The sequence below is a fragment of the Ambystoma mexicanum genome, chromosome 12 (genome assembly GCF_040938575.1).
Source record: "Ambystoma mexicanum isolate Mex_15411 chromosome 12, UKY_AmexF1_1, whole genome shotgun sequence".
In the NCBI taxonomy this organism is placed as follows: Eukaryota; Metazoa; Chordata; class Amphibia; order Caudata; family Ambystomatidae; genus Ambystoma; species Ambystoma mexicanum.
Window position 1 is genome coordinate 272,665,286 of NC_090936.1, and position 72,089 is coordinate 272,737,374.

Consider the following 72,089-nt stretch of genomic DNA (forward strand, 5'->3'; position numbering starts at 1 on the left):
GCAGAAGAAAATACAGCAGAATCTGATGGTGTAGACAGGTATCCCTCTGATATTGGCAGCAAGGCTATGCAGGATACAGGCGTCTCATGAACTGAAGGCAAATACTCAGTATACTCCGGGACTGAAGACATGCTCTTTTGATGGACTACCGGAGGCTCTAAAGCTGAAGGATGATCTGCAGGATGAGTCACTGTAGCTGAAGACAGGCAGGTCAGGGGAAACCTTGAGGCTGAAGGCATGCAAGCTGGAGCAATCTCGGTTGCTGGATACAAGCATGTCCAGGTCTTTGGGACTGGCTCTTGAGTAAATGGCAGACATGGCAGCGGTTCATTGGTTGAAGAGAGGTGTGCCAAAGATGACTGCAGGGCTGTGGATTGAATCATAGAAGAGTCAATGGTTGTAGGAGGACAGACAGAAGTCTCAGAAGTTGACAGACCCATCGGTGGCTCAGGAATGAAGGGCACCTTTAGGGCAGTAGACTCCTTGGCACCAGTAACCAAAGACTGAGCTGTACCCTTGCAGTCCCTTTCTTTAGTGGGTGACACAGAGTCTTTTTCTTTGTAGAAGTCAAAGTCAATCAGTGGAATCACCATAGTAAAGTCTCTGTTAATCAGGATTTTGTCTATTGTCCATTCCTCTGTTTTAGCTTCTGAAAGAGGCAGATTATCAATCAACAGTTCAGGAACCGCCTGACGGTTCTTTGGTTCGGTATACTGTGGAATGAGTCCATCAGAACATGAAATCTGTACTGTCTCTGACTGTTCGTATTGATCAGAAGTGGCAGAAGGAAGAGTGAACCCAGAGGTAACATTGTTTTCCACATCAGCTTTAACATCTACTTCAGTCTCAGCAGCTGTATCAAGAGCAGGGCCTAAGCCTACGGAAGTGACTGAATCTGTGTATGCCACCATTGTGGATTGTGTTTGGAAATCAGAAGCTTGTATGTGTGCTAGCTCAGAATTATGACAAACTGCTACACAGGGTATTTTTGGTAAAGGAGTGGCTTGTAACTCTTCAGCTAACTGCAATCCCTGATAAACAGCAGAACAATTGTTAGAACCTGTGCCTAGATTAAGCGCTGTGCTAGACGAAAGACCTTCACTCCCAATAGATCTAACATATCGACAAATATCATGGTTTACCAAAGTCTCTGCACTCAGGGGCTGAACAGTGTTCACTTCCTCCACATCAACAGATAAAGTCTGAGGTGTATTCAGTAAAGAGTGTAAGGTTTTATTTTCCTCTTGTGCAGAAATGAGTTCTTGTCTTAACTCCTCAAGTTTAGCTCTTAGCATGCCCTGCATTAACTGTACATCACTATCAGTAGGCACAGGGGGAAGCATAGTGGCATCAGGGCTGGATCCTGCACTAGCAATCTGGATGTGCATCGATTGTACATTGTCCTCTACTGCTTGCAGGTTCTGTGATTTATAGTTTATTTTTCCAACTTGGTCTGTGTTTCCCTTAAACAAACTGTTGACATTAGACCTCTTGGCATTAGGGACTACAGTATGTACTTGTGCAACGGAGTATGCGTTAGACTGAGGGTAGAAAACAGAAGTTATGCAAGAAACCCCTCCATTCTTTATGTTGGTATCATGAAACTGTTCTATCTGAGGTGAAGCACAACTGGAATCATGGGGTTCAACAACAGAGGTACTCTCGTATAATAAGTCTAACAGTGTGTTGTTTTCTGCGGCTAAGGCTTGTGCTGACATAGAATCGGGATCAAAACCAAAGATAGAACTAGGATCAGGCCATGTAGGATGTGCCATCCTATGGGAAAAATACTTTGCACGTAAATGCCCATTCGTGACAAGGAGTTCATTGGAGTCAGGACTAGTGATTTGATTGTCACAGGTAAATGTAGGGGAAGCTTTCTGTACAAACTTGTTAGAGGCCTTGCTGCCTTTCTTTCTTAAACTTGCCATATTCAATGGGAATTTTGGGCTGGTCATACTGTCAGGATTAGTCAGGCGAGTACAAAGGCAGCGAATATGGCAAGGGAAACGTGCACCCAGGAACTACGACTCAGGTATGCTAGAACCCAGGAGTGCAAATAGAGTGTGACATCAAAACCAATATATGAAAAGGGATGTGGGGTAAGCACCTGACCGCGAGGAAAGTCGGCAAGCGCCTTACCCCCAATTGCTGTTACAGGTACTGACAGCGCTAAACCCACGTGGAGGGCAAGCAATGACAGGATCTGTGTACTAACACTCTTGATGGTATTACATAAGGGAACTTAAGAACTGTACTCACGAGGATGAGATAAACCTCTTGAATGTCAGCTAGCCCACGAATCCTGTTGAAGAAACTGGGACCCCGAAAGGCTAGAACAGCAATGGAAGGAAAACTAAATACCTAAGTGGGAATAGTGTTTACAAAATAGTGAGGAAAACATAAGCATTCACACAGGAGCTAGCTACTACCGCACACCACACCTAAATCAAAGGGAAAATAAATGCAGAAGTGCAGTGGAAAACATGGAATGGATCCTCTAGAAAGTAAGGATCAGGAGCAGGGAAAAACGAAATAACCTATGCAAACTTCTCCCTACCCCTCCAAGGAAAAGACAGGAAACTAAACTAAGAGGAAGGCTAAGGCAAACGGGTAACAGGAGCAAAGGACAGAGTCAAAGAAATATAGAACACAGACAAACTGGGCTGCATCTAAAAGGGGAAAGCACTGAGAAATGCTGCCTGCAAACAGAGGAAGACAAAAAGGGAAATCAAGGGAGCAGAAATCAATTAGCGCATGAATCTGAAATTCAGGGCGGAGGAAACAAGAAAACAGGAACAAGGAAGTAGGTACAAAGGCAAGGAACCAGGAACCAGGGACTAGTCAAAAACAGGAACACTGCAATCGATGACCAGCGCTGGACTGAAGTAAGACTGAGGCTTTTAAAGCTGCTTAACGAGCACACGCCTCGGGTGTGCTGATTGCTGCACCTGCCGCCACAGCTGTTACCTATCCTCCACCCAACCTTGTCTTGCAAGGGTGGAGGTGGAGCAGTGGGCCAGGCATTCTGGGAAGCATAGTCATTTGGTTAAAGAAGCATGCTGGCTGCCAAAAACCTGGAATGGATCCGGAAGGGAAGTAGCTGGGAAAATAGGGATTTAGCGCTCCCAAATCATCACAGCACTGGAGCATAAAGTTCGGAGGAAAAGTCCAGTAGGGAATAAACCCCAAATCATGCCCCCAAATGGTGGGAACGGGAGCGAAGGGAGCGAGTCGTGACAGGTACGATGATAGACCTACTCAAATAACAGCATAAGAATACCGCTCGTTACGGATGTATTCTGAAGATCACAGATTTAGACTAAATGTGGAATACATATTCCACCTACTCCTTGAAAGTGAACTAGCAACTCTATGTTACGGAGTTGCAAACACATTAAAATCAGGGACCCACTTTCAAAATATGTCAGCTAGGCAATTACTACAAAAAGTGCAAGAAAATGATGAGGTTTTATAATCAAGCATTACAAATCTATTAGCAAACATGCATGGTACTAAAGAGTACTGGTTCCGACGTCAGGAAGATGTACGTTGTATGATAAGAAACCTTGGCCCACCCACTTGGTTCGTTACACTAAGTTGTGCAGAATATGCATGGGAAGATTTACATGATTTCCTACGCATATCAAACAAAAAGAAAACAAACATAGATATACTAACACCTGGAAAACTTTGCTCTCTTGTTCCTGTTAATGTTTCAAGATATTTCCATCATCGCTTCATTGCTATGCCACACTTTATTTTTAATAAAACTGTTCCTCCCCTCGGAGAAGTGCAACACTTCTTTTGGAGTAAAGAATACCAAGCCAGAGGAGCACCACATATCCACAGGCTTTTATGGATGAAAGATCCTCATAAATTTGGTGAAGACAGTGATGCCACTGTATTACAGTTTATCGAAAAATATGTCACATGTGAAATTCCATCAGAAACACCAAATAGTGATCTTCATGCACAAATTGTACAATTTCAAAGACACAAATGTGGCAAATATTGTTATCGCGAATACAAAAACAAAGGGAAATACTAAACCAAATGCCGCTTTGTTTTCCCTAGACCGGTTACAGAAACAGGAGAAGTGAACAACTTCATGTCTTCAGTTAGACATAGTGTTAAAAGTAAATCACCTAAAAATACATACTACATAAAAAGAACAGAAGAAGCAAAATATATCAATGATTACAATGCAATCAATGCCCTATTATGAAATGCAAACATAGTTGTGCGGTACATTGCAGACAATTCCATTGCAGTTACACGATATGTTACAGCCTACATAACCAAAGCAGAAAAAACAGACCTTTAAGACCTCTGGAATGACCTGTCATCAGACAAAACACTGTCTCAGAAATTGTACAGCTTAGGCATAAAAATGCTCTCCCATAGAGAATGTGGCTGCTGTGAAGCTGCAAATCGTTTAACCGGTACTGCTTGGTATGGAAAATCTGAAAATATAGTATGGCTAAATCTTGGTCCTGCTAAATCTAGAAAAAGAGTTTTCAAATCATATGACGACATAGAAACAATAGCCAAAAATGATCCCAACGGCCAAGACATTTTGAAAAACTATTTACTGACACATACTACCCAAACAGAAGTACCACTTTGGAAACCATGTGTCTATACCACATAGCCCAAAACTTCCCATACAAAAATAATATAAAACCTGATGGAAAAAAAAGGTAGATACAGAGTGACAAATTGTGAAGGCAGCTTAGCAAAACTTACCAAGCCAAGTTTAATTATTCATATCAAATTGTCATTAAAAACTCCTCAACATAAAGAACTGTATTACATGTCCCTGCTGCAACTCTTTAAACCATGGAAAAAAGAAGAGATACTAGATAACTATGACTCCTATGAAGACGCTTTCAAAGTAAATGAAAGCACTATAACCAATGTAAACTTTACACAGTACAAAACAATGTTGCACAAAGAAATCCAGGCCCAACTAGATAAGGACACTCCCGACAGTAGTCAACCTTCTGTAACAGGAAGCCAAGAACCACTAGGACAGCCACTAATAGCAAATGAGGCAGAATTAGCTATGGCAGAAGTAGAAAACACCATGGCCCTCATTACGACCCTGGCGCTAAGGGGTCTGCGCCAGCGTTAGCTGCGCCGACCCCTTACCGCCAACTACGAGTTCCCGGAGCGCCATGGTCATTTTTCCGCCCGCTTTTTGCGGGCGGAAAAATCCATGGCGCTCTGGGACCTTGGTGTTAATTACGCCACCGTAATTTACGGTGGCGTAATTAACTCCTTCCCCACTCCCATTATACCCTATGGGGCCGAAATGGGAATGGGGAAGGGTAAATGGGTCAATGGGGACTTACCGCCCCGCCGACCTCGGAATGGGGCGGTAAGTCCGCCATCCGCCATGGCGTAAAGGGACTTTGCGCCATGGCGGAAAAGTCCGCCGATGGCGGAAAAAATCCGCCAGGGTCGTAATGAGGGCCCATGTGTCAGTATGAAGATAAAGAAGACTTAACTGTACTACAATCAAAACTAAACAATGAGCAGCGTAGCATTTTTCAAGAAGTAACTAAAGAAATTGCACATGGTGTACAACATGAAAATAAAGAATGTACCCTGCCAAAATTACAAACCTATACTACTATACGTCAGTGGTGAAGCTGGTTCAGGCAAAACATTCTTAATCAAAATCATCAGCAAGTTCCTTCAACAATTGACAAACAACAAACTGTTAGCTGTTGTAACTGCCCCCACAGGTTTAGCTGCTTACAACATAGGCGGTGTCACTTTACAACGATTACTACTCCTGCCAGTAAAACACCAAAACAAATTAGAAAATTACAAACTTTCTACAGAAGCTGCAATGGAACTACGCAGATTGTTAAAACAAATGAAAATGCTACTAATAGATGAAGTGAGCATGGTCTCCAACCTAATGTTGCCTTTGATTCGCCTCAGATTACAAGAAGTACTTAAAACAAACTACGAAAAGCTCTTTGGAGGAAAACACATTATTGTTTTCGGAGATCTTCTTCAATTGACACCAATGAAAGCTGAACCTATTTTTATAACCTTAGGACACATACTCTGCCGTAAAACTGTTGGCAGCATAGGAAATGTCAACGTTTGGCAACATTTCCAATACAGAGAATTAACAGAAAACATGCGACAGTCTGCAGACCTCAACTACGCCATAATTTTAAAAAGTATTAGAGTTGGTGTAGTATCTCAAGAAGCACAAGCTATATTAAAAACCCGGCACATCCATGCACTTTATGGCCATAACTCATGTGCTACTGATGTCATGGAACAATTAGCACACAAAAAGGTCAATTGTATGTCCTTGATGCCAACTCTTGCAAGCTGTTCCAAATTCAATGAAACAATGTTGAAAAAAAAAAATGCAACCAATAATTGAATTTCCGCAGCAGACAAACTGGGCGTACATGGTATGACACTACCCATGTGTCAACAAGCCACAACAAGGCTAAATACCTTAGAAAATGCAATCTCCAACACAGCTGGTTTGGAGAAAATATTAAAATTATTGTTAAACTGTAGAGTAATGCTTAAACATAACCTTGACGTGGAGCAAGGACTAGTTAATGGAGCACTTGGTACAGTTGTTGAATTTCAAACATACCCCCGTGACAACATTCAGTTTGTCAATATTCTCTTTGACAAACTTTCAGAAGTAAAAAGGATGGGGCGCTCAACAGCTCGATTCCTTCTTTTCAAAGACATGTATGTATGCAGAGAATAATTTTCTCTAACTCTAGCATACGCAGTCACCATTCACAAATCACAAGGTCTTACCTTAGATAAAGCATTGATAGATATTGGGAACACAGTCTTCAAAGAAGGCATGAGCTACGTAGCACTATCACGCTTGTGTACACTTGACGGTCTATTTCTTCACATGCAAACTATACAAATGAAAAAGTGCATAAACTGTAGATTTGCAAATATTTCATACATATTTGATTCTATGGGTGTGATCTATGGATGTGATATGCTGCAGTGGTTGTGGCCAGGGCCCAGAGTCTTGGGTGCATTCGGCCATGCACCCAAGACTCTAGGCTCTGGCCACAACCACCGTAGCATATCACACCCATAGATCACACCCATAGAATCAAACTTTTTAACCATGCAACATGGGCATTTTTTATGTCCGCGCACACCTAAAGTGTTCTAAGAACAGTTTTATTTTGCTAGTGTACAGTACGGACAGGAATAGTGTCCTTAGAACACCCCCGTTAGCCCAATTACAGACATCTCGGACACCGCACATGTTCTTAGAACAGTTTCAACTTGCATGCGGACACTACGGACAGGAATAGTGTCCTTAGGACACTCCCGTTTGCTCAATTACGGACATCCCGGACACCACGCATGTTCTTAGAACAATTTCAACTTGCATGCGGACAGTACATATAGGAATAGTGTCCTTAGGACACCCCCGTTTGCCCAATTATGGATATCCCGGACAGCACGTCTGTCTGCGGACATGACGAACACAACAGGGGTGCCTGTCACCAAAATAAATACAGCATTTGACCCATCTCTTACTCCCCTACACTCCCCAAACGCTCTTACACACCAACACACTTGCCAAAGTTGTATTTCTCCACCATTTGTCACTGCGCTGTCCACGGATGTCCTCGGATCCAAGATGGTGGACGTTTCAAAAAATCAGATGCACTTCACGCTCTTCACCATCCAATCAGCGGACACGTTGCATGTTCGCCGACATGACACCAGCCGCTTAGCCAATCAAGACACTGCCTGCGGAGCGAAGAGGGAAGTGTGTCCGCGGAGCGGACATAGACATCATTAATTTTTTGTGACCTACTTTTTGGTCATTTTTTAAAAAAACTACTGGATGGATTTTCACAAAATTTACAAAAGCACACCTTCGGGACTAAGCCACTACTCCTGCCGCAAATTTGGTGAAAATCCGTCCAGCAGTTTGGGCTGTATGCATGAGCAATTTTTTTTCCCCATTCAGTCTATGGGAAAAAAAGATGTTTTGGGACCTCCCTATAACTTTGCCCCCCCTGGACCAACCCTCAGCAAACAAATTCAGAGTGGGCTTTGCACTCTATGTGCAAAGTTTGGTGTGGATTCGTCCAGGGGGAGTGAAGTTATAAGCCGCCCAAAAAGCCGCCCAAAAAGTGCTCTTCCTATGGGAATAGAAACGTAACCATAACTATACAGCCACTAACGTGGCTGTGTTATAACACGGGCCACGGTAGTGGCCGTGTAGTTATGGTTAAGTTGCTAAATTTGGTGACAATCCGTCCAGTTTTTTTTTTTTTAAATTACCAAAAAGTAGGTCACAAAAAATTAGTTATACCTATGTCCGCTCCGCGGACACACTGCCCTGTTCGCTCAGCGGACAGGACACCCATTGGTACAGAATACCGATGTATGTACATACAATAGTCATATAACTTAGCCCCCAACTTGACAAAATCCATTCAGACTTTACACAAACATTCAAGGTTGGGTCTATAATCTTTCTGAAAACTTTTGTCCACATTCGTCAAGTGGCAACAGAGTTATAAACTGACTAAAAATGTTGAGACCCCCTCTAATTTAGCCCTCTCTTAAGAAAATCCCACCATACTTTCCCGAACATTACAGTACCAGGTCTAGAATTCCAAAATGTCATGCAGTTTCATTGAGTTGTGCCAAAGTTATAAGCCATCCAAGAACTAGTCCCGAACATCTGAAGCGTCCCCGAACTTCACACGACTGTTCGCAAAAATCGAGATTGTTTGCTGACTTTTACGGCGAAAAACACCTGTTTTTTGGTTTCTTATGGCCCTATCCCATCCCTTCCACATCACTCCTCACCTCCCCAGAGATTTTTTGATAAGTTTGACAAGTGTAATGTTGTGTTTTTTTATATGTTTTCACTGTGATGCCTGCGCAAATCCAACATGGCGGGTGTTTCCAAAAATCTTACGCACTTCACACTTTTCACCATCCAATCAGTGGATGTGTCCGATGTCGGTGGACCGATCAGGGAAATGGGCTTGTGGACCAAACCCAGATATCACCAATTTTTTGGGACCTACTTTTTGGTCTTTTTAAAAAAAACTACTGGATCGATTTCAACCAAATTTACAAAAGCATGCTTTTGGGACCAAGCCGCCGCTCCTGGCGCAAATTTGGTGAAAATCCGTCCAGTGGTTTGGGCTGTTGGCGTGAGCAAAGTTTTTCTCCATTTAGTCTATGGAAAAAGAAGACATTTTGGGACCCCATTATAACTTTGCCCCCCCTTGACAAAACCTCACCAAACTTTGCAGAAAACTTGAGAGCGGGCCATATACTTTTTTGCAAAGCTAGGTGAGGATTTGTCCAGGGGCAGCGAAATTGTAAGCCAATCAAAAAGTGCTCTTCCTATGAGATGAGCAACTTAACCATAAATACGCGGCAGCAACCGAAGGCTGTGTAATATGTTCATAGTACAATAACCAGAGCAGATAGCGACGCATAATGCATAACAGAGTGCAACTATGGATTAGATGTGACAATTAGAGGCAGCACTGCAATCCTTAACTTTAGAGGTACACCACTTAAAAATGAACATGTTTTACTACTTCAACAAGAAGTTCGCCCTCGAGTCAATACTGTAGCCAATACTGTAATACCTGCGGGGGCAACTATGATGGCAACCAACACAGTGAAAGAATTCTTAGATGCCTGTATGGTATAATTTGCCTTTAAGGCTGCTTATTTTCCTTCTGAAAGGGATAGGTTTGAGTACATGATCTCTCATTTTACAGGGGCAGCTTTAGCTTGTGCTATCCCTTTAGTTATCACCAATAATCCTATTCTTGATTCGTACCAAGCATTCATAAATAGTCTCAAGGCAATGTTTGGGGGATATGATATAACTGTGTCATCATACTCTGTCACACCTATTGGATTTTAAAAAGCATTCCCAGGACATATTGACTTACATTACCAGATTTAAACAGATGGTCGCAGATACCGCATGGCCTGATGACACACTTATCACGCTGTCTTGTAGAGGTCTCTCAGAGGAATTGAAGGATGAGATATCTAGAGTTCCTCTTTCTGCTATTATAGCAGAAATGATCACTCTAACGATGCAATTAGATTATCATTTACAGGAACGTAATTTAGAGAATAAATGTGGCAGATCAGTAAAATCTTCCATTGACCCACCTCATTTGTCCACCAGAACTGTTGAACCTGAGGAGCCCATGCAGTTGGGGGTCACTTGAAGTCCATTATTATCAGAAGAAAGAAATTGCATGAGGACAATGGGTCTTTTGATGTATTGTGGATCCAAAGACCATTTGGTTCGAGAATGTCCTATTGCTCCTCTCCGAATACAGAGAAATGACCTATCCCGATCGTAGGGGGAACCGCGAACAGGGAAGAGGTGAGTGGTTCCCCAAATCAATGGCCCAAATAATTGGCTACATTCTGAAATGACTGTCACATGAATTCCTGTATGGTGGTTCTCAATGTAGAATATGCACTCTCCAATCTGGAAATACATAATGTTCTGGTGTTGATCGACTGTGGAGCTGCAGGTATCTTTATTTTTTTATTTTTTTATTTTTTTATTGTTGTATTGTTAGTTTACATAAAACCTTATACAACATTTCACACACAAAAAAAAGTATACATTTCATTTTTATAAAACAAGCATATAAAGATATAAAATGGAGACAATGCTAAAATGCCATACAATGGAAAAAGAAAAGATTTCATCAAAATCGCAAACAATATCATAAAACCTTAAAAATATCTCTCCCAGCCCTTTTTTCTTTTTTTTCCCTAGTTCCTCCGTCATATTTTGGAGCAATAGGCTCAATGCAAGAAATAAGGAAATATTTACGCCCCACATACAGCGACTCCAAAACAAGTTGGTAGATATTTCAAAATCCCCATTAAATCTATCTTTAAGACAGAGAGCTCGTTTAGACCCAAAATGCAGGTATCTTTATTGATGATCAGTGGGCCAGAGATCACGAAATACCTCCAACATCTAATCCCTATTCCAGTGGAAGAAGTACATGGTAGACCCTTGATTTCTGGTCCTATATGTGAACAAACAATACCCCTATTGCTGTACATATCCTCTCATCATGAACATACATAATATTAGGGGTACCTTAGTTTAGACTACATAATCCCTATATAAATTGGGCTGCAGGGTCTATGCTTTTTTGATCCAAATACTGCATATCTCGTTGTCTTACTGAAGGATCTCTAGGCTTACCTACCTCCTTGCCTTCTCCTACAGCCTCCATGACTAATATCATAATTGGAAATATCCACATTATACCTGAATCATACAGAGAATTCCAAGATGTCTTCTCCACACAGAAATTCTCTGAAATACCCCCTCCTTGTAGGGATGATTGTGTCATCACGTTATTAACCAACCAATCTGTTTCTTTTGGAAGGATATACATCCTTTCAGAAAAAGAGAAAACAGTTCTAAAGGAATACTTGCATACCAATCTTCAAAATGGGTTTATCACCATGCTGACCAGCAGGAGATTCTTTATTTTTTGTTTCTAAGAAGAACACCAACAAACTATGTCCCTACATTGACTTTTGTGGGCTAAACAAGATCACTGATCCGGATCATTGTCGGATGCCCCTCATTCCAGACATCTTGGAGGCTGTCAAAGGAGCCTCCATTTACACTAAATTGGATCTCAGGGGTGCTTATCATCTCATTCGTATCAACGCAGTCAAAAAAATTGAAGACAGCTTTCCACACTCCCTTTGGGCACTTTGAATACATGGTAATGCCCTTTGGATTATGCAATTCCCCAGCCATTTTCAATGATTCATGGACCACGTCTTTGCAGATGTTCTCCTACATTCAGTAGTCATCTATCTTGATGATATTCTCATAGTTTTACACAATCTAACTGACAATATCCATTATTTTCAGACGGTCCTTGGTAGGTTTCGATAGCATCATCTTTATTTCACGTTGGAAAAATGCAAAATCAATCAACCTGAAGTTATGTATATTGGATGCGTCTTATCTAGTAAAGGCACTTCTATGGATCACAGAAAGGTGTCCGCAGTACTAGATTGGCCTCCTCCCTCAATGGTGAAGGAATTACAGTGATTTTTGGGGTTTGCCAATCAATTTCTATAGGCTATTATATCTCACTTTTCCTTGACAATTCTTCCTTTAACTGCTCTGCTAAAGAAGGGAGTTACTTATTTTTGGACAGACAAAGCTAAAAGTGCATTTACTAAATTTAACACCTTATTCTCCTCTGCCCTGATATTGAAGACACCTGATCAGAGTAAAGGATTACTTGTAGAGACTGATGCCTCTCATTATGCTTTAGATATAGTACTATTACACATTTCTGACCAAGGACAGGAGTGTCCGGTGGCTTACCTTTCAAGACTTTGGGCCTCATTACGAGGATGCTGGTAACCCACTGGTGCTACTGGCAGGTTTGCGCCAAACCCGTAACACCTTTACCGCTGCCTGACATCCAAGTGCTATCTGGATAACAGAAGCGGAAGCAGTACTGTAAATCCCTAAAGGACTCCATGGGAATGGGGACACTGAAGCACCGGCACCGTTGTTAACAGTGCCGATGCTTCAATGAAAGGTATTACGGTAGGGGCCGTGAGTTACGTGCCCCTACCAGCATTCTTGTAGTTTGGCAGTCCAGAAAGGGTGCCAGTATGTTGCTACCGGAACCTTTATTTCCAGGTTGCCAAACTTATAATGAGTCCCATCTCCTTTGGAGTTGAATTATTAATTCCTGGAAAAGGAACTATTGGCTGTAAAAAGACCCTTGCAAGAATGGAGACATCTATTGTTGGGGTTCAAATTTCCTGTGGAGCTCAGAACTGATCATTAGAATCTGAAAAACCTTCAATATACTGAGACTCGGAATAGTTGTAAAACTAGATGGGCTCATTTTTTCCCCTTATAATGTTACATTCACCTTTATCTCAAGCAGGGCTAATCTCCAGGCTGATACCCTATCTAGACACCCGAGATGTACCTAATTGTCAATCAGAAAGTCTTTTTCCTAAGGCCGTCTTCATGCATGCGGTCTGTGGGGTGCATTTAAAGGCCCCAAACAGAAGTCCCTATCACGTGAATAGCAGCCATTTAAACACTGCAACCAAAAACAGCCTAGCTTTTGCTTTCCCTGTCACATGAATGGCAGGAATTTAAACACTGCAAAAAAAACGGCCTGGCCTTTTCTTTTTTGTTCATGAAAAATGAAAGAACCATGGGCAAAGGGGCTACCTGTCATTATCCCTGGACAGGCAGCAGTTTAATTCACAAAAGCAAAGAATCCTGTGACATGGAAAACAGGGTTTTTAAACTTTGGAAGCAAAAACATCCTGCACATTTGTTCGCAAAAATAAAAAAAGCTTTAAAAAGCCACAATAGAAAAAGAATCAATGCTCACAGAAAAATGTCAGGAAAGCAGAACAGGATGTGGGGGTTGACCAACACAATGTATTTCATGGTTCCACCACAGAATTCCAGTGACAGGTGAAGAGACACTTACTTCAGTAAAAACCTGTTCTGGCTGGTGAAAAGCCCCACACCAGCTGTATGTCCCACCTCCCATCTAATAACCCCGGATAAAAATGTGATGCTGCTGGTGGCATCAAAATTCCCTACTCTGCAGACTGACTGGCAGGAAAGCAGGGACTTCAAAAGAAGGCCATCCATGGCTGAAGCATGACTAAAAGGTGTGAATCCTTGTTGCACTAACGTCAAAGAGACTCACAAAAATCTCTGGTCACAGGCTGACCCAGGGGAACAGATGGCTGTGGAGAATAAAGCAGCCATCCCATTTGCTGACAGAAACACTCATCATTTAATTTAAAAGACTATGGGCCTCATCACGAGTCTGGCGGTAACCCTTAAATGCAGCAGTAGCGCTATTACCGCCGCATTTAAGGGTCTGCCAGATCATGGCTTTGGCGGATATCCCCCCAGCTCTAAGTTGGGGGGAAATCTGTGGCAAAATTGCCGATTTTTGGCGCAAGTACCGCCGGCGGTAATAGCGTGAATTTTCCCCATAGGGCCCAATGGGGAATTCCCGAATGGGTCCAATGGGGAATGGGCAATAACCCTTCCGCCAAACCCCTGATCCGGCGCTAATAGCGCCGGGCGGTTTGGCGGTAGGGCTATTGCTAACGGCGCTAATAGCGCTGGTGTTACCACCCAACTCGTGATGAGGCCCTATGGGCCTCATTCCGAGTAGGGCAGTAAGGGATACCGGGCAATGGTAAGGAGACCGGTGTCAGTAATCCCTTACCGCCCTACTACGAGGTCCCTTAGCGGGTCCCTTCCTTAACGCCTGGTCTGACCAGGTGTTAAGGACGGGACCAGTTAAGGGACCTGGGTACAAATAACGGGCTTTGCATATGCTGGCCCATTATTTGCACCCCCCTATTCCCATTGAGCCCTATGGGGGCTCAAATGGGAATGGAGAATAGTTTGGTGAATGGGGACTTACCGGTCCCGCCAAGGTCTGACTAGACCTGTAATTCCCCATTGAACCAAATCGGACACAATACAGTTATTGGTGGCAGTCATGGCGCAAATAGCGCCTGACTACCACCAACCTCGGAATGAGGCCCAATGTCCTCTTTAGGCATTTTGCACAGCAATCAGACTCAGGATTAATCTCGTTTTGATGCCATTTTTCATCTAATTTCCAGCTTGTTTTAAGGCTATAAAATGCATTTACCTGTGACTCTGGGACCTGTGATGGCCAGTTATATTATGTGTCTGTCTGAGCTGAACATGTGACAAATCTGAGAATTGGTGAAAAGGTGGAAAATGAAATTAGGAATATGCTTGATAATTTATAGATTCATAACTGTCGTACATTTTATGAAAATGACAAAAATATGACACATGGCCATGCTACATCGTACGGAATTGGAGGTCGGTATATCTAATTCCCCATGATCAGCTAAAACAGAATATATGTTTCGTATGGCAGTTGCTAGTACAATTATGAAGTCATGATACCTCTTCTGGCTGGGTGCAGAAACTTCACAATAAAAAACACCACTCCAGATGAATGAAAAACCTCCCATCTAATAACCCCGCAAATAAATGTGATGCTGTTGAAGGCATCAAAATTCCCTACTCTGCAGACTGACTGGCAGGAAAGCAGGGACTTCAAAAGAAGGCCTCCCGTGGCTGAAGCATGACTAAAAGGTGTGACTCCTTGTTGCACTAACTTCAAAGAGACTCATAAAAATCTCTGGTCACAGGATGACACAGGGGAACAGATGGCTGTGGGGGATGAAGCAGTCATCCCATTTGCTGACAGAAACACTCATCATTTAATTTAAAAGACTATTTCCTTTTTAAGCATTTTACGCAGCAATTAGACTGACAATTACTTTCATTTTATGCCATTTTTTATGTAATTTCCAGGTGGTTTTAGGGGTATAAAATGCATTTACCTGTGACTCTGGGAATTGTAATGGCCAGTTAGACTAGGTTTTTGGCCGATCTGAACATGTGATGAATCAGAGAGTTGGTGAAAATGTGGTAAATGAAATTAGGAATATGCTTGATGACTTACATATTCATAACTGTTGTACATTTTATGAAAACGACAAAAATGTGACACATGGCTATGCTACATCGTACGGATTTGGCGGTCGGCTTATCTAATTCCACATGATCAGTTAAAACAGAATATATGTTTCATATGGCAGTTGCTAGTACAATTATGACGTTATGATACATAACTAGTTTTTGCCAAAAAGTTGAAAGGAGAACAAAGGAGGGTAATAAATGGGAAAAGACAGATGTTGCTGCAAAACCGCAAAACCCATCCTGACTGGGGGCGGAGAAAGAAAGAGGGTAACTGTCCAATCCTACCTTCAGGTATTATAGCAGGGTACTTCCACTAGATTGTAAAATTAGTGATATCATTTCTGCTATATAAGGCGGGGCTGTACTAACACAGGGACAGAGACACAACCACTGGGGAAGACAGAAAAAGGAGGAAGGAGAGAAGGCTGCTGAAACATACCATCTTTGAGAGTGGAGTGACCAGAACCCCTGCCCATTCTTTCCAGAGTTTCCTGAGGTGCAGCTGGATTTCCTGATCCTTAAACAAAGGCTTGCTATCTAAGTAGGAATAACCCCAGCCCTAAATTGCATAAGCCCTTCATTTCTGTAGCAGTGCATCCAATATTTCCCCATAGAAACCCCAAATTGCCAGTGTAGTTCAGTCATCTCCCCACAGAAGAATCTCTTGTAAGCCTGTGTATGTTAGCATATCCCCTTTGAAAAACCCCTCATTTGACTGTGTAAATCCTTAGTATTTTTGTAAGTAAATCAATTAATTATCCCTTTGAATTTCACAGGGTCGGGATTGGTGGCGTTCAATACCACCAATCTTTTTTCCCAGTGTTGTTGTTAATTGTTATAGTCATTAAAGTGTTGCCCCAAAAGAATTAGTCCCCTTGTGAGCTGAAAAGTGAATTTGTCCCTCTGTTTAAATTATGCCCTGCTAAACGAATTTTCATTTGCCACTGTCATTCCTCTTTGCGTCTGTCAGCCTGAACCAAAACCGATTTTATTTTTATGACCCAATCCCCTTTCCCAGAGCCTACCTGTCATTATAAGCCTCAGTGTAAACAAATTTCCATTTGCCACTGTATTTTCCCTTTGCATTTACTTTCTCCCAAAAAACGATTGTCCTACTTTATTTCTTTGTCCCCTGGCTGTGCTGATTAGTATTCTCTAAAACTTTGCCTGTCTCCTAAATGTAAGCAGCACACATTTTCTTCTATTCTGTCCCTTAGCAGTTGTGAGAAATAATAAAAAACCCATTCTTCCAGTTTGCTCCAAAAAGATTTTCCCTTTCTTTGCTGGTTTTCCATATTGTGGTGGTGGGATTCACTCCAAAACCGATTTCCCCCTTATATTCCTACTCCTTGCCACTGCCTTCCACTCAAAGGAATCAAGTCCAATTGATGTTTGGGGGTGAGTGTTGCAGGGGGGAATGCTTAACTGTAGGTGCTATCTCTTTGTGTGGAATTGTTTTTTTCCTGTTTTGTCATTTAGAAACAAAAGTGAGTGCAACAGACTATTTCAACCTGGATGCTCTAGATGGGTTATTGCATTTGTGTTGCCACAATTTTGGTGGTTGTTGTATTTTGATTATCCTCATTTACATTCAAGAGTACATTCCTAGTCCATTGTGACAAGGGGTGCTGGTTGAGGGTGGGTGTGGGACAGGCTGAAGGCAGACTCAAAAAGAATCCATAGTATACTAAAAATAAAAAGCCTTTTATTGTTCACCACATTCATTGTAGGGGAAGGAGTTCCCTGGCTGACTTGTGCTGTGTAATAATCTGTGACAGGTCTCTGAATTACTTCAAACTATATATTGAGAGACTTGTGTTAATCTTGTATTATGTCAAGCCACTGCTACCAATATCAATCTGGTTTATGAATGTGGATACTCCTTTCATGTTGGTAGAGTATTCCTTCCCACTACTTCACTTCAACATGAAGCCCTGTGTATGTGTTATGATTCGGTGGCTACTGAACATAAGGGGTTGCTAGTACCATTTAACTCATACAGAGACATTTTTGGTGGTCTACGGCGGTTCGTGACATACGGTGTCAGACTAAAGTGTTTAGAAAACCTCCCCTGGGACAAGTGGAATGGAAGCCAATAGCCACCAAGCCCTGGCAGATCATATCCATGGATTTTGTGGTCGATGCAACCCTTTCTAAGGGATCTACCACTGTTATGGTAACAATTGATACTACCTTTACTGGGGTTCCTTCTGCCACCCACTGAAATGGCGAGAATATTTATTTATAACATCTTCTCACTTCATGGCCTACCCGACACCATTCTGTCTGATCGGGTTTGGCAAATCACTTCACGATACTGGCAACATATCTGCTCTACTCGGAACATCTGAAGGGCTTCAAGTTCTGATTTCACCCTCAAACCAACGGTCAGACAGAGCATTTGAACCAGACTCTTGAGGGGTGTTTGTGTTGTTTCATTTGTGCAGCACATAATAATTGGATGGATTTATTGCTTTAAGTGTAGTTTGTTGATAATAATACAAAACATTCTGCTTTGGGTTCCAGTCTGTTTCATTGTACACACAGGTTTCACCCTTCCTGTTTTCCAACGTTATCTCCTCCCAAAGCAGAATGTTTTGCGTTATTATCAATGAACTACACTAAAAGCAATGAATCCACCCGATTCCTGGATATCGATGATTTGGTGACTGACATACAACAGGGCCACAAGGTCACTGGTATGGCTCTTCAGGAGACCCAGGACCGGGTCAAGCGGTTTGTTGATTGTCATCGTACGGCAGCTCCTGTCATTTCTTCTGGAGACATGGTATGGCTTGCTTCCCGCTTTCTACCATCTGGTGCCTTCTAAACTATCACGTAGATACTTTGGTCCTTTTAAGGTTCTGGAGAGCATAGGGTCGGCTGCTTTATTGCTTCAAATTCCTCCATCTTGGTCCAGAATCCACCTGTCTTTAATGTTTCCCAATGTTGCTGATCAGGTCCTTAGACATTCTGTTCCCCCTCCATCTCCTGTGGACACTGACACACATCCAGAGTTTGAGGTATCCAGTACATGTGATTCTCAATACCACCATGGTCATCTCCAATACTTGGTGGATTGGAAGAGTTACTCTCCGGTAGACGGGACCTGGGAATTTGCTTCGTCTGTTCATGCCCTTCAGTTGGTCTGCCTCTTTCATAGGTTGCATCCTGGCAAACTGGGTCATTATCCTCTTGGGAGGGGGCATGCTGTCACATCACGGTTTAAACAGGACTCCATTTGGAACAGATGGAGACAAATTACTGGGACTTCCCTTTCCTCTACCAAGATGGCACCCATTGTTCCATGTGGGTGTCTAGATTCTGATTGCAATGCTGTCTTCTTCCTGTTTCCTTCCCATACGGCTGCCGGCATAAGAGTTATGCAGCTGCAGTTTGGACCACGGTGCGTCGCTACTCCGTTTATTAGACTCTCCCTAAGTTTGTTATTCTTTTGGTTCTATCCTATTCCTTTTTCCACTAACCATCTTCTATCTATTTATGTATTTATTTATTTTGACATTTGTAGAGCGCACCGAACCCAAGGGCAAATGGGCGCTGTTTACAGAAAAAGATGCAAACAGACGGTGATGTCATTTGAACACATAGTGGTTTTACAAACAAAGTGGAGCAATGAAGCAGGATCCAATTGGCAGCACTGAGGTTTGCATTCATAAAGGTTATACATACAACAAAGTAAAGTGGGTTACATCAGCTGATTAAGGATCTTGCATCAATAGCCATGTTTTGAGGCCTTTCCAGAAGGACCAGAAGAATGATTCTGATCTCAGCAAAGGTGGGAGGGCGTTCCAATGTTCTGCAGCCAACACTGGGAAGTGCAGCTCCCTGTCTTTTGCTACTTGAATCTGGGGATGAATAGCAGGTTCGAGTGGGCAGCCTGAGTAGGTCAGTTGGATTGTGATTAAGTGAATTTTCTAGATAGGTATTTGGGTGCAGTATTTGACAGGCATTTGTGCGTTAATGATAGAGTTTTATACACAATGCAATCGCGAACAGGCAGCCAATGGGCATTCAGTTTAGCGGCAGATATGTACTCTTTTTATGGAATGTTCAGTGCTGCTCTAAGTGCCTTATTTCACATGATCTGAAGTCTATTATTGTTGCAGGATGTCGAGCCTACGAAGAGAACGTTGCAATAGTTTATCCTGGAAAGAATGTGGGCTCTGACAATCGTGATGCAACGTTCAGAGCACAGGAAGGGTCTGCAGGTGTTAATGGTTTTAGATGTATAGGCTGCCACAGAGGTGATAGCATTTACATGTCTATATGGTATGGTGAGAGCGAGGAGTCCAGGTAGACCCCCAGAGTTTTTACTTCTTTAGATACTGGGATAGAGTTTCTGTCAAAGATAAAGGATTTGTAGTCACCATTACATTTATTTAGTCGTGTTTGTATACCGACAAGGTACAGCTCGGTTTTCTCATCATTTAAACATAGGGCAAGTTGAGCCAGGACTGGATGATTTGATATATTCTGCTTAGTGATTCGAGTTCTCGCAGGCTGGCGAAGAGCTCTCTGGAGCCTGAGTTGGATTTTTCTATTTGCTCGTTGTAAGTTGAGCTTTTTGCTTGGAGGATGGACTGTTTGTAGGATTTGGATAGTGAGGTAAAGTGATCTTTATTTGCAGGTGAAGGAGATATTTTCCACAAAGTCCTGGCTGGTCACTTAGTGGAGTGTAATGCTTTTAGGTTAAGTGTGTACCAGGAGTTCAGTTTACGTTTACTCACAGGGGCTACCTTGTCGATAGCTAGTTGTAGTGTTTGGTTGTATACATCTACTATGAAATTAGGATAATTAGTTGAGTATTGGTAATCCGTTAGAGGTTGCGGCAGTGGGAGCATGTTAGCTGGAGTGATATTGTGAGAATTTCTTGAAAGGGAAACTGGTAACGGTTGAGGTGTAGCACAGGTTTGATTGTTCTTGGGGATTGTAAAAGAAATTACATTATGGTCAGAACAAGGACATGGGGTGTTGGATGTTATATTGGTGTTGCAGTTGGCATCTGCCAACCAATCTAACCTGCGACCCTTGTCATCAGTGGGGGATGTGATGCATTGGGTGAAGCCCAAGGCTTCCATAGAGTTGGCTAGGGCGAGTGCATTGTCATCAGCAGGGTTGTTAAAGCCCAGAATTACATCGCCCATTAGGATGATTCTGGAGGACGGCTTAGGGTCGCGTGAGAGGATGTGAGTAATGTCTTCCTCAAAGGATAACAGGGGGTCCAGCGGTGTATAGATAAAGTGTATAGTTAATGTGGTTATGTCAGAGAGGGACATTTTGATTGAGAGTAGTTATTCTGACTGGAACGCTTAGATTGATATTTCTCTGATGGCCAGGTGATTCTTGGCTTTGATGACCCCTCCTCCTCCTTTGGTGAGAAATATGTCCTTCCTAAAGATAGCGTAGTTGTCTGGGATGCCCAGGGGGAGTGATGGTCCAGTGGCTGCTGCATGGAAACACATTTCCGTTATGGCTATTAGGTATAAGTTATTAGAGGTGATGAGATCAGATATATTGAGGGTGTGGGTCAGGAGGGATCTAGTATTGGTAAGTGCTCACTTGAGATGTGTTGTTATAGTGTCTCTATTGGTGTCAGGGGCATTGCCACTGGCCAGAGTGGCGATGCTGGGTGCATGAGCTTTGGGTGAGCTAGCATCACTAGCAGGGCCAATTGAGGTATAGTTACAGATGTAACACTGGTCCTGCACCCTGGACTCACTACCAATGTAGAGTGGCCTGCCCTTGAAATGTCAAGCAGAGTGGATATGAATTAAAGATTTTTAAAATGAAATTAATGAAATGACATCTCAAAACTTAACCTTTCCCCCTACGTATCTAACAGTAACAATAACATGATGGCTACTGCAGAAATTATGTGACTCCAAGACCCACTTGGACAGTCATGTTTTCCCACTAAGGATAGAGATCAGTCCCTTATGCCTTCTGGGGCCAGTGGAGATAATGAAAAGATACAGCCTGCCACACCGCTTGACAACACTTACCCGGTGAGGATTGATACCGAAGTTAAATCCTGCTTTAACGCCACCTTGTCTGCACATATCAAAGATGATCTCAGTTGTGATGTCTTGAAGCCCGCACAAAAAAATGTACTCACTATTGCCCTTTTTAATACCCGGTCCCTAGTGCAACATGGGACGGAGGTTGCAGGCTACATCATTACGCACAAACTAGACCAGTTTAGTCACCGAAACATGGTTACATGACATTGCCAAGTTAGTTGCAGATGATTCATTTCCAACAGGCTACAAATGTATATATCAGATCGTATTGGACAACAAGGGGGTGGTGTGGCACTTATCATAAAATACTTTTTTGACTGTCACACTTTAAACGTACTTAATATGGGGGGATGTGAAAACATATTCATGAAAATAAAAATCCACTCGAATATCTCCTTATTCATACTTACACTGTACAAACATGCTCAGAACTTACCCCTATTTAAGCAACAGCTAATTACTTTATTGAATGATGCCACAAAGCCAACTCTCCTATGGGCATCTTGGGGGACTTCCAAATATGGGCCGAAGACTCCTCGTATGCCCAAGTTAAATCACTACTGTCCTCCATGAAAACCATTGGCTTTATCCAGATAGTAAATAATCAAACACATCAAGGTGGTCACACTTTGGATTGGATATTGACACACAATCTACATTGTAGGGCTGTTCACATCCAGCACTTTCCCACATCTGATCATTTTCTCATCAATATGACTATAGTGCAACCAACAGCCCCACCTAAACGTGACAAAAAACCTGAGGACAGTGAACCAATGCAGACATTTTAAAAATGTCTTATCATTAAACTTCTCCATGCTATTAGCCACTAAATTTGATTCCTCAGAGAAACTTGATGAAACTACCGATTCGGTGTCCTGCCTTTGTTCAGCTATTAAGGCCACCTCTGAAATATTGGTTCCTGAAAAAACCAAGATAATAAAATCAGAATCAATAAGAAATCATGGTTCAATTACAGTATCATTGAAGCAAGACAGATAAAAAGAGCACTAGAGCGTAAATGGAGAAAGAATCCTAACCCCTCACACTAGGCAAATACAAAGAAGCAGCACATGCCTTAAAGAAAAGCATCATTGAGGTAAAAACGGAAAAGTAGAGCTACCAGATTGACAATGCGAAATCTAGTTCTAATGAACTATTTAAAAATCTAAAAGAATTTGCAAACCGTACATCCCCATTTCCTCCTACAAAAAAAGGACTCAGCATAGTGTAAATTTATCCAATATGAATTCTCGACCAAAACTACCGGTGTTAAACTGGCTATTGCTAAACAGCAGGCAAGCTTGACATCTGATGAAAACCAGCATCTTGTAAACACTCTAGTTGCAAATAACATCAACCCACCTACTCCTAAATTCACAGCTGTTCAGAATCAGAAATTCTGGACATAGTGAAAAAACTTAAATCCATATCATGCCTTGGTTACGTCTGGCCCACTGACATCTTGAAAGGATCCCTGCATGTTCTCACTCCCTGTATTAACAGAATGGTTAATATACCATTCAGGGATGGCAGTGTGCCTTCCTCTTTGAAGGTTGTTTGGATAATGCACCTGTTAAAGAAAACTACTCTGGACCCAGCCATAGCAAAGAACTAAAGGCCAATCACTAACGTTCCTTATCTATTAATAATCATTGATTGAGTAGCGTACCTACAGCTACAAAAATTCTTAGAAGAGAATGAGATCTTAAATGTCCAGCAATACGGTTTCAGAGCCCAGCATAGAACTGAGACAGCTCAATTAGATCTCAAATCTAATATTACAGGGATCATAGAACAATGTCACCCAGCCCTATTCATGCTACTGAACCTCTCTGCAGCTTTTGATCTTATTGATCACAATTTACTGTGGGAGAGGCTGAAAAATATTGCCAACTGTTCAGAGGGGTCATGACAATAAATTACATCATTCTTGGGACCCAGAACATCTAGAGTGGCAATACAGAATGGCCAGGCATTACCAATCCCCTCCACCTGCGGAGAACCACAGGGATCTTGCCTGTTTCTGATCCTAGTCAATATCTATTCTAGACCTCTTCTTGACCCTCTGGACAAACTGGGTGTTAGATACGCTAACTATGCAGATGATACCCAGGTAGTGTTCGAACTTACTGGGATACAATACACTCTCAAGACTCCAAAACTGTGAATGGAGTTTACCTGGAAATCCAATCCTGGATGGAACGGAACTCCTTGGCTCTGAATAATGCAAAGACATAGCTCCTCATTATCGCCTCTGGCCCCGGTTGAAAAAACTTGATGATATGTATGCCCACTTTTCTATCAGCGGGATTCAGATTCCAGTCAGTAAATCTGTGAAAACCCTGGATGTTATCCGTGACCACAAGCTGTTCATGAAACCATATGTCTCACAAACTCGCTCCTGTAATGGCTAGCTGATTAAATTATTCAACCAAATTTGCCCCCATCTTTCCACAGAAAATAGATCCCTACTGGCAACTGCTCTAGTCAATTCCCGTCTAGATTACTGTAATAGTCTTGTGGCTGGCACTTCAGAGGCAAACTTACAATGCCTACAGACCATCCAAAATGGCGCTGTCAGGGCCATTTATGTTCTAACTAGACGCAAGCATGTTTCTTCCTTTAGGAAAGCACTGCATTGGCTGCCTGTTAAACAAAGATTTAGGAATAAGGTATTATTGTTGACTTACAAATGCCAGCACAAGGCAGCCCCCAACGTATTTGACGGACAGACTATCCTCTAAACAATCTGCTTGGATATTGCGGTCCAATGGCAACCACACTCTGAATCAACCATGTTACGGCCTGGAAAAATTTGGTGGTATAAGTTTTGAAGTGCACGCACCTAGGGAATGATGTGCTTCTGCTGAGCATAAGAGCCTCATCCTCCTTGATGATCTTCAAGAGGTTTGTAAAGACTTTCCTTTTCAATTCAGCAGACTAACTTTTCTGTCGCTGTTCCCTCCCTCTCTCTCTGGTCTCCTCTTCTCTCTTATGCGCTCTGAGTCCCACTGGGGTGTAGTGCTTAACCAGAATTAAAATAAATAAATTGAAATTAATGCGCAGCAGGTTCCTGAATACACGGGGAATTGGTGGTTTTGAGGCTGGTGGGCTTCAAGGTATTTATGATATCAATTATTACAGGGGCAGCAAGCTCCAAAATACAAGTGGTATCAATACTTACAGGGACAGCAGGCTACAAGATACATGTGTCATCAATAATTACAGGGCGGCAGGCTCCGAAATGCATTTGGCATCAATAATTACAGGGGTAGCAGGCTCCAAGATCATGGGGCATTGATAATTACAGGGGCAGCAGGCTGCGAAATACATGTCACATCAATAATTACAGAGGCACCAGGCTCTGAAATGCATGTGGCAATCAATAAATACAGGGGCAGCCGACTCCAAGATACTTGTGGCATCAATAATTACAGGGGAAGCAGGCTCCAAAATACATTTGGCATCAATAATTACAGGGCCAGTATGCTCCAAGATTCATATGACATCAATAAGTACAAGGGCATCAGGCATTGAGATACATGGCGTGTTGGCAGTGTCAAGGGCAGTAGGCTCCCATATACATATGGCATCACTCAATACCGGGGTGGCCAGTTTCAAAGCACAAGCTGTTTCAGTAAAACTAGGTGCAGCGGGCTCCAATAAGCCAGTGGCATTGGACATTACAACATTGTTACTTTCAGTAGAAGACAGGACTAAGGTGCATGTGCGCTTGGTAGTTGTAGGTGCAGCTGACTTGTGGTCACACGTGGTCTTAATGGTTGCAGGGGTAGATTGTTCAGGTGCAGCTTTGCCCATGACAGCATTTCTGACAGTGGGGCTGTGCAGGCAAATGAATGGGGCAGTGGCTTTCCTTGGTAAACAGGATGCTTGGGAGACTGGTGCTGGGCCACCGCTGCATGCAGGGGCTGTTTGGAATGTATTATGGAGATGTCGCAGAGGGTGTGGGAGGGCATATTTTTCATGCCCTATTCGGTGAGAGCATCTTTGGGCTAACTCAGTACTTGGGGCTACGGATCTTAGGCCAAGGTGCTTGTTCCTAATGTAAAGAGTTGGGGAGTAGCTGGTGGGTGAGGGTAGCTCGTCGGTAAGCATGATGCAAGGTGCATGTCCTTGTTTTTCCTGGAACATGGAATGGAAGCCCTGGGGACCACATTAGGCAGAGAGGCTGCAATCTTGCTGAGGCTAGAAGGATGATGCAGAGCGTCGGGGATAAAGTAGGTAGGCAGCACACTAGAAGATTTGGGCAGGCTATGTGACATTTTTAGAGTAGTCGAATGTTTAGAAACATATACATGATGCAGTACATACTGTGTAGGGTAGTCTGGCGTCTGGCTTCCAGTGGATTGACAGGGCCAGACAGGGCTCTGAGAAGTTCTGAAAGTGGGTCCTTGGAGGGGGGCTGGCAAAGCCTGCCGACTGCCTGGGCCAATGTCAGATAAGGCCTGGTGTGGTCAATCACATTGAGCAAAAGGCAGGACAAAGGGCCAGCAAGGCCCTGCTTGCATCACTACAGCAGCGGTGGCCATCTTATAGCCGAGCCAATGCTCTGTTTCTCTGCATGTGTTCCAACCCCTAAGTCGTCTTGGGGGTTTGAGGGACAATGTTCTTTCTTTAAATAATGCCAGACAGGACTCTGAGAAGTCCTTAAAGTGGGTCCTTGGAGGGGGGCCAGCAACGCCTGCCAGCTCCCTGGGTCAATGTTAGATAAGAGAAGTGTGTAGAACCCAGGGCTACACCTATATAACATGAAGGTGAAGGATTATAATGATCAGGTAAGGAAAAAGTTAGAAGTTAAGAGGTAAATTTTAGGTGCGGGGGGAAATAGACTCAACCTTGGCATCTAGGTTGGATACATATAGAGAAAAAGAGTGGTTGTTCCCAAAAGAATTCGGGACCTCCCATTCCCTGCACACTACTTAATATCTGTAAATACAGATCAATAACTTAGTAGAGTTGTAAGCTAATTCTGTAAACCGTTTAGAAGAACATTTTACAATAAGTGATTATGACAAACAGTCAATATGGTAAAAAACTATTTCAACAAACCAAAAAAATGTTAACAAAAATGTCAACATTTTTTATTGTACAAAGTATATAGTAAAGCCCAATGCGTTTCGAGTTTTCCACTCTTCTTCAGGGGCAAGAAGAGGTCCCTGAAGTTTGCAAGAAATATTGTCCGTTAAATCTGAAGTAGTTATTATACAAAATAATGTTAACCAGTTCAATTGCAAAAGTCTTTTGTATCTTGATTTCATTGTATTTGAGAAGAAACCATTCCAATGCATCAATTCCTTGGTTGTGTGAGATTGAAGTGTATAAACTACTCACATCCATTGTGAATTGTATGAGATTAGGTTCATCCATGTCAAGATCTTCAATGTTTTGTAGGAAGTGGGTTGTGTCCTTCAGATAAGTATTTCTTTTTTGTATTAAAGGTTGTAATGCTGTATCAAGGTAAATTGCTAGGGGTTGGAAAATGCTTTCTGTCCCTGCGACAGTGGGCCTTAGGGGTGGATCTGTTCTGTGCTTGTGACTTTTAGGAAGGCCATAGAATACCGGGGTTACCGGGTGTTTGTTAATCAGAAAATCACTCGTATTTTCTGAAATCCAGTCCAGTTCTTCTGCTTTGTCAACAGTTTTTTTGATGGTCTCTTTAATAGCACTAATCGGATCATTATCCAGTTTCAGGTAAGTATCTTGATCTGATAATAATTTCACACAACCTTCATTGTAGAATGAGGTATCCATAATTTCCAGGGCCCCTCCATTGTCGGCTTTTTTGATGGTAATCCTACTGTCCTCCGCCAGATCTTTAATGGTATTCAGTTGGTGCTTTTTGATGTTTCGTTTGTTTGAGGATGTGTATTTAAGGTTTTTCAGAGCTCTAGTTGTCTTGGTTTTAAATAAATTACCTAGAGGGTGATTAATTTGGGGGTGAAAATGACTCTTGTTCTTCATCTCCAGAAATGGGCATTTTTCTTTTTCTTTTGTTTCTGGATTCACATTGTCACAGAAGATTTTTAGCTCCATTTTGCGAATTAATTTGAAAAGATTAACCTCCTCTTCAAATAAACTCGAGTTATTAGTTGGTATGAAGGATATTCCTAAATTAAGGGTATCCATTTCTGATTTGGATAGTACTTTGGAAGATATGTTCACAATTATTGGTTCCCTCAGTGTTTGTTCTTCTGACGGGGTTTTCTTTTTCCTCGTCTGGCTTTTCTCCTCCTCCTAAAAAAGTTTCCGGTGCTATTGTTGGTCCAGCAACAACGGGTAATGCTGTGTTCTGGGTTTGTTCAGTGGGAGTTGTTGTCGGTAGTGTAATACCACTTGTGGAGGGTCTCTCCTCTAGTTTACCACTGGTCACTTTGCTGCTTTACATGTTGTTATTGGAGGGTGCTGGCTAGGTTGTCTTGGAGTAAATTTGGTTGGTTTATTACTGTAGAATTCCTGCCAGGAATAAACAATATCTCGGGCGTAGTCTAGAGTGTTGCGTCTGAATTTTCTAATCTTTCGCTGTTCTATCTCCTTTTTATAAATTTCCAATTTGTTGTTGGTGTCCTCTAAAATTGCTTGTAGTTCAGCTGCTGTTTTGAGTTTTCATAATTGTGTGGAGACCTCCTCGATTTCTTGATTTATCTGTGTTAGTGATTTAGACAGCTCTTCTATTGTCAATAAGATGAGGTCTAGGGAGACCTCATTTGTTCCCAACGTTTTACGAATTCAAGATTGTCCTTACACAATGTTGGTCGTAGGTGTATACGAAGTCCTGCCGACTGCCTGGATCAATGTTAGATAAGGCCTGGTGCGGCCAATCAGGTTGAGCAAAAAGTGAACAAAGGGCCAGCAAGGCCCTGCTTGCATCGTTACAGCAGCCGTGGCCAATTTATCACAAAGCCAATCCTCTGTTTCTCTGCATGTGTCCCCAACCCCAAGGTCTTTTTGGGGGCTGGAGGGGCACTCGTCTTTCTTCAAATGAGGCAAAACCCTCATTGCATGTTGCTCTATTGTCATTATTGCAGTGAATATGTTCTGGAACATCTAAAGAGTTGCGCATGACTTCCAACAGTGAAGACTTCACTGGTATATTCCGCATGACACGCATACTAACAAACTAATACATCAACATGCAGTGCCACTAATAAATCTTCCTTATCTTTAAATAACAGCACAACAATGTTAGGTGCCCTACCCGTGGCCACCTTCGCTGCATCTATATTTAGGAAGGCAAGAACAGCCCATCTGAAAACAACATCGATGTTCATGGTCAAAACTGATCATGCCTTGAACTGAGAGGTTGAATCACATGCCGCAACACCATAGGTCCAAACAACTGGTTTATATTCCCCCAGAGGGTTTCCCTGCAGCCTTTGTTCCCCTAATCTATTTTTGTTTAAAGAGAATGGGGGTATAAGTGTTTCTAGGGAAGTCTTTCATTTCTTCACAGTGTTGCACCTGATAAGGTTAGTTGCAGTCTGTTTAAAGTACATGCATTTCGATTGATAACCATATATATATTACTGGGAGGTGATGGCCGCCCTATAGTTAAGGTGAGTCTGAGAATTGTACAAACCCCTCAAAATTCGATTGTTAATAACTTTTTATTTGAGGAACGGATATGGTCGAAATTGTGAAAGTGATTAAAAGTCTGCGGGCTACCCCCCCCCCCGGACTGTAAAGTTTGGTAAATATTTGTTAATAAATATAAATGTTATTAAGCATCAAATTAATGTTTTTACCAAAAGTGCAGCCTACTTCCCATTCTTTTTCCCATAGACAAAAAAGGTACATTTTTGCCAAAGCGAACAGCCTAAATCGCTTGACGGATTTGGACCAGTTCTGGAAAAACTTGGGCACGAAGCGTTAACTCGTGATCCATGCATGGTTTGGGGTTATTCCGTGCTGTAGTTATTTTAAAATTTGACGGAGAAGGGGGTGTCCGTCCCCCAAAAATTATAGTTATATCTCCCATGGTGCATTGCAGGATCATGGTTTCAGAAATGAAACGACCGTAATCTTGTTTTTCTTTCTATGTGAGAGATACTCAAGGCTGTAGCAGAGGCTATGGCAAAATGAAACACAGTAAAAAGCTATTGCAGGTCATAAAACATGCAAATGCCATCAATGTAGAGATGGGGGGATACCTAGAAAGCACTGGGTGAAATGTGGGAGTTGGACGGGGTCCAGGGACAGAGTTTGCAATGCAAAGCTTTCTGTTGCCTCGGCTATAGCCACGAATAGCTGACATCTGAAGGCAAACTGCGTCACAGAAGCAGCAGCAGCATGTGCTCTGGGCTGAAAGGTCTGGGGTGAAAGGGAGAGGGTGGAGGAGGTGAGGAGGCCGCCTGGGAAGCGGGGGTAGCTGGCACAGTTGAGGGGAGTACTTAGGAAAGCATTTTCTTACAGCTGTTTTGCCAATATTCATGACTGTATCCGTGGACAACAGATAACCGCAGGTATGTGTAGTTGGGTGCTCGTGGTTCAATTTTTATAACTATATGGACGTCCAGGCTGAAAAATCACTAGCCAGGTCTCCCATTCATGCAGTAATCAGGACAGACTCTGCTTAGCTTCAAAGTGAGCACAGGGCCAACCTTCTCAGGCTATGTTGCCTGATAAATGAGCCAAATTTACAAGACCACTTTGAGGAATGGGGCAGCCCTTTTCTTGAAGCTATGCAGAGTCAGAGCTGCTTTAAAGCTAAGCAGGGTCAGTCTTGGTTACTGCATGGATGGTCGACCGAATGGGCCTCTGAAAGATTTACTTTTTTAAAACCGCCGTACTGTCAGTCCTTGAAGGTTTTGCACTCAGAGACAATGTTTCGCCTTTTGCTGAATTGCATTCTGGTAATTGTAGTCTCCCAGTCAATAATAAATAAAACAATATTTTTTTTTACAGCAACAGAGGGTTTCCCATCCCTGCAGTAACTGGGACACCCCCTGCTTAGCTTCGAAGTCAAGAAGGGGCCAGCCCACTAAGATTATGTTGCCTAATATATGTGGCACCCCTTAAAAGAACACTTAGAGAAACATGGCCTAAGGGGGCTGGTGCCTTCCTTGGTTTGAAACTAAACAGGGTCTGTCCCGGTTACTGTATGGATGGCAGACAGTCCACAGTTCTGAATGCTGTGCATTTTCTTAGTTTTAAATATCACACAACACACAGAGGGCCTCATTACACGAAGGCGGTAATGGTTAACGGTCACCATTAATGGTAACGGTGACCGTTAACCATTACCGCCTTACTACGAGGTCCCTTAGCCGGTTGGTGCTTTAACGCCTGCTTTTTGCAGGCGTTAAAAACCAACCCGCTAAGGGACCTTGGTGCTAATTACGGCACCGCAAAATTGCAGTGCCGTAATTAGCACCTTCCCCATTCCCATTATGCCCTATGGGGCAAAAATGGGAATGGGGAAGGGCAGTGGCGGAAGGGGGAATTACCGCCCCCGCCAACCTTGGAATGTGGCGGTAATTCCCCTTTCCACCAAGGCGGTGCCGGTATTTTACCGGCATGGACCAAGGTGCTAATAGCACCTTGGTCCTCCGCCTTCCGTGTAATGAGGCCCAGAATCCGCATTTTTATAAAACAGAAAAATGAAATTTAATAAATCACATTTATACTAAACGCTGCTGTCAGAGAACCTTGGCCTTAAGGAGTTTGAGACACAGCACTTAAAAATTATGCTAAAATTATGTTATTGTTTGGATTTTCACAAGTTTCATACCTAGCCATTTATCATTGAACATAAGAATTATAGGCAAAGTATGAAATGTATGCCCCTTGAAATACCAAGGCATTGTGGCCTAGTTGCAAAATGCTGGGTCTCAACCTCTGCCAGACCAGGGTTCAAGGCTGTATGTTTTTTTAAAATTTAATTTAATTAAACGAATAGCAACAAAAGTGGGAGGTGGCAAGGTTTGTTGCAGTGCAGTCCTGTGATCTTATTTAGCATGAGGGCATTTAGATGTAGCTTCAATGTCAGACACGTCCAAAAATCCCTCACGCCAAAATAACGGCGCCGGAATGGCTTTTGCACCAAAATGGGCACTGCAGTGAAAAGACCGTGCCAAAATGATGGTGTCGAAAAGGGGTGTACCGCTTGGAGAACTTGCGTGCTCCATGGCAAATCATTTAATCTCGTTGCGCATTGCCTAAAACATTGTGAGTTCTCAATTTCTTAAATATCTCATAACACACGGCATCTGCATTTTTTTTTAAACCGTGCTACTGTCAGTTCTTGAAAGTTTTGCACCCAGAGACAATTGTTTTGCATTTTGCTGAATTGCATTCTGGTATTAGTAGTCGCACAGTCATGATGGGGGGAATAATGCCACAATTGTACACTTTTGCCTTAAATAGTTCTACAAGGATTTATATATTTGAGTGACACTATGGTATGTGCACTTTTTAAGTTAGCTTTATAAAGCAGAGTATTGTTGAAAGCTAGACATGGCTGTGAGGAGGGGAAATGATGAGAGGGCAAGTAAATCATGAGTATTGCCCACGATGTGGCAAGAGATCCTGAACACTGGTGCTGCTATTTTCCCCTGTATGCGGCTGCTTTTCAGGGCAAAATTAAAATAATAACTTAAAAATAACCTTTTTTTCAGAGGGCAGACGCAACCCCTTTTTTTAGGTTGGCATGCTTGCTCAAATATTTGGCTACCAGGATTTTACTCAAGTTGTCATGTTCACAGTGCAGACACTTACTCACAAGACCACAAGCCCTTGTTTCGTATTGGGATTTCGTTTTCCAGGGAATATTTCATGACAGATTGATGGGTTTTAAAGGTCAGCACCTTTTCTACTTTGCCAGCATTTTTTTGAAACATTTCCTCCCTTAGGTTATTTTTCTAGTGTTCATTACTTTTTCTAAAAGTCCAATGCTATTTTGTCTTGCACACTTTTTCTTCTGAGGAGTAGGTCTGCATAACAGAGGGATGTTAAGGTGAGCAATTCATTGTAACAAAACCTTTGCAATTCAAGGATAAAACATTAGTTTCAGGGACGTTAAGGTGAGAACTTAATGCAACAAAACCCTGGAAATTCAGCTAAAGACACCTTAACTTTGCGCCCCCTGTTGCGCAGACTATGACTACAATGATGGCATCACAGATTACATCACTGATGACATCACTAATTATATTACAACAGTAAATGGCATTAAGCATGACCTTCAACCATGGTCAGTGTGCATGGCCAACTATATTTTAACACATTAATGGGTACTAGTCATGACCTTCAGTTATGGACAGTGGTCACAGCTTTATCCTATATGCACTGAATATTTTAAAACACTAACAAGATACCAACCATAGATTCTGGCCTTTACCCATGGATGCAGCTTTCAACAGTGTCCACTGTATACTATATACACTGAACAGGCACTAGCCCTGGACTTAAGCACAATACTGGCCAGTAGCCACAATCTTTGAATGTGCCCACTATATATTCTAACATATAATTGGGCCGCTAGCCATGGCATTTGACCTTGATCAGTGTGTACACCTTTTGGCCATGTACACTGTACATTTTAAAATAATAGAATGCAATAATCAATGGTCTTAGGCCGTGCCCACTGTGTATTACACAACATTAACCACAACATTAACCAGTCACTAACTATGGCCTTCAACCATGCCCACTGTATATTATATACACTAACCAGGCGCTAGCTGTGGTTTTTCACACAATACTAGCCAATGGCCATGTCATTTGGCTGTGCCACCTGTACATTCTGACATATTAATGGGCACTAGATATGGCCTTTAGCCATGGCCACTGACTACAGCTTTCAATATTGCCCACTGTACATATTAAAAGAGTGACGGGTTACTAGGCAAGGCTTTTAACCATGCACATTGGTATTTTCGAACACTTACCAACCACTAGCTATGGCCTTTGTCCCTTACCAGTTACCCCAGCCTTTGTCATGGTCAATACCAGGGCCTAAATTGTTATCAAGGTAATCAAAGGTTTCATGAGCTAACTTAGAAATTATGATATATATATATATATATATATATATATATATATATATATATATATATGTTTATAGTACAATAACCACAACAGAAATGGTGAAGTGAAGAAAGAGATAGAAAGAGGAGCTTAGAGAGATGCTGCAAGAAAGTTGATGGCATTACATGCAGTATCCGGAGGAAGAAGGTGTAATGAGAAGGAGAGGTTACAGTCTACACAGGAGCATAAAGGGTGACAGTGGTGCAATAGCAAGTTGGAAAACAGACAAGCCAAAGGACGGCAGGGACATAATCGAAAAGGTGATGACAGGGACATATAGGAGACATCCACTGGGATAACTAGATTTTGAGGGTAGTTGTCCAAGAAGACGAAGACAGCAAAGATACAATGTTTGAAAATGAAGAAGACAGGGAAAGCGAGAAGGAGGTGTCACAAGTCCAATCCACGTGTACCCAGATAGGGAGAAAGGTAGCGTGAACCGGCGATAAGGCCAGAACCTGTTCAAAATCTGAGAAGCCGAAGGTGTGCTCAAACAGTTTAGAAGAGGAAAATCCATATGTCAATAGGCTAAGAAATCTACCAGGGCAGAATAGAGAGAGAATAGAGTTAGCATGAGAGACATGGTGACAAAGACACAGTGTGGTGCCACGGTTGCATGCTGCACAGTGATAAAACAATTCCCCTTATTAAAAAAAGGGGGAGGACTACCACAATATATACCATGCCACGGACAATTTTAAAAAATCTAAGAGCACGTGCGGCAAAGTGTATCTATGAGCTGGAAGCAATGACAGCTGGGATGATGCTCTTAGTGGGCGACATAAAAAGTCTTTTTCACTGCCATACTGGTGGAACAATCAGAAGACATTGGAAGTGGGCAGGGTATCCTGGAGAGCCAGCCCAAAAGACAAGACATGATGGGGCACCTTTTAATAATTGCAGAGCTGAGGTTTGGAGGGCTCTCAGAATACAATACCCAGACACATCAGATATGGGTGCAATCATGACACAGATAATGGGGCCGTATGAAGACACTGCTGCTTATACACTGGATATTCAAGGCAAATTGATACTAGAGACTAGGCAACCGTGGGACAAAAACATAACCATTGTTATCACATTTTAAATCAGGGATTCCCCGCAGAAGTGCAGAGGTAATTAAAGAAGATTGTGGCCCAAAAAACAATTGACTATTGTTCACCATTGTCGACTAAAACAAGAGAAGGACAGAATTAAAGTTGGGGAAGAAAGATAGAGGAAGCAACGTTAGTGCATAAAGAAACTAATGATGGAAGGGGCTATGTTAACAAACGAGGGAGAAAACAAAGCTGTGCAGGAGGCACAAGAGGTGCAACCAGGGCCAAATGGAAACATTGCAGGAAGAAGGGACTACAACTATTACCCCCGGGGATGAGGGTTTTCACCCAGAGGCAATGGGTTTGGAGTCAAAGCTCAGAAAGTAGGAGGGTTTAATGGAGGGCCACAACAATTTGGAGCACCACCACAACAGTTTTGTACATGCGGGAAGATAGGGCACATCTCATGTGTGTGCAGAAGTTGGGGAGGAATACAACAGAATTGGCAACGAGTAAACACAAAAGGGAGGCAGAATTCCCCACCATATAGTGCAGAACCGCCAACATATTATGCCCTAGATCACACACAATATCAGGTGCAAGCACCACAAATACAGCAGACACACCAGGGGATGCCACCTCAAACACAGCAAGCACCAATTCAAACACAGCAAACAGCAATGCAAGCACAGGCATCAGCACAACAGAATGCAGTGACACCATGGAACACAAACATATTGTTGAACGCACCAACACCTACAATAGGGGGAGGGAATCCTCTTACCGATACAGGACTGAATACGTACCCACAATAGGACAGCCCACAGAAAGACTTGATGTGTTCCATCCTATCAATTGCACCAGACCTGCAAGAGTAAGCAAGGGTCGGAGTGACCATGGGTGACTAAAATGTTTTCTTTTTAGTGGATACAGCAGCTACGTGATCCTGTATTAGCGAGGGAAAATTCCCATTGTAAGCCATATCCATGGACAAACAAGGGTTTTCTGGGGCGATGACAAAATTCAGTTTTATAGATACCTTATAGATACCTTACTGATAACCATATGAGAACACAACATGGCTATGCCATTGTTATATTCACAAAAGACGCCAGTCAACATTTTAGGGAGAGATTTGATGAGTAAACTAAACATGACAATGGGCCTCATTACGAGGTTGACGGTCCGGTAATAATGGAGCCGGTAAGGCAATACCAGCCTCCAGTACCGGTCCGTAGTATTACGACCCTAGACGCCGGTCCCACCGGCATCGACAAGGATCTGCTGTGGCCGTGCACAACCGTATCGGCATGCGGGCGCGCGCATGTGTGGCGTGCCCGTAATACAAGCATCCCGCAATGAAGAGGACACCACGAGTCGCACAGACATGTACATACCGGCATCGAGATGCCGGTAAGAAGGGCCACCATGATGCATCGCGGATCACCCCTTAACAGCAATCTGCTGTGTAACCAAGTGCCACAGGTGCACACAATCAGCACAGGTGGAGGCAATGGAGACAGGACCAGCACAAAAGGAGCACACCCACACACCACACCCCTTCCCAAATCAAAATGCTACCACTTGCACTAGCCATACTGGGGCTGGAGGACATGCCTGCACTGCTACTCCTTGAGCAGGCAGTACAACAGGCAACCCAGAGGAGACGCAGGAGGAGAGGGAGGGTGAGACTGAGCCAGCAAATCCCACCAGTGCAGGTAGTTGTTCCCCACAGACATCCATCAATTCCACGTATAAGGGCCAATCCATTTGACCTAACCCCAGCACAGATCCACACCCTGTACCGGCTGGACAGGGACACCATCAGCAACATAGTGGAATTACTACAGGAAGACTTGGTCAGCCTGATTAACATCCACACAGCCATCCTCCCTCTGCTGATGGTGGCATCTGTGCTCCACTTCCTGGCCACAGGCACTTACCAACCCACAGTGGGCCAAATGCATGGCATGTCACAATCATGCTTCTCCATTGTGCTAAACCAAGTGCTGAATGCACTACTGAAGCACACAAGTCCCTACATATCCCTACCACGGACACCACAGGAGGCAAATACCACCAAAATAGCATTACATGCACTGGCAGGCATGCCCAATGTAATTGGTGCCCTCGACTGCACCCACGTAGAGTTGGTAGTCCCACATGCCGTGGAGGTGGTGTACCGCAATCGGAAGCTATACCACTCCATCAATGTCCAAATGGTGTGTGATGTCAGCCAGATAATAAGACATTCTTGTGCCAGATACCCAGGATCCACGCATGATGCCATGGTTCTGCGGAACTCCTCACTACCCCACTACATGGAAGTAGACATCGTAAAAAGTGGCTGGCTGTTGGGTGAGTCTGCCCTCTGGGCCATTGGAGGAGACGGATGGGGGAGCTACATGCATATGCAAGGGGAATGCCCTCTGGGCCATGGGAGGAGAGGGATGGGGAGGCTACATGCATCTGCAAGGGGAATGCCCTCTGGGCCATGAGAGGAGAGGGATGGGGGCTACATGCATATGCAAGGGGAATGCCCTCTGGGCCACAGGAGAAGAGGGGTGGGGGGCCTGAAAGTATCTTGAGTTATCCCCAGCCACACAGCCCTCACATGTGCGTACATTATGGACCTAGCCAAAATGCACCGGGGTGCCTGGTGGTTTAAATGTCTAGGCCCCTAAATCATGTATGTCACCCAAGGCTCGCACCATGGATTAGCATGTACTGTACAGGGCTGAAAGTCATGTGGATGTGGCTGCTATTGACGGGATAGTGCATGTGAACTTGAAAGATGTACAGAGTGAGCACACATGGCAACTGAGCATTATCCTTACACATACCCCCTTCTGCTCCCATGCAGGTGATGCTGGCTATCCTTTGAAGGCGTGGCTACTCACCCCTGTCAGGAATCCGCAGAACAGGCATGAAGAGGACTTCAATCATGCATATACACGCACGCGTGTGGTAATTGAGCAGACGTTTGGCCTGTTGAAGGCACGGTTTCGCTGCCTCAGCAGGTCGGGAGGGGCACTCAGAAGGTGGGCAAGATCATCATGGCATATGCAATGCTGCATTACATTTTCATCCGGCGGAACGTACCCCTGCCACCTGACATGGAGCTGCCACCACCTGCTGTAGAAGTAGAAGGAGAGGAAGGAGTAGATGTTGGACATAGGCCAGTACGTCATACCATTGAGGGTCGGGCCGTGCGCCAATTGGTCATAGACCAATCATTCTGATGTACAGGGATGCAGAGGGTGCCATGTGTTGGGAACTCTGGGAACTGGGTGTGTGGGTATATGGGCACAGTGCACTATGAAGCAATAAATTGACAAACAGCAAAGAATCAATGTCAACTCATGTGATGTTTTGTACACAACAGGTGTCTTAAAGTGATGTTTTGTACAACATGATTCAAAAATCCACACCCCTGTACACCACTCCCTCTCCCCCCCACACACCCCCACGCTAAGCCCACACCCTCCAACACCCCCAGTACTACACCCACTACCCCTCTCCACCCTCCCCCTAAAACCCAAAGTCAACAATGGCACAACATGTGTCTGGATGTATTCCTAAAGAGATTCTGCAGGGTGGCCCTGCTACTGTGGAGCCCCCTTCAGAGGTGGGGTGTGGATATCTGAGCACTGTGCACTTTGCAGGGACGTGCGCACGGGGCTGGTCTGCCTGGAACTCGCTGGCGTGGTCAATGTGGGTGAGCCAGATGGTTGTGACCCCAAATCCGGAGTTTGCCGCTGCTCCATGCTGTCAGCAATCCTGGTGAGGATCTGTCCCAAGGCATTGAAGCCATCGCGCACTTGCTGTGCACTTGAGTTGGTGGCCTGGATTACAAACGCAGTGCTGTCATGGATGACACGGCGTGTTGACTCCCCTTCAGCAAGGTACTGCTTGACATAGCCTTGCATCTCCTCCTGCTGGCCCTCCACCCTGGACAGACGTCCCTCAAGGTCCCGTATGGCAGTGTGGGTGGTGGTTGGTGGGTTATGTGGTGATACTGCATGCAATATGGGGCTGTGCAATGTCGGAGACCACTCTCTATGGCGTCCTGTTCGGATGAATCCTGGCGAGGGGTGTCCTGTGGGGTGACCTGCAGGCTTGGTGTTCGACCTACAGGCTCTGAGTGGACGAGTCCTGCATTGCCGTAATCATCAGGGTCAGCTTCCTCGTTGACACTATGCTGTGCCGATGGAGCCATCTCTCCAATTGTGCTTGCAGCAGCAGACTGTGTGCTATCATTGTCCATGCCAGATGTGTCCTCGGCCTGTGTCGATTGTGTGTACAGGGGTGCAGGGGCAGGTGTCTGCTGGTCCTGGGTGGGTTGCAGTGTGGCTGGTAGGGCACTGGTCGTTGTCCTGCGTGCCGCTTGGCCCATCCTTGGTCCACTCAAAGTAGATGGTCCGGTGCCATCAGCTTGACTCCTTGCCTTTTTGGATGGTGTTGTGCATTGTGCACTTCCCTGTGCTTCTCCGGTGTCTGCATCAGTACCTGTGGGGGACAGAGAGTGGCAGGGCATCAGTGATGGTGGTGCTTGCATCATGCATGCGTTTGTCTTTGTGCAGTTGGCGCCATGTGATCAGTTGCATGCCTGGCTTTGCAGCGGACTGGGTACATACAAGGTTAGGGGGTGATGTTTGCAATCGTGCAGGTGTTCACATATACACCATGGTGGCTGCTGTTGGGCCTTGATGTGTGTTGTGACTGATGTGCTCTGTGACACGTGCAGATCATCTGTATGTCGGGTGTGTATTCATGTATGGGCGTGGCATGCAGGATGCATTGGGATGTGATAGTGGTGGGCACAGCATATCTATATGGATATGTGCATGTGTGCATGATGGGCCATGTATTGGCTGGCGTTGCTGTCACATTTGGAGGACTATGGTGATGATTGGTTATCTTGTTTTTGTAGGGACACTCACCTTCATCTGCCGATGTTGGCACGCCAAACTCAGCTTCACCGACTCCTTCAATTGACTCCACATCCATGACTGAGCTGCAAGTCTCCTCCCATCTGGCCAATTTCACTGGTGAGTGAGGTCCTCCACCTGTTGCCAGCCCCTGGCTCCGATTGGCCGACAAGATGTTCCAAACTCTCAGCCTGAGGTCATCCCATCGCTTTTTACAATCGCGCACTGTGCGTGCAGTGGTGCCAACTGCACTTACTTTCTGGGCTACTTCTTCACAGATGGCCTTCTTCTTCATCTGGGCTGGACGCCTGAGGTCGCTGCAGAGCACCACATCAGCATTCGCCACTAGGGTGTCTGCTAACATGTTCAGCTCCTCATTCTTGAACCGTGGTTTACGCAGGCGGGCAGTGCCTTTCTGGGTAGACTTACACATTTTGTCCGTGGTGTGCTAGGAGTTCTGGTGGTGAAGGTCCAGTATGTGGAGGATGGCAATGGATTGTGTTTTTGAAGATAGCCGCCAAAGCATTTCCCGTTCCGGCACAATGATGTTACTTCCGGGTGCGGTAATAACAGGCCCGTTCTTAGCACTATGTTAATACCGGTACCGCTATTTAGGGGTTGCCGAGGGCGGAGACGTTATGTGCACATTCGTTGATGCCGCTATTTGGGGGTTTGAGGGTTGTTACCGGCATGCCGGTACGGGCATTATTGGCATGCAAAGGTGCGCGTGCTCGCGCACTCTTAATCACCAGCTGTTTGTGGGTTTGAGCCAAGATGGGCATGCCGTTAAGGGCTGATTTTTTGCGCCAACCTCGTAATAAGGCCCAATATCATTTACTTACAGGGAGATAATATGTTCCCCTCTAGTGATCCACTATCTGAATGCATAAGAACTCATAACAGCATTTTATGGCCAGAAGGCACCAAGAGGAGTACCATCAAACCCAGAAGTATTCCTTTTTTGAGGTACACATATTATTAGAATTGCTCCCAAGAATACAGGATACATTATTAAGGTTGCCCACATAATGTTTGTTTCGATCAGAAGTACCCGTGTAAGTTGAAGAAGGGCAGATAATCACAACTGAGCTACAAGCAGTAATGAAAGGGATAAAAAGAGCAATTTTGCATGGAATAGACGATGAAGAGGTACATTTGCACACAGTAATAGTGCTTGATAAAGGACATAGACTGACTGACTTGATAGATGAAAAAGTGTTTACAGATGAAGACTCAGATGACTATGTGATGTTCTGCATCAGTCTCACATATCAGTTACAATTTGAGAACAGGGCAATCCCCCACAGAATGCCATTAGTGAAGAAAGCACCATTCTTTCTTCATGAGGATTTGGCATACATGCCGATCACACTGTGAGCTAGCAATCCATATGATGTCCGTCTATTAACTGGAGTAGGGACAGTCAAAATTAAACTAAAGAAAGAAGCCATTTTACCATGACTAAAGCAGTACCCCATGTCAAAGGAAGTTGACTAGGGTATCTATGAAACCAGTGCTACCTTGGTGCAACAACCGATATTGGTGCCTTGAGAATCAATGTGCAACACAGCTGTGTTCCTCATCAGAAAAGGCCACAGGGGTGGTCACATTGATTTATACAGGATTTTCGCTCCTTGAATAATATTGTTGGGGCAGAATTTGTATTATTGCCAGATCCAGCCACAATATTATTAAGAGTGCCTTCTGTTCAATTCCATTACATCCAGATTCTTAGTACTTGACCACATTAACTTATCACGGAATTCAATTGCAATATGCCTGTTTACCCCAGTGGTACTGTGAATCACCCTCAGTGTTCAACAGGGTGTTTCAGATGGACTTAAGGAATGTACAACTTGACAGTTCCATCATCCAATGTGTGGATGACATATTGGTGTGTAGCACCACAGAGGAACTGTGCCGGAGAGACTCAGTGAAACTAATGGCAGTACTGCAAGAAAAAATGCATACATAGGACAAAGAGAAACCACAATATTATCATGAAGAGGTCTGATACCTAGGCCAGTTGATATGAAAAGGAAAGTGACACCTGAAATAGCAAAAACAATCATGAAGACATGCAGGCCAGAGACAGTGAAAGAAATATAGCAATTCCAAGGCCTTTGCAATTACCGTAGGTCATGGGTCTTTGATTATAGCAAGTATGTCAGGACACTTTTAAAAAGACTAGAAGAAGCACAGAAGGGCAAAAGTGACATCAGGTGGAATGATAGAATCATTTGATGAATTGAAGCTAGCAATAAGTATGGCTCAAGTATTAGGGGTCCCTGGTTACAATGAATACTTCTATCTGTTTTCCCATTCAAATGGAGTAGTGATGATGGCTGTCCTCAGATGAAAAACTAACATGTGACACAAAGAATTAACATTTTACTGTGGAATCTTAGATCCAGTAATGGGAAACCAATACCAGTGTAAGTCCGAATTGTCTGCAGCAGCTTTTGCAATTAAGAAGTCTGCCAGCAATACTTTGGGTTGTGCAGTTACATTATATGTTGAGCATGCTCTATTTGCCATCCTTGAAAAGCCCAAAAGTATACTGAGTTCACACATCGATTAAAATTGTCAGTTGTGAGTGGTAAACCCAGCCAGATTCATAGCAGAACCAGTGAAAGGGGGAGATTATGTGCACAATTGCACCAACTACACTGAGTAACATGATGATGTACCCCTTATCATGTAAAATGTCCTAAGAGGGTGGATAATTCTCATCATTGACAGGTCATCATCAATAGGTCAGAGCATGGGTGAGAGGCATAGTGGAACAGCAGCATTGAAGGCAAGAGAGAATGACAGCTTTGAATTAGTGACAAGTGCGAGATTGCCATCTCATTTTTCACCACAATCGGCAGAGTTGGTAGCAACGATTTTAGCACTTAAAGCATATGTAGATCAGGCGGTAATGGTTTATTCCTACTCCTCCTACGTGATCAACAGTTCATGCAGGACTGTCACGTTGGAAAAGGAGGGGCCTACTGCACACAAATCGCACACCAGTATAGCGTGCACCATTACTAGACATGCTCATAGATGCACCTCAACTTCCATCGGCTATCGCTGTGGTGAAGTGTGCAGTGCACACCAGAGGTGCAGACTTGTTTTTTGCATGGCAACAAGGCCACTGACCTAGAAGCAAAAAGAGGAACATATTTCCCAGACATATTGGACATTGCGACTGCACCAAATAAGCATATACATGCATGAAACATGATGATGAAGGAGGGCTTAATACACTGCCAACAACACAAATTATCAAGTTACAGTTACAGGGGAGGGCATCACCAGAAGAGTGGGAGTTGATGAAAATAAGAGGGTCCTCATTGTCTCCCGCAGATGCAATGTGGCAGCAGGATAGCACTGGGAAACCACTTATGCCCCTGGGGCTGTTTACAGTAGTGCTAGAGCAGTTGCACTACCCAGCAAACATAACAAGGGAATGTCTTGCAGTACTGATTTATGAGGAATGGTTTGTCCCTCGTAAGAGAGCATGTTGCAAATTCTGTTATTAATTGTTTGATCTGTCAGAAATCCACTGTTTGCCATACCCTGAGGATGGTGAGAGGAGCAATACCCCATCCAACAGGACCATTTGAACCTTTGTATATTCACTATGTGGATATGCTCCAAGTTTCAACAGCTACAAGTATATGTAGTAGTCGTATGTCCCTTTTCCCGATGGATCAAAGCTAGTCATTGCATACATCCAGATGCCACATGTGGAGTGAAGTTCCTTGTATGTGCGGTATTTCAAAGTTGGGGAGTGAGTGGTGTGTTATATTCAAACAACAGACCACATTTTGTAAATTAAATATTTGAGCACATCATTATCCTTTTGGGAAAATGGCACATGTTCTCATCCGCCTATAACCCACAAGAAAAAAACATTTTTGGACACCTCAATGGCTTCTTAAAAGAAATAAATGTCAAACTAAAAGAAACTTGGAAAAATAATTGGTTACATTGCCTTCCTCTGCCTTATGTAATCAACCAGGCTCAGACCATCACCTGACTCCACATGAGCTGGTGATGGATGCAGAATACATACTCCCATTGCTTCTCCCACACAGGCTCAGACTGATGCTGAACGTCCTGCTGTTTTGTTAGAGAAGGAAATGCTCATTTATTTGACAGATATGACAGAATCTCTTAAATGTGTGTCTCAACAGGTGCAGACATTGCAGTGGGGTTAAAAAAACACAGATATAAACCATGAAGAAGCTGACACGGACAAGTTGTTCAAGTCTCTTTTAGTGTATCCTGGTGACAAAGTGCTGTGCCAAAATTGTGCTAGGAGGTTGCACAAGCCACGTTTCCAAGGACCTTACATTGTGGAAGCTGTTGGCAATCAAGGTTAAGGAATGACATAAGTGGATCCATCTCAATGCCATCAAGCTGCATCTTGAGAGTACTCTTATCTGCAAATACTGAGCCCGAAGGTGAAGAACAAGTTTGGTGACCCCAGACAAGATGAATGACAAGTTGTTAGTCCCAAATCTGAGGCTACTACAAATAAATGAAGACACACCAGTCACGAAAAACAAATAAATAACAACAGTTTATTTTGCTTAAGCGGACCCAAATTCATCAATGCATGTGTATAGGCATAGAGAAGGTGAGCAAAGGCATGGGGGCATGATTGTGCTTTATACATATCTAACAACATGGTGAATTCATTCTGGTCCATCATGTGATGAAAGTTCATGACCTGTGAAAGTAGGTATTTCGCTATGGCAACACATGTTGCAGTGCTCTGCATCATCAGTCAGACAATTTACTGTCTGGGAACAGAGCAGAGTGGGGTGTAGGAGTATATCTTGTTCCTAACACAAGGTAACATTCCTTGTGCTTCATTATCTACGTTGTTTCTAGAATAAAAGGTCAGTCTGCATTTCGACTCAGTAGCTCGGTCTTTCAGGACTATACATGGCATGACTTGTGCTTCTTTTCAATCAACAAGACGCACATTCATAATTAGCCGCAGATAGTGAAGAGAGTCAGGCAGACCGGAAGGCACCTAATTTATAGATTAGCTATGTTTGTGTCAGTTCTTCAAGGCTTTAAGTTAAAGACAAACAATGTAGTCAGTGTCAGAATCCGAGTCTTCAGATTTGTGACTCACCTGTTTGTTTCTTGTTGTCCTTTTTCTAGTGTTTACAGGCTTCTTTTTCTTGGCGGTGCGGGTCTTGTAAAGGTACGGTCTTGTTTCCACTGAAGTCAGTTTGCTGGCAGGTAGCGAGCGCCGGAGTCTGAGGCTCCAGCCTGCGGGAGATCCCAGGAGTCGGGAGGAGTTCAGAGTTCCAGGGAGGATCCAGGAAGGGTCTAGGACAAGAGAGGACTAACCCAGGAATGGCCGAAAAAGCAGCTCGCGCAGCTCCGCAAGGCAGAGGTAGCGGGACCGCTCAGGGAGGGATGCCAGGAAGGGGGCAGGAATATCAGTGCCTTGCTGGGAACAAAAGCAACAATGAGGACAGGGTAAAAAGGTACACAACTTGCGAGACGAGGAGTACAGACAAGCATAGCGTTGAGACGTGCCGAGCCACGGGTGCTTGTCTATTTTCAAGGAAGCATGAGAAAGGATCAGAAAGACTAGACCGTGCAGTTCGATGGCGTCGCCCATATTAAAAAGGGTCGGGTTGCAATAGTCATTGTCTAAGGGACCAGGCTGTCCAGAAGGGTTGGAATATTCATGACAGCATGCCCCCTTCTGAACTCCAATCCGCCGGGCTTGCCCAGATGAGTCCAATGAAAAACACTGTAACAGACGGGGAGCATTCATGTTGGAGACTGGTTCCCAAGTCCGTTCGCTAGGTGGATAGCCTTTCCACTCCATCAGATATTGGAGAAAACCTCTTCTGTACCTGGAATCACAGATCCTGGAAACCTCAAATTTGACTTGGTTGTTGACAAGGAGTGGGGGAGGCCGAGGTGCTGACCTGGTTGATTGGTGAAATGGTTTCAATAAGGATGAATGGAAAACAGGATGGATTCTTTTCCAAGATTCCGGTAATCGGAGTCGGAAGACCACACGGTTGATGATTTCATCACAGTGAATGGTCCGTAATAACGTGGTGCCTGTTTGTTGGGTCTCAGATGCCTGGGCAAGTATCGAGAAGAAAGCCAAACTTTATCTCCAATAGTATAGGAAGGGCCAGGTCACCTTTTGGCATCAGCAAATTTCTTTATGTCCTCTCTGGCCTTTTCTAGGTGTTCCTTAACCTCTTTGTGTACTGAAACCAGTTGGGCAATCCAAGAATCCACTGATGGAGTTAGTGTGGTATAAGTTAAGAGCGTGTGTAAAACAGACGGATGGAACCCCTGAGTTCAAAAAAAGGGACTGGTGTTGGTCGTGGAGTGATCAGAGTTGTTGTAAGCAAGTTCAGCTACTGGAATCAATGATGACCAGTCGTCCTGGACCTTCGAAGCAAAGCACCGTAGATGCTGTTCAAGGGTTTGGTTTACCCTCTCAGTTATGCCCTTTGTCTGAGGATGATATCCCAAAGATAAGGCACGTTGAATACCTAACTGCTGACAAAGGTGTTTCCAGAACCTGGAGACGTATTGGTGTCCACCGTCTGAGGTTATCTTGCTGGGCAGGCCGTGTAATCGAAAAATGTGAGTAACAAAAATACCTGCCATTTCTTGTGCTGAAGGCAGCTTGATCAGAGGAGTAAAATGGGCCATGTGAGAAAACAGGTCTATAGTAACCATTATGGTGGTATATCCTTTGGAGGGAGGAAGATCTGCAATAAAATCAGTGGCAATCATTTCCCAGGGTTGAGATGGCAGGTCAGGTTGATGAAGTAACCCTACTGGTTTCCTGTTATCGGTTTTGTTCTGGTTACAAACTGCACAGGCTTGTATATATGCACATATGTCTGAGATCATTCTGGGCCATCAGAAGTTCCTCCGGATTGTTTGATGTGTGGCCTTGATTCCCCGATGCCCGGAATTAAATGTGCCATGACAAAGATTCATTATCTTAGTTCGAGTGTTCTGAGTAGGGATAACCAGATTCTTGTCCTTGAAGAGATATCCATCCTTGGCTGATAGTGCCCCGTGGTTATCCTTGGTGTAGTCCTTCCAAATGTCCGAAGCCGGAGTCTCTGAGCGTATGATATCCAAAAGCGAGTTGGCCTGAGCTATGAACACCATGTCTGGAAACATCTTTGGAAAGGTGCGTGCTTCTTCTGGCATGTAATCTGGTTGTCTGGAGAGAGCATCAGCGATTACATTGAATGGACCGGGAACATGTTGAATGCAGAACTGATATTGGGCGAAGAAAAAGGCCCAACGTGCTTGGCGACTGTTTCTACATTCCATAGACTGTAAAACCTGGAGGTTTCGATAATCAGTCCGCACAAGCACGGGATGTTTGGCACCCAAAAGGAGGTGGTGCCATTACGTGAAGGCTTGTCTAATGGCAAGCAGTTCCCTTTCCAGGACCGAGTAATGAGTCTCACTAGGATGCAAGGTCAGTGACAAATAGGCAATGGGGTGCTCATGTCCATCTTCTGCTTCCTGTTTGAGAACCGCCCTAATTGCGTGTTCTGAAGCGTCCGTCTCTACCAGGAAGGGTTTGGTGGTGTCTGGTTGAGCCAGGATGGGTACACAAGTAAAGTGATGTTTAATTTTCTGAAAGGCGCCTTCTTGAATTGCTGACCAGCGAAAAGGCGTGTCTTCCTTCAGCAGACTGACAATGGGTTGCTCTATAGATGAGAATGTAGGGATGAATTTCCTATAGAAATTAGCAAGCCCTAGGAATGACTGTACTTGTTTAGCCAAGGCTGGTGCAGGCCAGGAGAGGATGGCTTCAACTTTGGTTGGGTCCATAGCCACCCCTTGCGGGCTCAGAATGAATCCTAAGTACCTAACCGTGGATACATGGAAGATACATTTCTCGGGTTTGGCCAACAGATGGTGATCTCGTAACGGTTGTGGAACCAGGGTGACATGTTCCTGATGCAGGGCCGGGTCATGTGAGTAAACCAATATGTCGTCTAAGTAGACAATTACAAAGAGGAACAACATGTCAAAGAAAACTCGGTCCATAAAATGTTGGAATACGGCAGGAGCATTGGCTAGGCCAAATGGCATCACTAGGTATTCGTAGTGGCTGAAGGGGGTTCAAAAGGCTGTCTTCCATTCGTCGCCTTCCTTGATGCGAATCAGGTGGTAGGCTCCTCGCAAATCCAGTTTTGTGAAGATCACTGCTCCACATAGCGCCTCCAGAATGTCTGAAATGAGTCGTAAGTGGTATCGGACTTTAAGGGTACATTTATTCAGTCCGCAATAATCCAAGCATGGACGGAGTTCCTTAGTATCCTTTTTAGGTACAAAGAACAAGGAAGCTCTAGCAGGGGATTTGGACGGACAAAAAGTTCTGTTGGTCAGATTGGTGTCTAAGTATTCACGTAGGGCAGATTTCTCGGGCTCAGACAGAATGAACATCCTCCCAAAGGGAATGACTGCATCTTCTTCTGTATCAATAGCGCAGTCTTCAGGATGATGAGGAGGTAGTGACTGTACTATGGCAGAGGAAAATACATCTGAAAACTGATGGCATACCTCAGGTACAAGTGATACTAGAAATGGTGATGGGTTGCGAATCCGGGGACCGTTCTTCTATGAACTGTTGAGATTTCCCGGGAAGGCAACGTGTAAAACAAAACTCAGAACCCAGGAACAAGGATCCTGCTGTCCAGTTGATATATGGATTATGTTTCTGCAACCAGGGCATGCCCAGAACCATTGGGTAATGAGCAGCCCTAATTATGTCAAAGCGCAATAGCTCTTGATGTTTGTGAATGGAAAGTAATAGCTCTGGGGTTTGTTGAGTTATGGGTCCTGAGGATAGAGTTTCCTGTCTATTCCTTCGACCGCCTGGAAGACGTTTGTAGTTTCTCTTGGGATTTGATGTTTCTGTGCCCATTCATCATCTAGGAAGATGCCCATGGCCCCACAATTCACCAAGCCCAGGATGGAAGAAATTTCCTTGTTGGGTGTAGATAGGGACACCTGGAGAAGCACCAAGGAGTTCTTTGGGGTGGAGTCCAGGGTTAGAGGAGATTCAGAGCCTGAACCATTCTCCCGAAGCTGAGCTCCGTTCAGGACTGGGAGCTGGCGTTTCCCAAATGTCTTGGAGGGGCTATCAGGCAATTTCTTACTAAATGTTTGTCTGAAGCACAATACATACACAGACCACTGTTGATCCGTCGGGTCCTTTGCTGGGACCCCTCAAGGAACCCATCTGCCTGGGCTCTGGCTGACCGGGGCTTGGATTAGGTGTTTCTTTTTCCTTAAGACGGGTGTATTCAGGTAAGGGACTTTGTAGAGGACTCTGTGTCTTCCTCTTTTCAGCTTTTCCTTCTTGTATCCTGAAGTCGATCTGTAGAGTCAAATCTACGAGGGCCTGGAAGAATCCGACACGGGCTACCCTGGCCAATTCATCCTTAACCTCTTCATTTAATCCGCGTCAGAACAATGTAAAGCAAGCTTCAGGGATCCAGTCAGCATCTTAAGTCAATTGCTTGAAGTGGGTCACGCATGCCAACATATCCTGGTTTCTCTGCTGAAATTCCAGCAGTTTTTCTTGTGCGGAGTACACCTGGTCTGGACAGTCGAACATGGCCTTAAGGGCAGTAACATATTCATCAAAGTTGTCAAGTAATGAACCCCATGTGGATACCAAAGGGGTTGCCCAAGCCAATGCATTGCCGGATAGAATAGAGATCATGAATCCCACCTTAGCCCTGGGAGTGGAAAAATAGTAGGGTTTAAAGGTAAAATAAACCAGGCATGAATCAAGGAAGGAGCGTAATGCTTTCGGATTGCCATCATATTTGTCCACTATGCCTCCTTCTGATGCACTTTCTTGATATGCCGAATCCCTGGACAGAACAAGTTATTTTAAAGCCACATTCTCAGCCTTGAGGTTCTGAACTTCTGTAGACAATTCCTTCATTCCTCTCATGAGGTCTTGTACAGCAGCCTCCATTGTGGGAATAGTATTAGTTTGTTGGCGTCTCAAACTGTCAGAATCCGAGTCTTCATATTCATGACTCACCTGTTTGTTTCTTGTTGTCCTTTTTCTGGTGTTTACAGGCTTCTTTTTCTTGGAGATGCGGGTCTTGTAAAGGTGCGGTCTTGTTTCCGCTGAAGCCAGTCTTGTGGCAGGTAGCGAGCTCTGGAGCCCGAGGCTCCAGCCTGCGGGAGATTCAAGGAGTCAGGAGGAGTTCAGAGTTACAGGGAGGATCCAGGAAGGGTCTAGGACAAGAGAGGACTAACCGCAAATGGCCGAATAAGCAGCTTGCGCAGCTCCACAAGGCGGAGGTAGCAGGACCGCTTAGGAAGTGATGTCAGGAAGGGGGCAGGAATATCGGTGCCTTGCTGGGAACAAAGGCAACAATGATGACAGGGAAAAAAGGTACACAACTTGCCAGGATGAGGAGTACAGACAAGCGTAGCGTTGAGACGCGCCGAGCTGCAGGGGCGTGTCTATTTTCAAGGAAGCATGAGAAAGGATCAGAAAGACTAGACCATGCAGTTCCATGGCGTCGGCCATGTTGGGAAGAGTCGGGTTGCAATAGTCATTGTCTAAGGGACCAGGCTGTCCAGAAGGGTCGGAATCGCCGATTCATGACACTCAGCAGAGTTAGTATTCCTGTGCAGCAGCATGTTTAAAGAGCTTTCGGAGTGGAAACTTTGTGAATCTTTACCGAGTTAGGAATGAAAACCCAGTAAACTGAGCAAAACGCCCAAGATGGAGTTCGGCAAGCGCAATGGCGCGATTCAATATGTGTGTGTTTAGGCAAATATAACACAATACAGAATGGATGTATATTTACAAATCCTCCTTTTGGCCTAAGCCAACACATTGCTAGTATTATGTCACCATGTATCATCATCATCAGAACAACCAGAGTCATCACTGTCATATACATTGATAGCTATAAACTGTTTGATAGTGACATCTTGAATGATCATGGCCTTAGTCATATTTACATGAAAGATGAGGACCAGGTTGCAACTTCATCAAAGATCTAGAAAAGCCATTACCTAGTGCAGAACCTAGAACAGGCAAGCATTGTATGCAGCAGCAGCAGCAGAACAAAATTGTCCCAATGATAATAGCAAGTGCTGAGAATATTTTCCAACCCCAAGTTCTCAGCATGTTCCAGGCCCATGTTTCAATGTTGCAATCCCCTTCAGGGATGTGAACTTCAGAGCTTAGTATATGTAACCTTTTGATTGCTTGGAGTACCATAGGGGAGGAGTCAGGTGGGTACACACAACACGCAGACCCGACCATTTGCATACACCACCACGTTCGGCTAACATGACTTCTAAAACCATCCGATTCTGAAGAGCTACTAACCTAATCGCTCTTTGTTCTAATGTCATGTTGTACAATGTGTCAGTTGTTTCATTGATAGTGTTTTCTAACACACTAGCCAATCTCCCAATATCTCGTAAGTTTATGACCTGGCCCCAAAAAGGGACCATGGCTTTTGCGACATCTCCCAATACCTGGGGGGGGGCATCGTCTTCGATTCCCCTCCTAGGGCAATGCTCAGTTTGTCTGCTGTGGATGTGACATAAACTTCTGGCAATAATATCCCCAGATAACAAGTACCTTTCTTTGTTTTTATTGAATTAGCTGAAATTAATCAACTTTTCAATAACAGAAACATAAAAATGTACATATTAACATATAATAATAAATGAAAAGAGAAACAGATTCTGTAAGCATCCAATGCAATCTGAAAACATCCAAAACAACCTATAGCTACAGAAAAACACAAACAAGTTCATCACTAGATTGCATTGTCAACTCAAAACCCGTAGTACTAATTTCAATGCATTTAAAAGATTCGCAGTAGCAATTTGTATAGGAACATAAGATGTGCATTACATGACAGACCAACACTGCTGTTCATTCAGGGTGCAGAGATATTTACAGTATTTTGCAAAATGTACGAATCTCAACCCCATTAGAGCAGGACAGTGTGCAACCAAATGCTCAGGGGTTTCCTTTCAGCCACGATTCTCACAAAACCGACAGATGTTCTGTTTCAACAAGATAATCTTTCGTGTAAACAAGAAGTCTCTTGTGGCTATAGGTTAAGGTGGAATCGAAGGATTGACGATAAAATGAGGGCGGAGACTTGCAAAGATATTGTTCCATTGTGCGCAGTGACTTATCATGGAACATATGACTGGATGAGTTTCTGTATTGCAGAGATAAGTTTCTGGCATCAATCCAGTCAGTACAATAGATTTTTTGCTTCGCTTTATCCGGATGTGAAAGCAACATGTCAATGGTGACCTCTGCATGAGCAAGAATGCGATAATTGGACGTTAGCCACATCCGCACAAAGGCATGTTGAGTCGAAAATAAGTATGTGGATAACATTTTCAACATAACATCTAACTTTGTAGATATTAAAAATGTTCACATTAATGCACATAATCGCCAATGGTAGAGCGCGTTGAGCGAAACAATCCCCAATTCATATCATAGCCAATGTCCAGGAATCCACTGCAGAAGCTGTAGAATTTGCCTCCAAAATGTTGATTCTAATTTATCCAAAACTTGGGGAGGCAAACGTGCCACTGTTTCTAACCCATATAGCAAATATGGAGCGATTTTCAAATTCCAATAGGACAGGGCCCGTATCAGAGAAAATTTGCCATATCGATGGAGTATGATCTTGGCTTGTGATATGGCTGTGTCCAGTTTGCGCTCAAGACTTTCCAACTGGTCTTTCGCTGCAATGGATCCTTCAAATGTCATGCCTAAATAGGTATAACTAGGAACAATTGCTAATTTGATCTTATTAATAGACCAGGTCATCTGGCTTCTATTTAGCTTGTTTGATGTATACACTACTATCTGTGTTTTACCCGTGTTCATTTTTAGTTCATTTTGAGCTGTATAGGAGTTGAAGGCCGATAGTAATTTCTGAAGACGAATTGGAGTTTTGGATAGAAGTACCAGGTCATCTGCATGCCTTAATTGCAATCCCATTAAGTTTTGGAGACTCAGAACAGACTGCTTTGAATATCAATCTCACGTCATGTATGAAATAATTGAACATAGCCGATGGAAGAAGAAACCCTTGCCTAAGGCACCGAGGAGTAGGAATGGAGGCAGAGAGCAACCCATCCAACGCAAGTCAAATACGAATGGATGTGCTAGAGTGAAAGCCATAGATGATATTGCTTAGTCTGGATGGACACTCGTCTCTGGCTAATTTTGACATCAATAACACGCGTGAGATGGAGTCGAATGTAGAATGCAAATCCACGAACGCAAAATAAACTGATTGTTTTAACGCTTGACATTGGAGTTTTAATGCGTTTAGACTCAGCAAATTTATAGTTGTACCCATTCCTGCAACAAAGCCTGATTGTTGCGGGTCACGTAGTTGATTCAGAATCGTCCAGGCATTAAAATCTCGCAGGATTAGCTTTGCGAAGATTTTGCCTGGTGCATCTAACAATGTAATTTTAGGGTAACATGCGATCACCTTCCTTAAATATTGGGACTATTAATGATGTTTTCCATGAGAGTGGAATGACACGGGTTATCAGTATTTGTTGGAATAAGTTGTCGAAAATAGTCACCCACAGATGGGAGCTGGCCTTTAACATGATATTATTTAGCCCATCAGGGCCTGCTGCCCTGGAAGAACTGCTTTTTTAATACAGTCTTCTATGATTGGGACAGAACATTCAACTGTCCAGTTTGACTTAGATCTCATGTTATAGGTTAAGTTATCAAATCGTTCATCTGCATATACATTTTTAAAATGAGTGATCCACTCCTCTTCTTGTACCCCATTGCCTTGTGCTTCAACTTGGGAGTGAGCCCTACGATTGTTAAGTAGGGCCCAAGTTTGAGTTCTTTGAGGCTATGGTCTTAAGCATCGCTTCACTGTCTTGCTGAAACATGAGGGATTTGCGTGCTCGTATCCAGTTCTGATAGCTACATTTCACTGTTCTTAAGGTGGCACACTAAGACAGTTTTGGAAGATTCAGAATCGCTTTTCTCTCACTACGATGTTCGTCTCTTCTGACCCGAACTGCGGGATCAATAGTATGTATGTTTTTAATAGTTCTTGCTCCCGTTACTATGATTGTATTTTTAAATTGGGACAGAAGAGTGGAATATTGTTCTGGTAATTGACTACTCAAGTTAGAATCACTGCCTCATCAAGAGCAACCTTTTTAGGCACAGACCAACGAAATTGGGTTTTCGCATTGTTAACCACCAGTTGTTACTTATGTTAATGTGTTTGACGGCCTCTTGTGTGAATCCACTCCACTTTTGGTGATAATAGATTGTGATCACTATGTTGTTGGGACACTATTTTAAATGACCACACCTGCAAAAAAAGGCCAATATCAACATATATATTATCAATGATGCTGGTCGAGGCATCTCTCTGCCACGTATTTTGGGCTGGGATATCACCACAAACGGCACCATTGACCATACAAAAGTTCCTTTAGGACATGAACACAGTCCATCTCTGCACATCCTGGGTTGTGCGCCCCGACCTTCTATTCAAACAGTCAATATTGAGGTCGCCAGCTAGAATAGTGGCAGATATACCCAGAGTCATGATGACTGTATCCTCAATGTGGTTAGTCCTTGATAGAAGGTTTCATCATTTAATCCTGCCGGATTGTGGTATACAGTCAATAAAGGAATGTTGCACTGAGGACTCACAATTTTAACTAGCTGTAAGAAAGAGCTGAACGAGGCCCATGGTTCGACAAAGAACCCCAAACTAATTTTTACGGCCACCAGAAGACCGGAAGATGGTCATCCCTTGTCAGCCGCAATCACAGGTATAATGGAGACTTCGTAGTTGTCCCATATGGGAGTGGTCAAGAGCCAGGTTTCCTGGAACACTAAAATGTCGTAGTCATTGGTAAGGTTGCGTATTGATGTTTGTAAATGTATATGCCCTCTTGTGTTCCAGCTAGCTATAGTAAAAAAGGATGGAATATTTTGCTCTGATAGTTATGCTGTTGAATGGCGCGAGATAGTAGACTGAGGGATACATCCCTTGTCACTGGAAAAAAATGGATAGTTGGTAAGTTTAGAGCCCAACTGCGCATCATTTGTCATCATGCATTCAGGATCTAGCACTATTAAGAAACCCATATCGAATAGCATCATTTTGGCCTTCCAGGTGGTGTTTAACACCACCTCGGATGGAATCCATAGCCTCACTATAGAGAAATTGTAATCTGATAGAAATTCTATCTGCTCTATGTTTCCAGTGGTGATGTCTTCTAGTTCTACGACTTTGATAAAGATATAAAGTACACTTCTTCTGTTGAGGTCATAAGATCTAAATGGGCCCTCATGACACTTCATGATTAAGGAGTGACACGAGGAAGTGTGCTTCTGTGGATAACGAAAGTCTTTCTGATGACCACCCCCTTGAGAAAGAGCTCTGGTTTGGTGTGTCAATGGCATCCTGGCATACGTGCATTCCGATTTGGCACCTGGAAAAATGAAGAGTGGGCCCTCCTGTGTATGTAGATTATCTGCTCGCCCAGACACATGTGTGTCAACAGCACTAGGCACAGTAGATTGCGCACAAGAAGGCAATTGAGGCGCGGGGATCATGGCCTGAGGTGCTACATTTGGTGTTAATGACGCAAGACGGTTTTCAAAATAAACATCTACGGCTTTTTGAATGTTATCCATTGAAAGAGCCACCTCAGGTGCCATTAGGACCACTGGCTTCGAGTTAGTTATTTACTTTTGTGCACCTGCCACGACAGATTTGGAGGGAGACTCCATAGATGTTTTGTGATCTATTTGTTCAATGATCCGTATGAGTTTGTTCAATGGTGAATAGGCAAGGGGAGGGTTATGTACAACAGGATGCAGAGATGGGACTGAGGTGTACTGTCTACATCACTAGGCTTGCTTGATTTCGAACTTGCATTTGCAGTATTGGGTGTATCAGACAAATTCTTGTGTATGAGCAAAGTACCACTTGTATGCATGGGTATAATGTGATTCTTTTGAGCTGCTGTAATAACTCTATAAAAAGTACTCTTTTTATATATGAAACTGTGAGTGTATTTTTTTGTTTTTTTTGTTTTTTTGATATTGAGTTGAGATCACGTTTTATAGGTAAATTACCACTAGGCTCCCTTTGGCGCTTCGGGGAGCATGGTGGGCTCACTTCAACACGGTCCACACTAACCCAGGATTCGTTTGGTGTATGTTCAGATATGCCACCCTCAGGTCGACGACCTGCCGAATTATCTGAGAGAATGTGGACAATGACGAAGGAGCGCCCATCAACACGGGCATTTCTGTATCTAAGCCTGAGGCGGTCTTCGCCAGTTGGGTGGACAGGATGGCCGAAATGGGTACAGGACCAGACAAGTTTTTAAAATGGGAAGCAATCCATTGTGATAAAGAGTTTAATTGAGCCGATTGCATCGTCACTTTGGCATCCAACGACTCAAATAGCTTGAATAGGCTCAACATGGTGGTGTTAATTGCAGAGAGCGTCAGCTCTATCATTGCTGCATGAGAATTGCCAATACCTTGTTGTAAAGGCTTGTTACATAGATGTGGGGTAGGTTGAGCATACAAAGAATATACTGCCTGAATGGAGGAGTTCATTGAGCCGCTTTTTCGACGTAATGTTTGTTCACTATAGATAGAAATCAGCGATTCACACTGGCTTGCAAAGATTGAGATGTCGGAGCCGACTCTGCTATTAACAGACTTATTTAGTCTCAGCATTGACAATACAGCTGGTGAAAAGGCTGGGGCCCCACTCTCCTATGAATGGAGAATGGTGCGGTCAGAAAGTAGATGAGACATTGGTGAAACAGTCATTGCGCTAGCTCGTGGTTTTGGAATGGTTTTGTTGGTCACCCGCCCCCACCCACTGACAGTGGGTCGCCTGTGCCACTGTGTCGCTTTTGCGCGAGATCTGGAAAGTGATTGACTGGGTTCTTCACGTTATACAAAGGCATACTGCAAAATGGCAAGGCGCTTTCACTCCGTGGAGTCTTCTGTGATGGAATGGGAGTGATTGTAATGGTTTTGTGCGATGAATGTGTGATATTCAGTCCACCAGTCGAGGCCATCATAGATTAATTGTGCAGATGAATGGGCATACACGATTTTAAGGAGTAAAGGTTAAACAACATACGCTCATTCGCAATAACACACAACGAGTAGCATGAAATAAATATAGGTACCCGCGTCTCCGTTCCTCCGCGGCGAGGCGGGCCAATTGGTACTTCTTCAAGGTATTTGCTCACTAGTGCGCGCGTGCGGGGGCACGTGCATTCTTGTGAAATAGGCAGGCCAATGGGCGGCACCAGCAGTGGCGCGCCAGCACAGTTTGAACATGATCTACAATAAAAGACAAACACGCTGATAAGTGACTGGACTGTGTCAAAATTGTTCATAAATCAACAGTCACCTTGCTTAAAGCAACAGTCCAAATCCAAATAAAGTACACGGTGCAAAGTTCGGCACTCCAGAGCTTCCAAGCGGGCCCAGCGGTACTTCTTCAAGGTACTTGCTCACCAATCTTTAGGCAACCATGGATAAGCTTCCTTGCCAAAGACAAAATAAATGGATCCCCAATGTATAAGGGCCTATTCTTGTTCACCAAAACTGCAGTGTTTTTACATTTATCATACCTGCCGATATACCAGGAACCTTCTTTCTGCAGACACAATGGAACTGTGTCATGGTCATGATTAATGGTGTAAGATGGTGGAATTGCGTCCCTGTTTCCTATTGGTGACATTCTGAAAGAGATCATGGATTGGTAGGGTCTAGCATTCTTATCTGAGCTTTTAGTGGTGGCAGTAGTGGCTGTACTTTTATTCGCAAAGACAGAACATCCTAGAGGTAACAGAACTAGTCAGTGGAATTCATTGATGTTATTTCTGTTAAAGTTACCAGTGGCACTATCATTCCATTTCCGAAAATATAGAGCTCTAACTGATGCAAAACAAGAAGTTGATAGTGGGAGTGGATATATATATACCATCCCATACCTTTCTCAGTGTGTTGTGGTAGGTGAGAACATACCCAGCAGTTAGTTGTGTTCAAGATTGCATGAGTGGCATTCATTATCTGTATGAGTGTATTATTATGATATCCTTCTCTGTGTTTGAGATCAAGTGGACAAAGAGTGTGTGAGTGTACATAGAGAGGAGACAAAGTGGTGCTGACAGTAGGCAGTAGTATACTAAGCAGATGTGAACTCTTCAAGTACCATAATACAGGTATCAATGTGATTACAAAACATGATACAATTGCTATTATTATTAACTTCTCCCTCGTGGACCATACCCCTCTAGGTATGGGCTTTCCAGTGGCAATGCTTTCCATGTCCTCGTTTCTACATGCCCCAAATATATCCATAGTTTTCAGTGTCTGTTAAGAAGCCTCAATGAAACAGGCTTTATAAGTTCATCACTTTCCTAGTCTATATAAATGTAATTCCCTAACTATTTCTGTGGTCAAAGATTGTACCTCGTGACTCCTGTGTACAGAATGGTCCATAAACAAGGGATCAGAATCTGAAGAAAGTGAAGAATTCTCAAGTTGTTTGAATTAAAAATTTTGCTCAGGATCAGAATGGGTGTCCTCATTCAAAGGCACAAACTTGGTTTCAGGATCATCAACCCCCTCCTTAACCCACTTGTCAAAGGGTAAAGGCAAGGGCACTCATTTCAGGTGTGCTGCATGGATCCAGTGCTTCTTGCCCTCGACTTGGACAGCTGTCTGAGTAGACAGCTGCACCTGATAAGGTCCTTTCCAACGAGCTGCAAGACAGGACTTCCTCTCGAAGTCCTTAATTAGCACGAAGTCCCCAGGTCGAATGCGATGACCAGGACCTTCGTATTTCTCGGGCAAAGCAGCTCGAACCTGTTGGTTTTGAGTCAATTGGTCACAATAATCAGTTAATAATGGGTACTCTATCTCGGACAGTTTTCTAGGCCTACATTCATTCCATATATCATCAGGTCTCCCCATAAAAATATCATAGGGAAAAAGTCCTGTTCTTGTCTGAGCCGCTGTTCTCTTAGACAGCAATGCTAACAGTAACGCGTCAGGCCATTTCAGTTTACTATGTGCACACACCTTTGCTAGTTCCTTCTTAACGATACCGTAATGACTGTCTACCAAACCAGCGCTTTGAAGATGCCTTGCGGAATGAAATCATTTATCAATTTGTAGCGCCTCGCATACCTGTAGTATGATAGCTGCTATAAAGTGTGGTCCATTATTGTACCAAATTACTCTGGGTAACCCAAATCTAGGGAAATACATTTTTCAACATTACTTTTGCAGTGGATATGGCAGTGTTATCTCTCAAAGGGAAAGACTCAACCCATTTGCTGAAGGCGCATATCACTACTAACCCATACTTGTAGTTTTGGCATCGCTCCATTTTGAATAAGTCAAAATTAATCACTTCAATTGGCATAGAGGGAGGTCCAAAACTACCCTTGGGTGCTGGTGTTCCCTTACCAATGTTGTGTTGTCGACAAATCATACAGTTATGAACTAATCATTCTGCAATGTTGGGAATGTTGTCATTGTATCATACTGGGTCTAAGTGTTAAAAGATTCTCCTTGCACTGATGCAGGCTGGCCATGTGCCATTGTAACTACAGCTGTTACATATGCATTGGGCGGCATCCCCCTTTTTTTCTCATGATCCACCCAAAAACCCTAATTATCCAACCCTCCAGGTCCAGAAGCCCAAGACTCTTCCTTTGTGGCTTCAGCCTGAATCTCCTTTACATTACTGACGCCCTCCTCCATCATCCCAGTTTCCGCAACCCACCCAGCAGAATCTAACACATACATTCTTGAGTGTGGTCCATGGCAGTTTGTTTTGATATTTTGTCTGCAAATGCATTTCCTTTTCCAATGTTGTCGGTCACCCTCTGGTGTGCTGCGCATTGCATTATCGCTAGTTGTTTGGGAAGGGCCAATGCGGATAAAAATAGTACCATCAAGGGACCATGCTGAATCTTTGCACCATGAGATGTTAAGAATCTCCTTCAAGCCCATAATCTTCCAAAGTTGAGAGTTACTCCAAAGGCATACTGACTGTCAGTATAAACATTTACACTGAGGCACTGCGATATTTCAGAAGCTCTAGTCAAGGAAACTATCTCCAGAGCCTGGGCAGAGTTGTGTTGAATTCTCTTGCTTTTGATAACATTGTCTAAAGTGGTGATTGCATAGGCATCAGTGGAAGTGACATCGGGCAGTTTAAAACAAGAACCATCACAGAATAGCTCTCCATTGGGAAATATCAATGGTCTATCGTTCAAATCGATCCTGCCTCTAGTATCCTGTTCAGTAACATATAGGCAGTCATGGGATGTATTATTAGTGCAATCTTCATTCAGAGAAAGTTCAGCCGGATTCAAAGAACAGCACCTCTTAATTTTGATGTGAGGGGAAAGTAGGATCAATTCACACCTCTTGAGTCGGGTGGATGTGAGATTCTGAGTTTGTGTTCTATTCAATAGAACATCTACTGATTGAAGTGCCATTATGGTTAAGGAGTGACCCAAAACCATACCCCCACTTTGTTTCACTGAGGCAGCAGCAGCAGCTGCAGCCCTAAGACATTTCGGCAAAGCTCATGCAATAGCATCTAACGTGGAGGAAAAGTAGCTTCATGGTCTGCTTCTTTCTCCATGTTACTGTGTCAAACCAGCAAAAGCGCATCCATCCTTTCATGCATAAATAAAGCAAATTATTTTTTATAATTTGGTGTGCCCAATACTGGCTCTGAGCATAACGCTGTTTGGAGCAGATCAAAATCTTCTTGATTCGATGACAGAAAAATGCATAGCTGTAGCAGGAATCATAGTCAAGATGGTGGTGATGTCAGGGACAATGGGAAACTGTGGTGCTTCTACCCTGTAAATCACGCGAAGATCAATAACACCACGGTAGGGTAATGCAGTGTCTCCTTTCTTATAAACAGGCAAAACCAGGCTATTGCATGTACTTCCATGAATCTCTTCGATAACACCTTGATGCATTAAATCAGAGACAATACTCTTAAGTGCTTGTTCACCCTTAACAGATACTTTATACTGTGGGATGTTTGCTAACGTGATACCGGAATTTAATACTATGCGTACAGTTTCAACATTCAGTATCCCTACATCATTGTCATTTACTGCCCATAAATGCGTAGGCACTTGTTGTAATTCACTCGGTAAAGGCAACATCATAAATTGTGAAGTGGAATTCAGCTGGGGTGAAATGGTCAAATACACGCCGTCTGGCGAGCAGTAAATTACTGCCTGCAATTTCTTTAACAGATTTAATACCAGCGGATTCTCACCACAATTTTTAAACGGACATGAGTCAGTGAATGGACCCAAAGCTATTGGCACCGGTCGAGAAACCAGGCTTACTACTGGAGCACTAGAAAACCCTACAGAAACATTATTATGCCCTGACAGTGGGATATCTGGAACCCGCAGATGGTCAATGGGTCACTTCTGTGCTCCCGTGTCCAATGCACATTGGTTCATATGAACAGGCCCTATTTTCGTAAGAGTTGAAAAACGCAGGAAAACTCCAACCTCTAGACCAGAGTATTATTGTACCAACACAATCAGAAAAATTGTCCAGAGAATACATTTATAATGGTGTATCATTTTTTTTATTTTTAAGTGATACAAAAATTAAAATAGTGAATTAACCACAAATTATTAGACACTTAGTAATTACAAAACACAGCAGAGCAGCAACATGATTTGCCAAAAATAGGCTAAAACACTCAAGCACACTGACCATTCAAAGTGCAGCATTCAAACACAACTCAACATTCAGTGACATTCATCCACATTGTTAAAAGACATAAGAAAAACACTCTAAACAAATGAGGAGAAAAATTCATAACTTCTCCTAAACAGTACATTCATTATTTTAGTATTTATAGAGAAAACAGGTGGATCACAGAAAGAGAATAGAAGGATCGCATCCCTTTAAGAATTTTCTCAATCGGTTTCGACGTGGAGTTTTGTTTTAAACAACGTCTTCGTCAGGAGGAAGCTGTAACCATACTGGTATGTAAACAATGCTGTGTTCAGCTGGTAGACTGTGTGGGGATACCGCCCGACAATGTGGCATCATGTGCCTCAACTTATAACAGAATCTTGAGGGGGTCTATATTTAGACTGAAAATGTCCTAGGCAGTAGAGACTTCATGGAAGCAGGGAACGCAGAGTCTGCAGGCCCAGCCAAATTCACTATCTCAGCCAAGTGCGGTGCATAAAACAGACCTGAAAGTAAATTTGTCTCCAAACTGAAGATCGAACTGCCGCGAACGCCATGCTTGTGCGGAGGGCCAAATGCAAGTGCTCCCTCGTTATGAACTGTCCTGTTGGTTGTGCATTCACCCCCTGTGTTCCTCTCGCAATTTGCTACAAAAGTACCTTAGTTATTAAATCTCCCTTTTCCTTCTCGATTTTCTTTCTCATTGTTAACTTTGTTCTCGTAATACTGAAACATATGTAGAACCTCAGATTGGGATTTACCCTACCATGGATTTTCAGAGGCAGTGATCTGCGACTGAATGTCAGGCAATAACACTCACACAAATTTGTCAACAAACAATCTCTTTCCAGGTTCCGTACTCAAATCTTCGCCTCTGAAATCTGAAAAGACTTGCTCAAACCTGTTGAAAAATGTGCTTGCTCCTTCTGTCTTCCCTCGCATGAATGCAGTTAATTTATCTCAAATAATTCTCTTTCCAGGTACTAAAGATTTAAGTTTAGGCACAATGTGGTTCTGTAACATTAATATGCTCTGAGGCGGTTTTTCACCAACCTTCCTAGATATATCAGCTAGATCCAGTGCAACCGAAGTATCGCCCATAGCAGGTTGATCATCTACGGTCCTAATTTGCTTCCATAAATCTGCTGGCGAAATCACAGGGAATAATAAGTCGATTTCACCTAAAGTGAAAACTCAGAAAAGATTCTATTTCTTTGTAAAATCCTGTAGGATTTTTTCTAATGTCTGGGATAGACTGCTTAAGAGTGTTTGCTTCCTGCTGTGTGAACGGAACATGAACCAACTGTGAAATATAATGTGCTATAATAGTGGCAGCTGCTCCATTTACTCCAGGTATCTCTACCTTCGGTACAAGAGTCAGAGGAACCTCTCTCATTAGCAACTGTACAGTGGGAAACTCTGATCATTTATTAAGGAGTAAAGCCAAATGGAGGGACAATGAGGTTAGCGTGGTGTCAGCAGAAAACGCGCATTTGTAAATTACCATAATATCAGCGGGACAACACAATTTTCTCCTCAAACATTCATCCTGTAGATATTGTACCATAACTTGAAATACCTTTCTTTGCATAGGTGGAGAATATTAGCTAAATGTGTCATGAACCTTAATAGGTGAAATGGAGGCATCTGAGATCCATCTAAGAGCGTCTCTTGTGCATATGCGCATTTCTTCACTAACTGGTTTTGGTGGAGGCAAAAATCTTTTCTGCACATACAATGTCTGTCATGTACCTTGGTCCAATTCTATTTGGTGTAAGCGATCAAGTTCATGTTTAAAGAAAAACTAATTTCGATAAGTGTTTGTGCACTTTTAGTGTGGTATCTCTAGTACAGGAGAAAAAATGTAAATCCTGCAATCCCTGTGGAACAGCTGAATCAGTTCAATTGCCCCAAAACTCGGCTAGGTATAATTCCATTTGTTCTATCAATACTTTCTTTTCAGGGATACCCCCATGGTCTGCTAGAGAACCCGAAGTGGCTGCTTCCTCACCACCATTCTGCCCAATACTGCAACTCCTTCTTACTTGCAGGAGGTATCATGCTTCGTGTTACAACTCTCTGGTCGCTAGCAGTATTGTCAGGTGTCAAAAGTGGAGTAGCAGAAGTAGTCGGTAATGAAAGTAGGAGTAGGTTGTGTGCACTAGGTAGCAAAGGAAAGCCATCAGAATGTGTGGCTAGTGCAGGTAATGGTGGCTGTACTTGCTCTGCTTGCTGTGCTTGTGGCTGTGGCAGCACATATAGAGGTGATGCAGTAAAGGATGTTCATCTTTCATTTAATAGCTTATTTATCAATTCATCGGATGCATGCAATTCTTTTGATGGATAAATCTTCTGCACTTCTAATTGAAACCCCCTAACCATACTCCTAATGGCTTCTTCTTGCTTTTTCTGATCATGTGCTAATGCCTTTCCAGCTTGTGTATGTCTGCATGCATTTCGCCAATCCCTAACGACGTAAAATGCAGCAGGCCTTGCTTTCTTGCATAACAATACGGACTCTAGATGCTGAATACTAGCTAACTCAAAAATTCCCAATTCTGGCCATTGAAGCTCTGGTTCATGTCTGGTTTGACAATGCCAAGTACTATTGAACACTATAGCTCCTAAACCAAATTTTAGATACATATCATAAGACGGCGACCCTTTTGGTGGCACCAGTTGACTATGTTCCAAACCATTCGGTTGTCTTCTCCTGCATCAAAGTGTTGCCCAACAAGATGACAACTTATTAAAACCAGGCATTTCTGAAAAAGACAGTTTTACCTGGCCAATATGTTACGCGTAAGATATTTACCAAAACAAAACAAATATCAAGTACTGTCAGTTTGAAGCAGACTCACCTGATTTCAAATCAAAGTATCAAAGAAAGTTCCCCCATCCAATCGAACAAACCCCCGTCGTGGCTGGTGGTCTTCCAAAAGAAAAAGCCTCTAATCCGTGAATCTTGCCATTACGAACTCTGGTTGAAGTATGGTGAATGGAGATCGCAAGTAGCAGTCTGCGAGGAAGAGTGTCTCTAGGTGCAGGGGCCCCCAATACTCACTGATCTCGGTTTGTTAACTCCGTCCTCGCAAATCGCAATGGGTCATTATCGGAGGAGCCCACGTTCCGGGCACCATCTGTTAGTCCCAAATCTGAGGCTACTGCAAATAAATGAAGACGCACCAATCACGAGAAACAAATAAATAATAACAGTTTATTTTCACTTAAGCTGGCCCAAATTCCTCAATGCGTGTGTACAGGCATAGAGAAGGTGAGCAAAGGCATGGGGGAGTGAGTGTGCCTTATACATATCTAACAAAATGGTGAATGTGTTCTGGTCCATCGTGCAATGACGGTTCATGACCTGTGAATGTAAGTATTTCCCTATGGCAACACATATTGCAGCACTCTGCGTCATCTCTCAGATAATTTACTGTCTGGGAACAAAGCAAAGTGGGGTGTAGGACTATATCTTTTTCCTAACACAAGGTAACATTGCTCGTGCTTCATTATCTATGTTGTTTCTTGACTAAAAGGTCTGTCTGCATTTCAACTCAGTAGCTCGGTCTTTCAGGACTACACATGGCATGAATTGTGCTTCTTTTAATCAACAAGACTCACATTCATAATTAGCTGCGGAGAGTGAAGAGAGTCAAGAAGACAGGAAGGCACCTAATTTACAGATTAGCTACGTTCGTGTCAGTTCTTCAAGGCTCTAAGTTAAAGACAAACAATGTACTCAGCAGATTTAGCATTCATGTGCAGGGGCATGTTTAAAGAGCTTTCGGAGTGGAAACTTTGTGAATCTTTATCACTTTAGGAATCAAAACCCAGTAAAGTGAGCAAAATGACCAAGATGGATTTCGGTAAGCGCGATGGCGCAATGCAATGTGTATGTGCTTAGGCCAATATAACACAATATAGAATGGATGTATTTTTCCAAAGTGCCAATCAGCAACAAGAAGAATAAAAAATGCATCAAATGTTACCTACAAGAACAGTTGCTACAAGATCATTTAATGACACTCATCTAAAATTAAAGTGTGGCCCATTCAAAGTAAAAAAGAAAAGACACAACCAATGTTCCCCATAGCCATCCTGTTCTTCTTGGTCTTATCGTTTTTCATGAACATGTGTCCTTTTCTAGGAGCCTGACACATTTGACTCACAGCATTGTCATTTAATCTGAAAAGGGACATTATTTTGGAAAAAAATTCGTTTCACTTCTAGCAAGGTTTTTATTGTACATACTTGCCTTTCAAAAGAAACAAAAGAGAGAGTTCACTGGATGGGAAAAATGTGGTTGTTGAATGAAAAGGGATATTCTCTGATAACACATAGGGAGAATGATGTACCTTTTTGTCTGCAAAAGGTAGACACATTAGCTATTATGATTGTATCAATATTTTGTACATTTTATGGCCTCTATTTCATTATGATAATGTAGCTAGACCAGTAAATATGAGCAGAACTACTGTGACAATGACACCTGAATTGACACCAGCACAAATCCCTGTAGTGAGCACTATCATCAAAAGATTGAAAAGAAGTGTGTTAGATGACTCAAGGCACTTGAGCAAATATATTGATGATTCTGCCTATGTCATATATAACCTGGGCAAAGTGGCGAGAGAGACGTCTGATGGGAGATGTTTTGTATGTTCCCTCATCCCCCACACCATGAGTGCCTCCAGAATATTCATAACCACAGAAATACCTACACATAGAGCACAATGTCTGACACTGCCTACCCAGTAGCCTAGGGCTTTAAGTGTGATGGAATAGAACATGCCTTCAATGTAATGGGTGTCTGCACGTCGAGCCAGTGTAGACTGATGAGTGTGATATAGGGTGATCTTTTGTTAGACCTAACCCTGAGCTAATCAATTCGCCCACCTGCCTCCCTCATTATACACCGGTACTAAACAGGGATGTGGATGATATCTGTCTCCCTTCTTAATAAAGTTGGCCTATGATAGTGGCTATTTGCAACACATTCAAAAAACGAAATTCTGGTATTGGTGGCAGGGAGGCCAGAGATTTGACTGGAGCTGTACGTTTGAAAGATGAATCTAAAATTGAAGGCATTGTGGAAGAAAACATGAATTAAATTAAGCCTGGTGACAAGAATAATGTCGGTATGTAGTTCATGTTGAACTTGCACAAAAGGGAACCTACTACTGAACATATGGAGTTTGGGCAAATGGCAGTTGTGCACAAAATAAATCACAATAACATATCATACCATCCCGGGAGGATAGCTCAGCAGTAGCATGTTCGCCTTGGAAGCAAGACGACAAGAAGCAACACAGGTTCGATCCCCGGGTCCGCGCTTAGAAACCTCTGGGTATTTAAGCGCGTTATAAATAAGCAACAAGGACAAAAAAAACAGTCACACAACTAAAAAACAAACAATTCCTGTAACAGCAGCTCCATGCATGGGCTGTGTGCGTGCTTTAAAAATGGAAATAAAAAAAAAATACCATAACATAAGACATCATTGCCCTTTCATTACTTAAAGGTTTCTCCCAACTTTTGTTTTATAAAGCAGTGACTAAATTACTTGCGTGCCTTCTATGTGGTAAAAAAGTTGCACTGATTGCCCTATAGAAAGGACTTCTGGGAGTTATGTAAAGAGTATGCTTTCCAAATGGTAATTATTACTCCAATTACTTTAATGTTTGACACCCAGTGAGATGGGGCATCAAAAGTACCTCGGCTATATTAGCATGTCATGATTGAGGCTAGAAATCCCTCTAGTTATTCTAACCTCTTTAAGTGCCTTAATAACTGTGAAGCTGACGAGAGAACACACATAATGACCCTGCTGAGTCTGCTGGCCTTCAAGAGAGTCAGGAACACTCATGCATGTTTAAGGACGCCTTGCCCATGCACACAACAGCTCTTGAAAGTATCACGAATTTCACCGAGTGATTGGGACATAACAGCTGCTGCCCGATCGTGTATGTTTCATCTTGCCAATAGCTTACTTAATAGACCAGAGTCTTGGTGGATCGTTCCATCGCAGACCCAGCATTGAGTTCATTCATCCATATTAGGTCAGAGCGCTGGAGCCAGAATGCCAGTAGCAGCCTTCCTTTTCTCACCATCTCAACATTTAGATGGGATGGTAACCAGGTTAAGATGAGGTACAGATAAAAAAAAAGTGAATTGCGTCTTATGAATTGCTGGTAACATTCCTTTGCCGGCATTTGGAGCGAGAACAATGTAATGCTACCAACACTGAACTGTGGCTTGGCCTTGTGATGGAGCAATTCATAAAGAAATCAGGAGACATATCATTCATGTGGCCGAAACCCTGCCATTAAATGTATAAGCTATCCAAAATAGGATGAATTTAGGACAACCCTACATTTAAACGAGGTAGAATATTAGTGGAACAGAAAGACGAGGCACGGGGAGGAATATGGCTAGTGTGGCACAGGATATGTTAATTTCTAATGGGATTGCTGTAGCTGAGCTGCCAACACCCACAGTAGCCTCCATCCAGTTAGCCCCATTCCATCAAATGCATCGCTCTCAGGTTCCCACTGCTCATTCAATCAGCATTTTCTCGTGCTCTCTCGCCTGCCCACATTCCTAGTCACACTCCAATCTCATCTGCACATTCATCCTCGCTCCGTCTTTAACGTATTCTATTGTAAATATTAGGCATCTTATTGGTCCCTAACGTGAAGCATGACTTTTAGGCCTGGTTGTCTGGTCATCGGCTCTGCTATTTCTTTACAAACAGGTTCTGGCTCTGGCATCGGATCTGGAGCAGAAAGTCTTCTTCCGAGCTTGGAGCTAATAACCTCTTTCAGTACCTCAGAGGATATGGTTCCAGACTCTTCAAGAGCGCACTTATTTACTTGCCAGCAGTTGCTGTTCCCCTGCTGTTTCGCTGCAACCAAACTCTTTAGGTAGCTCCTCCTCCTACATTTACACTCTGAAGCCAGATCCAAATCGCTTGCGATGATATTCAGTTCATGGTTCTCCAGAAGATTTGGACTACAATTCTCATGATCTGTCACCATTGATTATGCTGGCTAATGGTAGCTGTAGTCCAAAATATCAGGGGTGCCACAACTTTAGCACCCATGCTAGAAGGCTTGCCCTGTCCCACAGTTAACCATGATGTTATGTTACTGTGATTTAACCCGCGCAATGCCGCCATTTTCATGGTCTCCAGGCGGGTACGATGTTGTTACGTTGCCAGTATATTTATCAATTCGTTTTTTGCCGAAAATATTTCAATGAAAAACGACTTGAAATATATAGGGGGAGCGGGCAAGGGGACATAAAGAGTAGGGTGGTGGTGAATTGGGAGTAAATAATAGGAGAGGAGGGGTTAAGGGAGGCGCCCAAATATTTTGTATACATGTTCGATGAGTTTTTTTCAAAAAATAAAATTTGGCTAAAAAATGATCGAAACAATAACTGCCGATGTAACAACATAAAACATAAAACCTTCCAGGCGTGTCATAGCAATGTGTCTCATATGCCCCAGTTCAGGGTGGGTAATTGGACATTCATATTGGGAAAGTAGACGACAAGTTAGAAATGTAAAGACACTTAAGGCTTTGCACACATCACATGTTCCTAAAGTGTGTCAACATTGTGTCAACATTGTAGTCTGCCGGCTCTAGTAGTTTTCGACTGTAGCCAAGGGCACACCAACACAAGCAGCCAGCATTGAAAATGTGCGAACATGCAGCGATATATATTTCTGGCATCGCTCTCATGTATTTATTACACGACAGCTCTGCAAGATCAAAGGTCCAGAAAGCAGGATGTTTCAAATTCCTTAAATATAATTCATCGCAAATACAACTGTACAAAATACATTTCCCACATCCAAACGTCTGTGTTGTAAATATGAAATATGCGCGGTGCCTCCAGGGTGACTTCCACGCAACTGCATCTGAGGAAACGCTGCTATGTTAACAGCGCCGAGCGCTTTCTGACAGAAACCACAACCCTGTCTGCAAGAACTGCGTCACAGCCTAGGAACCACCTTTTATTTCTGTAATGGTTTCATAAGAACTTTCCAGCAGGGACATTTTTCCATTCATTTGTTTAGTTTGAGACTCATGTGACGTATAGATGTTAGAGCTGGGATAATCACAGAAGGTGCTTCGTGAGTGAAACGAAAGCCAAAGAATTCCTATTCTAACTGTGGTATATGCAATTTCGTTGCCAAAAGTCCAGCGGGGGGGGGGGTACAGATCCCCCCAGAGGGTACAGTACCTTTGTTGAAAATAGGGCAGATAAAGAATACATTTTTGGCGAGACTGTTGCATCGTAAGCTATCACACTTTTAATAGCTCACGCTGTGTATTCTTTAATGAAATATTAGAGAGAAGAAAATCTAATAAAACGAATAGCATTCTAATAACAAGCTGTTCTGCTACGTGCCCTACCCAGTGCTCTGAAGGTACATCTGTGTCGTTATAGTTGTGTAGTTGTTGTGAATCCTACAGAGCAGTGCCTGGCATTGACTAAAATGCTATGGGAAAATACAGCAAAATTGTGCATCATTCGACCCGCGCTTAATGCTCTTTTAAAAAATATATTATAGGCATCATGTCAGATTGTCAGGTTAATGCCCCTGTGTGATGGATGTGCCAGGGGGCAACACATGCGGCATGCCATTATCTGGAGTGTTTCTCTGTGTTATAAGAGTTGTGGAAAAAACAAAACAAGTTTTCAAATTCAATTTTCGAAGACCACTTGCAGAAAATAGGGCAAATGAACATAGAAAGAGGCACGTAGTGAACATAAACTAGTTGACCCACCAAAATGGCAAAATAAAAAGGCTGCTCACTTAAAAGAAAGCCCCTTCGCGCCTTTTGCCACGCATCATTTGGTTGAATAGCTTTACAAGTCGAACATGAACACCAAAATGAGGTTAGTGGATCTTGTCAACAGCACATTCTGACAGACTCACGTTTTAAGAGTTGCTGTCCATCGTCAGCACGTAGCACGCTGGGAAAACGGTCTCACTGGTGCAAAGTGCATTAGAGCACAACCCTTACACCTGCCAGCCAGACCTTTAATTGGAACTCCCTTGTTATAGGCTGCTGCTTGGTTGCTCAGACTTAAGTTGGTCTGATTGACCACATCAAACATTCAGCCATATGGCTGCAAATTCAACAAGGGACGCAAAATGCGGGGACATAGCTCAGGCACCAGAAGGCCCACCTGAAATTCCACAGGAAGGTTTGAGGGGAATGCAGGATTGCTTTTACGGAGATCAAGCAGGAATACATATTTCCCAACCTTTAATAGCCGTGCTCCTTTTTTTGATCACATATACTGTTTACATGAGTGCTCACCGAAGTTCAGTACTGTTTGACCGCCGCGTTCGTCTTTAGTTCATTTATGACATTGTTTTATCTTATATAACAATCCCAATTCTTGCAATTATAAATTTCAGAGAGAAAAGCCCTTCTGAAAATGTCTAAAACACTAATTTCAAGTAATACTGGTAAAACCAGGTGAGCTCCAGTTAGATTATTGAGTGTAAATGGTTGTTAAAGAGGCAACGCCCTTACTTAGGGAGGGACAATGGCTTCAGTACGTGATAACGCAGAGGGCATGCCTCATCATCAAGATAACATCATACAACCCAAGACTTGAAAAAACGTCACTGCCTCCCATTTGACCAAAGATCCAGATCCAAAGATCTAGGGGCAACACATAAGGCGCTGGGAGCACTTGCCTGAACTTCCAAGCAATAACCCCTCCAGGAGCCGACGCTCCAGCTACTTCACATAAGGCGCTGGGAGCACTTGCCTGAACTTCCAAGCAATAACCCCTCCTGGAGGCTACGCTCCAGCTACTTCACAAAAGGCTCTGGGAGCACTTGCCTGAACTTACAAGGACCCCAACTGGAGGCTACTCTCCAGCTACTTCACATAAGGCGCTGGGAGCACTTGCCTGAACTTCCAAGGCAATAACCCCTCCTGGAGCCGACTCTCCAGCTACTTCACATAAGGCTCTGGGAGCACTTGCCTGAACTTCCAAGCAATAACCCCTCCTGGAGGCTACGCTCCAGCTACTTCACATAAGGCGCTGGGAGCACTTGCCTGAACTTCCACGAACCCCAACTGGAGGCTACTCTCCAGCTACTTCACATAAGGCGCTGGGAGCACTTGCCTGAACTTCCAAGGCAATAACCCCTCCTGGAGGCGACTCTCCAGCTACTTCACATAAGGCGCTGGAGCACTTGCCTGAACTTCCAAGCAATAACCCCTCCTGGAGGCTACGCTCCAGCTACTTCACATAAGGCTCTGGGAGCACTTGCCTGAACTTCCAAGGCAATAACCCCCCCCCTGGAGCGACTCTCCAGCTACTTCACACAAGGCGCTGGGAGCACTTGCCTGAACTTCCAAGCAATAACACCTCCTGGAGGCTACTCTCCAGCTACTTCACATAAGGCGCTGGGAGCACTTGCCTGAACTTCCTAGCAATAACCCCTCCTGGAGCCTACTCTCCAGCTACTTCAAATAAGGCGATGGAAGCACTTGCCTGAACTTCCAAGGCAATAACCCC